This window comes from Azolla caroliniana, unplaced genomic scaffold (genome assembly GCF_043228905.1).
Source record: "Azolla caroliniana isolate FFs.n. ecotype wild unplaced genomic scaffold, voAzoCaro1.0.p SCAF_14, whole genome shotgun sequence".
Taxonomy (NCBI): Eukaryota; Viridiplantae; Streptophyta; class Polypodiopsida; order Salviniales; family Salviniaceae; genus Azolla; species Azolla caroliniana.
Window position 1 is genome coordinate 19,693,544 of NW_028230449.1, and position 72,089 is coordinate 19,765,632.

Genomic DNA, 72,089 nt, shown 5'->3' on the forward strand with positions numbered 1-72,089 from the left:
CACCAATGACCTTGAGATGCAAAAAGATATGAGGTTTTGCTTTTGTGAAAAGAGGGATTGTGCAGAACATTGATGTTTCATATCAATGTAGGGATCTTGAAGGCTACAGTTCGTTAGAGAATCATGAGACTCAGAGATGGGTGAAGTCATGGCTACACACGAGAATTAGTGCCACGAAGTCATGCGTATGCATGTGAAATGTGAGCAAGCTGCAAAACCATCAAGAACTTGAACCAAAGAGGATGGGTTGCAGACTTTACTTGTGTTGGAGACTTTACGCTAGCCATGGATATTTGTGTCATAGAAAAAAGGACAATAAGCATAAGGATCAGTAGTAGTCCCCAATAAAGTTTATTGCGATTCAATTCTACATTTTATTTATTTGAATTTGATTAAGTCATATATTCAAAACTCATGTAAAAATTGTCTCCGAATGAAGGCATTGCTGATATAAAACCTATGACGAAAACCGTACGTACTACTCTCCGCTTAGTAATGTGTAATTTATTTGGGCATGGTTTCTTTTAAATTCTATTGTGGGCTATTTTCTGTTGCTTGTCCAACAGACAACATTTTCATTGTGAGTCCTGGGATGAAATAAAAATTACCAATTTTAAATTGTTTGTACTCTACTATTATGAAGCTTATCGTTGCTTTCTCTAATGCTTTTTTAGTTCCATTGTTCCCAAAACGAACTTTAACAGGAGTCTCTAGTGGAACATAATCAGAGAGCCAATCTTTATTGTTTGTTAAGTGGTGTGTAGCGCCCATATCAAAATACCATGTATTATTTTCATGAGTTGAGTTTTGTTTTCCTTTGGTGAATGCTTCTGCAAACAAATATTGGATGAGGTCGTTATATCCTTATTCTTCTTTGTCATATTCTTCATCATATAATCGGTAGTGTATTTTTTGTTTACTTGGTAATCTTCGACTATTTATGCATGAACTTTGTGTTTGTACCAATATTGTGATGTTTGTTTCTAAAACTTTTGTCATTGGATTCGTTTCTTGTGTGTTCTAGTTTATGACATCTATGACAAATGATATTTTAGAATCTCATATCTCCTTCCTTTTGTTGTGAGCATCCCAGGAATCTTGAGTTTTAGTCAAATCATGGACAATAAAATGCTTGCCTCGTTTTGTATGTTATCATCGCTAATGTGCTCGGAGTGGCATCAGTTTGATGTACTTTTGTCATTGCATCTTCTTGTTGGAGGTTGTTTATTAAGTCATTGATATTTACATTTTGATTTGAATTTGTGTAATGACAAAGTTACTCCAAGAATTCAGCAAAGCACCGAGTAGCAACAGCAGTTGGAGTTTTTTATTTATATCGACTCCTGTTGTAAGACAATCGTCGAGTTTCCTCTTCCATGTATTATGAAATTCTATAATTTCATTATCACAAATTCTTAGGATTATAAGTATATTAATATCATTTTAAATTACCATTTGTTTTTTATTTGAATTCATTTTGTAGATCCATCCACATTTTGTGTCATGTTTTGAATTTTTTAAATTATGTCAACTTGTTGATCTTTAGGGTGATGTCATGATAAGCCAAGATGTATCTGTCGTGATACATAATCTCCAATTATGCTACCAGGCGTTTCTCTTCATATGATTCAAAAGTTGGGTCACGAACATCAGGTTTGGTTTCTATTTATTTATTTATTTATTAACAAAATATCCTTCCATTAGTTTTAAAAAAGGCACATCATCTACAATGTTATGTTTTCCATAGAGATTGTGCAACTATTGAAGCCGCTCTATCCCACAAAACTCGATCTGAAAGATCATTGAATGTTTTTTCGGTTTTTTCCAACCTGGCCACATTTAGCATACATGTCCACCAAAGCATTCCTAAGCTCAATATTGTCTTCCAACAGTCTCATGATTTCATTGTGAATTTCTATGCCCTTATCAGCTACCACTACATTGCACAGTCATTTAGCAAACTTACAAGGGTGTTTGCATCCGGAAGTAGTCCAATTACTGCAGTAGCATCTTCAAAAATGCCACATTTAGCATATGCATCAACCAGAATAGCCACAAGACACGGATCTGAATCAAACTCCCTTTCAATGATCTCATTATGGATTTCTTGCCCTCTTCTCATAGCTTTTAGGCTTATGCATGCCTTCAAAGTAAAAATATAGGTCACAAAATTTCGCATAGTCCTTTTCAACTACTCTTAGACTGCTATAGGCATATGTTTGTCCCTGAGCATAAGAAATAATAGTTATACATTGACACATGCCTCATGTTGGTGGAGGAAATACCCAGAATGGTGGCCGATACCTCCAACGTATACCACCATTAACCATGCAGAATACCTTCATCCTTTCCCATCTCTTCTTAAAAACCTCTTGCTTTCGAAAGACTACATCTGGATCACCTTTGATAGCATCATATTCTCCTTTTAGTGTATGCACTAAGGTCATCCAAATCTCCTTAACTGCATCCACAGCATTCCATTGAATTTGCTGAAATATCCTTCAACATCTACTAGTCCACAAAACCCATATAATTATTGAACTAATCGTCTCCCAAACCACACCATTTTGGATTGAATTAATAGGCATGTATGGCGACACTTCCTCAACATATCGACCTCTTGTATATAATGCAAAGTTAACATTTTCTTTTTCATAATCTTGTACCTCACCCTTAATATTAGCCCACATAACTACCCCCCATTTATATATTTTAGAGTCATAAACCTCATGCAAGAGACGTAAAAATCTTTTCCAAACCAATTTGGCAGCCATACATGACCAAAATAGGTGATGAAGAGACTCCACTTCTAAACCACAAAAATCGCACATCTTATCCACTTCTTTACAATACATCCAAGCCCTAACAGGAACCGCATAATTAACAATCAACCATCTAAATAGAATAATCTTCTTTGGAATTTGCATAGCCCATAGCCATTCCATATATAATAGGGTTTGGTTTCTATTCCATATATAATACACTCGATAGTTTTTTATTAGTGCTCCATAGGGGGTAATTTGTGTTCAAAAGTTTGTATATGTTTGCTTCTTTTTTTCTGAAGTAAAGGGTTGCAACGAATGTTGAGAATGATGTCCGGGCCATGGTTGTGAATGGTTGTCCTAATCACGCCAGACAAGGATGGTGCAGGACTTTTAATGGTGATTGTTTATTCTGGTTAACCTCGATGATTAGGTTCAGCTTGCCCTTTCCTCACTGGGTTGTCCCTCACTCCTTAATTTGATACAATGTAGGTGTATAGGAATAGAATATATAACAGTTTTTTATAAACTTAGGGTGTTGTTTCCATTTAATTTTAACGAAATGTATAATGATGCAACAAGTAGTTGCCAACGGTGTCTTTTTTATGGGACAGAGTGTCTCTTTAAGTGTCTCTTCTATGAGGGGGCATATCCTTTAATATTTATAATTGTTTATTTCAACAAACCCAAATTATTTAATTTGCTTCCAATTCTCCTCCTCATTATCAAAATAACGAGCATTACTCCACGCCCTAAACGTTGGACCTTGAACATTGGCTTAAACCTAGACTAAGATTGTAAAATATTATTATTAGAGCTAATTTGATGTGAAGCTAAAACCCCAAATCAATTACGTTTTTCTAAATAACTTACGAAGTTATAGAAAATATTTGTCTAGTATCGTTGGCTTGATCTCACACTTAATAGCATCCCACCTGGTTTGGGTACTTTTGTACATGAGATTATTTGGGTTAGTCTATTCAACCTCCAAACATCAAATATCAAAATCCTCTCTGCTAATCTCGTATTTTAAGTCTCTCTTTCTCTCTCTCTTAAAAATGATTATCTACAAAGAGAGTTTGTTTATTATATGTTCTTTAATCGATATTAATATATACCTACTTCTTATGCCATAAATTTCTTTTATCTTTTCCATCTTTTCACTCTAGTGATAATTGCTTGGACCACCAACACTTTTAGTGTGTAGGTGATCATGAATCATGATATTATGAGCTCAAACTATATAGTTATATGCCAGAGAACCAAAAGCTTTTCCTAGTATAAAGGATTTGTTCCACATCTAAGGATTAAATAGACTCAATATCAAGAAGTACATAATTACTCACCTTTACAACCCCCTAACCAATACAAACTATTAAAATGAGATCTTGTTAAATACCCACCAGACATTTAATGTTCAATACTCGTCTAGGGGTGCAATACTCAAGACTCATAATAAAAGTAAAGTAAGCTAGACTAGAGGGGGGAGGGGGGGTCCACCAATCATGGACATTGAAGTATGTAGAGGTCATACATACTAAGTCAATAAATGAGAATATAAATAAATGGGAACATATGTGAATATGTGAAAGATAATGTTTATGCATGTTAGTTGAGGATAAGTTCTCCATGTATCCGATCAATGTGTTACAAGCTTTAATGGGGGTTTTTTTGTGAGACATTGTTTTAAATGTGGTGTTTTAGGCCATTTGATGGCAAAGTGTCCACTAAATGAGACAATTTAGAGTCTCAACTACTTGAAATGGTATTAATGAAGGATCATCCTTTGGAAAACCTAAAACAAATAAAAGAGTGGACAATAATGGGCAATCGAGAGACCATGATGAATCAAGGATAAAGGGAAAATGATCATGGAGGATTCAAACCCATGGAGTGTATATTCATAGTGAACCTATAAAAATAGTCAAGGTGGGATGAATAAAATGGGTGAGGATAAGAAGATGAAGGGGCAATATAGTAGCTCATGGAATAATGGGACACCTAGCCATTTTAACAACTCCCCAATATATGTTAACATTTGGCCACAAGAGTAGGGTGAATACTCCTTGAGATAAACGTAATCAAATACAATGGTCAAGTGATTCTCGATCTACCTCAACAGGACAGCATAATCAAATGTTTGGTTGGAATGTATATTACATTATGTATCTCAAAGATCATAGGTTATTATGGCAGTATGTGACCCATGTCCTTAGGCATGGGTGACCAAGGATCCTCATGTGGGATTTTAATGTATATTGCTGAGGTAGAGCAATTCTTCGATAGATACCCTTGAACTACAAGCACAAGAGCAGTTTGAGGTGGAAGTTTTGAAAGGTGATATATATATATATATATATATATATATGGATTCAATAGATGATTCAATCCATGCACTATTATAGGTCTACATGGAGTAGATTGGAACAAAAGTATATAATGCACAGTTCTAATTTCTTACCAAAGGTATTGGATATTACATATTATCATGGACAAGTTTTGTTCGATCATTTTCTACTTGTATTGATTTTTCTCAATAGTTTGTGGCTCAATTTCCTCATGTTTTATGAAAACCCCCTATGAGATCTAAGTTCTAACTCATCTTTAATCCTCGATCATACATGGGACAATTGTTGGTTAAACTTATGGAATATGTTCCCAAGTTGAAGGATGTGTAACTGAATGATATATTGTGTTTGTCAACACAAATGTATGACATTAAGCGCTCGACATCATGGGCTGAAACATACATCAACTATAGACAGATATCAGTTGCCATTGTAATTTGTTGAATGATTGGCTAAGTGATGAGGTGCTTGGGGATATGCAGAGCATTTTGATGAGCTCATTGCAAGAATTTCAATGCGCAATTAGCAACAACCTTAGGTGTATAGGATGAAGCATGATCAGTTAGAGGATAATAATTGTTAGTCGCATAAATGTTTTCATACCTTATGTAAATCACATGCTAAATCCATGGTAAAAAGGATAGAAGTGAATGGACAAATGCAGTAGGATCCACAATTCATTGTGACAAGGTGTTAAGAATATTTCACACATATTCATACAATCATTTATATATACACACATTCATATATTTGGAGTCTGGACACATTCGACAATACACGTACTATAGACAACCATTTACTCATACACAAATACATACATTCACAAAATCATTCAATCATACCGTCTCATTCATTCTTACACACACACCTCAACATTCACAAAATCATTTATTCATACCACCATCAATTCATGCACACATATTCATTAAATTGTATATTCATACACATTCACATAGAGTCACAAAGTCAAATCATATGCATACGTTCATTCAATATACATATAGTCATTCATACAAACGCATTCATTCATTCATACTTACATTCATACAATTAGCCATTCACACACATACATATATATACATTCATTTATACAACCCTTTGACACACACATTCATTTTTACATTGCAACATACATAAGTTCATTCATAGACACATTCCCCTTCATACAACCATCATTCACAGACAAACATACACTTGCATATAAGCACTCATACATACATTCATAAAGTAATTGCATACATACACATACACACATTCATTCATGAACTCATTCATATATATAAAGTTCATTACCAATCGGCAACAGTTCAATTTGAATCGAACCGAATCGCAAAATCATGGGTTAATGGTTTAAATGGTTTGTTTCGGTTCAAGTTCTAGTTTTTGTAAACGGTCCGGTTCATGTTTGGGTCTTTATCAGCTTAACGGTCTAGGGTAGACACTTTATTATTTTCTTGATTATTTTTTTGAACAATTGGATTCTAACATCATATTTTTGGCATCACTCCCAAGGGTGCATCTAAAGATTTTCAACACTAAATGAGTATCCCAATCAAAATCCAACACATTCCTTAGAGTGATCTACATTTTACTCTACCATACTTTAGATTTAGGTAGTTGTAGTATCACAAAGGTGTTTCCACATCAAGAGGTTGCATATTTGTATCTTTAAATTTGTATGATCCATCATGTCATACATTTTTGCCTTTTAATATCTGTGCATATTCCTTTTCACTTCTACAATCAATGCATTACTTCCTCTCCAAAAACGTTGCATGTACTACCCTCCCTAATACAAATATATTTTATTAATATATTCTTTTGGCAGTATTTACAACAACAGGAACTCCAAATCTAGGTTATAGTAACAAAATAGAACCCCCTAATCTACACATAATGGAATTTTCAAAACATTAAAACCTTTGGTATAGCACCAATTTTACTTGGAAAGTTGCAATTTTTGAACACAGAACCTTTAGCGAAGTTGTTGCCCATCAAGGAGGTATTGTACAAGCTCTTGTGTGTTCCAATCCAATCTCTAGATGCTAAAATATCCTCTAAAATTTAATTCTCACACACACACACACACACACACTCTCTCTCTCTCTCAATGTTGGACCTAATAGAAGATATTTGGTACATCTTACTACCCCCATGAGCATGGGCTCTTGAAGAGCCTTAACACCTTCAAAAATGCTCACAAAAGTTATGTGGTGAGGTAGACTGGCATTATCACCCAAGTATGAAGACATGCAAGGTATGCAATGAAAACCTTGTGGATGATACATATCACTTACTTATCACATGCTCAACATATAATGTAATTCGTGAGAAGTATAATGACTTGTTAGATGAGCATGATAATTTAAATGTCATACTCAAATCTCCTCCACGAGGGGTGAGCACATATGTTTGTGAATTAGTTTACACGGACTTTTTACCACATAGAAGTACCTCCCCTCTTCAGAAGGATTCACACCCAAGGTGATTTGTTTATTTGGTTCCATTGGCCAACATTGGGCCCCTCTCGTAGACGATAAAAAAAATCTATTGTATTCACTCTCGTGGACTCTCACCATGTATATGTATGTGTAACCTTTGATAGATGTGTTAAAAAGCTAGTAAGAAATTGCCAAATCTATATATAAACAAGAAAAGAATAGGGAGTTTTGTTCATATATTTAAGGATATTGTTTGCTCAATTTATATGGCGATGTAAATTGTAATATCGAAACATGAGAAAATAAGGGTACCGGCAAGAGCCTAGTTGAAAGCTTTTTGAAGGATGGAATAACAAATATGGGTTTATGAGAATAAAAGCTTAGCTTGTTCACCAGAGGTGCTATTGAATGTTAAAAGGGTTTGAGGTTGTGCACAATTATTGACTCAAAATGCTACAGTTCATATCACTTATTTTGATTTCCCCAAGTCAGAGTTTGTGTGAGGATGTGAAATATTTTTAATCAATTCTAGAATTCATTGATAATTGATATCCATTGTTTTTTATTTAAAAGTATATATTGAGCATTCAACAACAAACTCACATGAAGAAACACCAAGCTACTAAGGCAAGGATTGGTTTCATGCTCTAGGTAATACAGTTGTAGTCACATGCTGAAGCAGACAATCTTGGTGCATGGTGTAATTTGTGTTACACCAACGTACGAGCGACAGGGAGCAACATCAAGATGTGATTAGTGATTGATCACAAGGATAGCTTGTGTATTCGCAAATACAAGCAATACGTGTCGGATACATTAGCCCCTTCGTATGTATGTATGTATGTATGTATGTACGTATCTAGGTATGTACATATGTATGTAACGTAATCTGGGTTACAATCGAAGTAGTATCGACATGGAGGAGAGTATCCAAGTGATCTGACTACGAGGATAGATTGAGTACAGGAAGACGAGCAAATGTGATTGGTATGTGCATGTGTAGAAGAGCATATCACTTATATTGTACCCCCAAAGAAACCCTAAACCCACCCCCCAAGGTTGATAATGAGGCCTCTCTCTCTCTCTCTCTCTCTCTCTCTCTCTCTCTCTCTTTGTATGTACTTCTCAACCATAATCATATGGCCAGGCAAAACTCATGTGTGCTCAGGACAATATCCTCTCTCTATAAATCCATATCTTCTCTCTAGAAAATATATTCTTCCCTCCCTATAAATTCAAATTCTCTCTTTTTCACAAACTCACCACTCTCTCTCTCTCTCTCTCTCTCTCTCCTTCCCTAATCACTCCTTACTCACCTGTGATTATTTAACTTTCCCCTAATTATCTCCCCAACTCTCTCTAATCATCCCCTGATTACTTGGCTAATCACTCTTCACGGGTAGCTTCCCGCTCCCTAAACACTCCTTAATCACATGGATTAAATCTCCCTACATGTCCATACATTCTCCCTAATCACGCCTTAATTACTCCCCCCCTCTCTTACATAACTAGCAGTGTATACTTTATAGCTACCCTATGATCTATGCTCGGAATAGTACTCTGATTTTCTCGCTCTATTTAATATGTATTCAGCTCATTTCGCGGATTAAATAAATCTCTGTAAATCAGAGCATGTATGCGTTGCTCGCTCCTTAATTACTCGGATTAACGAGCTTGATTAGCACCCTCCTATGCTCATGAGCTCTGTCTCAATCATCAACAGATCATCCGAAACTAGTAGAAGAAAACTCCTACTCCCTTTAATGATGCTCCTAATCCTAATCAGCATTTGCTTGATTAATTGCTCATGCGGCAGCAGACCAAATAAAGGGACGACTTCAGGTTTGATTCTCCGATCACGTTTGAAGATTAATCTTTAACCTTCCTGGTTAGGGAAGATTGACGGAAGTAATTAACGCTTAATTACTGTGGTTAATGGCAGGGAGCAGCAGGCCGGAGGGGTGCGACCAGGGCGAGAATCTGCTCAAGGTATTAATTAATGAAGGGATTAATTAGTTCCTTTTTTTTCTGGTTTTCCTTGGAAATGCTTGATTTAAATGCAGAACCAGATAGGCCACTAAGAGCCTGCCACTTGTCGTGTTCTCATTGGCTGGGCATCAGCATCGGTTTCACACTGGCGTGTGCTTTTGTCCGGCCGGACTCACACGAATCATGCTAAGCTTTCGTGTCCGTCTCCGTGTCCAATTCACAAGTGTCGTGTCATTGCTTCCGTTCTTTCGCCCACGCTTCTCGTTGTCCCTCGGCCTAGTTTTTCTTCTCGTGGGTCTTTTTTTTTGTTCCGATCCTCGTGTTTCGTTTGTTCGCCACACTTATGATTTGATGCCATTAATTTGATCAATCAAGCCACTCTTCATGTTTTCGATCGCTCCGACAATCACATGTCTTTCCGTTCCGTACACACTTGACATGACAATCATTTTCGTTGGCTCCACTATTTTCCATTTTCAAATTGTCATACTTCCTCGTTCACACTTGTCGCCACACGTCTTCATTCACTCCACTGAATTTCTTATTTTGTCCACTATACTTCATTCCCTCCACCTGAATTTCCTATTTCGTCCACTATGCTTTATTCCCACACTTCTATCTATCATCTTTCATTCCCTAACTTGTGACATCTCCAATGTCTAACTTTGGTATGTTTTCACCAGCCAACAAATATCAACTTTTGTTCACTAACTTGTTGACGATCCCCTGTTTCCGTTTGCCACACGTCTTGTGTTCTTTAATTTTAACTCACGTGTGACTAAGTATTGTTTATTAGGAGAGAAAACAACAATATATCTATAACACTCTTCGACTTACATTAGACATGTTGCCATAAAAATAAGGCCACTGACACAGGAATGTGCAAAGGATTATGAGGTTGGACAGAAAAGAACTATGAAGTAAGTGGGAGACAAGATTGAACCATTCTAGAATCGAAACAACACATTTGCCAAGTCATTTGACTCTCTAGGAATCTGGGCATCTATTCATATGTCTGTTTGAATACATAATATATAGGAAGACAATATGAAATGGGCCCAACTCTTTAAGAGGTGTATATTTGCCGACCATACCCCATGTTGCCATTCCCATCCCTTAAATAAACAAAATACTCTATTGGCTAAAGTTTCCACTAAAGTGCCCACTTTTAGTATGCTTAAAGAAAGTTTTCTTTTGTAGACTCCATTAGCCTAATTGTCATCCAATGTTGGCATCAACATTTAATACTCAATGTTATGTTAATGGTCAACGTCATGGTCTTTGCTTTTGCAGGAAAATTTGCATGTATATGTCGACTACTCAAAGGACGGATACCACAAGCCACCTGCATCCACAAATCCCCATCCAGGGCCCATCAACAATGTGAAAAAACCCTCTCCTTCCTTAAAACCTTAATACATCGAAACATCTTGATCATCAAGACTTCTATCTCATCATGTTATTCATGCATGGGTTTATGTTGGGATTTGCTTTGTTTTTTCCTTATAACATAAACAATTGTCCAAATTATCCCTATAGTGTTTCTTAACCAAATATGTGGCTTCCAAAAATCCTAATTTCTGATCTCAAAATATCACATCGTGAGTCATTTTACTAGCTCAAATATGTGTACCTTGGCCTCACTCCAACGAATAAACCATTTGAATCAAATCCACCATTCAAACCATCATCATTGTCAGTATCTCATGATATTCATGCATGAGTTGTTGTTGGAGTTTGCTCTCATTTTCCCTTGTAAACTAAGCAATGCCCCAAACGTCCTTATTGACTTGCTCAAGCAAACAAAGAATTTCAGGTAATTATCTCAAAATATCATATCATGATTCTCTTTTTATTGGCTCGAACACCTATACCTAGGCCTCACCTTCAACGCTTGTGTACACTTTAAGACACATTTGTCTTTGTCGCTCGCAAGTACAATCCTTGTAGCTTGGGATATGTTAGCACTTGTTCCCTTGAATGCCTAAGCTTGTACATCACCTTTTCTCAATGTCTTGATTCACACTTCTCTATTTCTCTTTCTATTTGAGATTGTCATTTCTCTCACATGGGCCTTTGTTTGTATCCCCGAGGAAGTTTTAACTATATTCATACTTTATGTGAAGATGATATGATTACAAAAAGGCTACAATGACACTTTCTTACATAATGAAGAGTTTGCTTCCACTATGTACAATTAGTACTTACTTCCACGCTTTTGTCCATTCATTTGTTTAGTTAAATGGATAAGTTTGTTCATCAAACTCATTAATTACTTCAATTTGCACCCTTGCATGTTTAGTTAAATGGATAAGTTTTAATTCATTTGTGATGGATATTAACTCTCTTCTGTACTATAGGGATGAATAGTTTGTACAACATGTAAAACATGGTAGTGGAACATTGAGCATCTTCATTAGCTCTATTTATGTTTCTCTTCATATCTCATTCCTCAAGTAATCTTGTGGCAAGTAGTAGGACTATTTCTCATGTGAAGTTTGAACCACCCTTGAAACGTTTATTACTATTTGTACAATTGTAGGTGTGCAAACTTACAAAATGGTTTGCAAATTTATGATTGGCAACGTACGCTTGTATTGGAAGTATATTTGTAAATTTTAGTGGGAAAGGAAATTTGGAAATTTCCTAAAACTCAACTAGAATTTCCCTATTCATTGATGCGGTCATCCTACAAATTTTGACATATATGAGAGAATTATAAAAAAACAATACCAAGAGTAACGTTTAATGTTGGGAAAATCTTTGTAAAATTGATTTGACTACGTAACAATCCATTTTCCCTTTGTACACTCTGTCGTGGACATCTAATTTATGATAGAGCAGTAAAGTCATGATTGGAAAGGAGGGGAAACCAAGGAGAGGGAGGTCTATAACTATGATGATAACTTCTTGATTGATGATTTGATAGTTTCCTTCATGTTACAGTTGGATACTTTTATGGTTTTTTCCTAGGTCAATTCTAATGAACCGATAAGGTTCATTCTTACATATACACCTAGGATTCATTCTTACATATACACCTAGGATTCATCTATATCATTGTGCTCACTTAACTTTAGCCTGTGACGATTAAATTATGATTGTAGTTGGGCTTAGCATTCACATCCATGGACCTTGATTCATGTTGTCAAGCACAAGGTCTCCTAAATTACCAACATCAATGCCTTATAATGTAGACTTTAATTAGCAAAGTCCATATTTATTGGCATAAAGAAGCCATAATCATCATTCCCCTAACGTCAAAGCAAAATCAAAACAATTCACTCTAATCTTGACTATTTGATTATTTTACTAGGTTAACATGTCTCCAAAGGATCAACCCATGATATTTACGAAAATCCTAGGGAAAGTTTTGACTAACTATTACTCTTTAGTATTTCGTTGATTTGAGCAACTTTATGCAATTTGTAATAAAAAAAGTGTTTCACTATATGGAAGTTTTGATTTTGGAAATTTTGACAATAGATGGGCATTGATTAGGTGTACACATCCAATATGCATCAACAAGGTAAAATGTACCACATAACATCAAATTTGCAAGTTATAAGACCTTGATAGTATGGAAACTTTTGCTCTACTATGTAGAGTTTAGCTTATTCTTGATGAAAACTACTCGTACTTGCTTATTTTGTTGTATAAACTATATGAATCTTTCAAAAAGACTTATCTTGTTGGTCGTGAAGGTAATGTTTATGACGGTTAATAAATAATACTTCATTGAACGGTATACTCATGAATTTTGGTCCAAACTTCTCGACAACATAAAGCTACATATATATGTATTCATATTGTTTGACACAAATTATGGATGCAAAATATGTAGTCAAATTTTCTCATGAGTTTAGGCCCAAACTTCTCGATAAAATAAAGTTTTACACATGTGCATTCATATTGTTTGACATGAATTATGGATGCATCATTCATTGTCAATTTCTCTCGTTAATTTGGGTCCAAACTTCTCGGAAACATGGAAGTTACACAATGCGTTCATATTGTTTCACATTTTTGGATAAATATTATGCCCTATGAAGCCTATTAAATTCCCGATCAAAACTCACCATAAAAATTTATTAAAGCATGCAATACACCATAAAAAATTAAATCTCTCTTCTATGGAGCATCCATTAAAGTAATGAATTGTGACGATATTTGAAATGCATGAAGGTAGTATACTACTATCATCAAATTATGCTAGATTTTGTAATAGGAGAAATGGTCATCGTTGCATGACCATATTGCGTGTTTCTTTTTTTGTTTGTTTGAAATATTCCAAGGAAATCCCCTATCAATTGAGAAATCTTAGAACTTCTTGTAATATGTTTCCAAACATATACCTTCATTGTACGTGACATCTGTCTTCATTCTAGGGAAGTATTGTTTTTTATCAAGATCTATCTTAAGGTTTTCATCCCATCCATACTCTTGATTGCATGTCACTGGAATGTCTTGCTCATCCATGGGTCCTACTTCGTTTACGATGTGCTTTCCCCTATCTTCGTGTAACTATTCCTCCAAAAAGAAGAGAAAAATGGCAACAAGATATTAAATGAAAATGTGGCATATTGATTTCATACTCTAAATATAAAGACAATTCATGACAAATACTAACCTCTTTGTTGGATACTCTAATATGTCTATTTTGTTCACCTGAAATGATCGGCAGATGTACTTCTTAAAGTAGTTATACATTTACATCAACATGTAGTCTTGTAGATCTTAGTCTATGAAGATATAATGTTTATTGCCATTCTAGCCCTTTCAGCAAATTAGATGCTATAATATATTATGTTTATCATCATCATAACCCTTTCTTTGGAAATAGAGACCATGTATAATAATAACACGTGAAGGATAAACATCAATCGAATTGAAATTCTATGAATTTACGTGCCATACATCAAACAACACAATTTTCTCTACACATGCCGATGATTAAAACCTCTAGTGCAATAATACCTGAAAGATTTGGACCATTTCCATGCTTTAGTTTAGGGCAACCATCGAAATCTACAAATCAAGCAACAAAGTTTGACAACCTCAAATTGGAATGCCCACTAATAAATATAGTGACTACATGCTTGCCAAGAGTAATAGGATGGTCATGGTTGCTTACCCAAATATGTTGGCTATGTTTTTGCTTTATACTAATCAAATACAATAGTCACAAAATGTATGCCCAACTAAAAGAGTTACTTTGCTCTAATTATTCACCTAAAGGATAAACATAGAGATTTTAGTGATGAGTAATGAGAATGTACTTCGCAAACGATGAAGTCCTTCATTAAACTCTTTAATTGTGATGTTACCCGGTCCAACATCGAAAAACCTAAAGAAGATAAAAGAATGAGGGAAAAAGTAGGCATACAAACATATGCTTATACGTACATACATGCACACATACCTAAACCTAGACCTAGACATCTAACTAGAATCATGCACACATTAGCAAGCATGACAATGTTAGACACATGCATATACAAATAAACACACACACAAATATACGAACACATCAACATACCTAGAGACATTAACACTCATACATAATAGCCCATAATCATATTCAACATCAACCACTATATATCATTTCCGCACATATAATTATTCACATGAAACCCAAAAACATTTGACACTAGAGGGCAAAGAGAGATTAATTAAGCATGGTTAATCTTTTGAAGATTTGTTGTATCAATGGCACAATGATTGAGTTTAACTTTAGATGAGAGAAAGAAAGAAAGATATATTAACGTCTTCTAAGGCCAAATTTTGGCCCATGAGACAATTGTTGTACAATAAAATAGGGTGTCTACCCAATCATCAAAATACAAATATATATATATATATATATATATAGAGAGAGAGAGAGAGAGAGAGGGTATGATACCTTAAGAAGAGATCCATGTCGGCAATGGTAGGGGGTCGGCAAAGAACATCGGAGATGATGGACGGGAGCAAAGCCCTGCGGATTTGCGTTGAAGGGTTAGGATTGGGGTTTTTAGTGCAAGAGTTATCATTACAAGGATTGCTCCTTGCCACCCTTTGAAATGCACGTAGAAACTCCTCCAATCCAACATGGTGGAGACATTTCCCTTCCATGCAAGATGAGGAGGCCTCAGACTTCCTCTTCACCCTCGTCCCCATCATATGTTCATCACCCAACATGGTTAGCCCAAAGAACGTGGACATCTCTCTCTCTATCTCTCTCCACCTTTTGGCCTTGTATACCCTGCATAACCTCCTCTCGCATCATCCCAACGTCTTCTCATGATCAATTATGTCATCATCTATCCTCTCCTCGTGCCCCCAAGAAAAACACACCCCAATTGTAACCAAAAGAACACATACCCCTCAACTTCCTTGGTATTTACACAAACTACCCCTCTCTTGTTGGCCATTTTACTATATATCGTTCTGGAATACAAAAGAGGCATTGTGGGTAGCTTTGTGGCATTTAAATACCCCACTGCCTCGAGAGCACTCACTATACCCCCTAACTACTTGGGTATTTACTATGTAATACGTGGAAAAAAAGACATAGTAGTGTTATAGTAGTTTTTGACAAATTGTGCCTCACTTTTGTATTTACTACTATATATCATTTAAGAACACAAACAAGCTACTCTAGTGGCGATATTTCAACGTTGATATACCCCCTAACTTTATAGGTGCTCTTTGTATGATGCATAAAAGGAAATACTTAGGAACATTACATTAGTTTCTGACAAATTCGGAGATTGTGATAACTACCAAGGGATGCCTAGGGGTATTTTTACTGTTTTTCCATATAAAACAATCATCCTTGTGAAAGGATTATATAGATATATAGCATATAATATAATCTAATCTTTCTTGTAAATTAGTTTATTTGTACATGACTATGATATTGATAAGGCAACAATTTAGTCTTTCTTCTTGGATTACTTTATTTATATACATTTATTCTACAATATAATAAATATTTCCAAAAATTTATCCATCTCTTTTTTTTTTTTCAAAATGAAGCTACTTTCCCATTAGTTAGGAAGGATTATTACAAAAAGACTGTACACGGGGCTTATATACAAATCGAGAAATCTCCCTCCGAACAAGTACAAGAAAATGAGATTAGTTACTTAGCATAACGGGTTGACTACTCAATATAAGCAGATACCTATAGCTAAAAATGGTGCCCGTCAATTTTGGCTAAAAATTATCCATCTCTTACTATATTTACTATATAGATAGATATATGTACATAGATGTATGTATAGTATTTGTACTTACAATCAAACGCAACCACCTCGAACTTTTCACACTAGATCAAAGAATACTTCATTACTTTCAAAGCATTTTTCAGGTGGAAAGTAAATGTGCCTATTTTGCCCTAACACATTTGTCAATCCGATCCCATCCTCATAGTCACGTCTCTCACAATCACAATGTGTGATCTCAATTGAAGCATTCGTTAGTAAAATGCTTGATCATTGAGAGTCAATAAACTCGTAACATGTTGACAAAAAATGTTTCACATTTGGTCTCATTGGTTATACTTGGCCTCCGAAAACGATAATATCTATTAATATCTATTTATCCATTTATCATCGTTTTGATCAACAAAATTTTCTCCTCTTTCTTTTGCCATAATGTAAAGAAGTTAGGTAAACCTTGATTGCCTTTTCGCCGAAAAAGCAATAGAAAAAAGTTATGAATACAAGAAAGAAGAAACCGCAAGTTATGAATACAAGAAAAAAGTTATGCCCTAGATTATTCTTCATGAAGTAAGTTCTAAAGTTTGTTTAGCTTTTCATATTTACTTAGTTATATTTATTAACTAGCAGAACATGACTTGGCACATGTGTAACCAATGATTTAATGGTTTCCACTTCTCTGTTTCCATCGCATTAAGTACATAATGCCTATATACATGAAGTGTTGCATGTCACTACCTGAATCTTTGGTGCTTTGGGTAGCATGGTCTGTTATTCCTGGGCTGGACAAGCCACTAACACAAGGTGTCCTTCCGGAACACTTCACCAAAGGGGTGATGTGGTAAGGGATGGAAGGACCGTAAAACAGAGTCGTCCCTCTTCGATTGTTATTTGGATCGATTAGTTACGCGCGTAGAATAAACATTATTAAGCACAGAATGGAAATAACAGGATAGACAAGATATGAAAATAACAACACTTCTCTATTCATTATCCATCCCTGATTACATCATATCTAAATCCTTTTATAGGTATCCGGCTGTGTTACAAACCGGTGCCAACCGGCAATCGACTACGAACAGTCCGGATCTGGATCGGCATACCGATTCCGGGTCTGTCCGTTCAATCTTATAATTATAATAATTCATTCTTATTACAACTCCCTTTATCCCAAAACCGGCTCCCCTTTCATACTTTAGCCTAACCGACCAACACATGGCACGCCCGTGTGACAGTACCTTGTACGTCGAACCCACGGGTTATCCCCTTCACTCATTTTCCAAAATATCTATGGTCCAGGGGTTCCAACGGTTCAGTTGCTCCATCTCCTTTTGTTGATGCTGCTCTGATTGTTGTTGCTGATGTTGTTGCTCTCCGGCCTGATCCTCCTCTCCGGCTTCATACGCTCCTGGCTCTAGGGGTCTCGGCCCCTCCGGCTCTGTCTCCTTCGTCCTTGGTGTCACCTGTTGCTCCTGTTCTGCTTCTGCTGGCTCTTCTAGTCTAGCTACTTCCGATTGCTCCCCTTGGGCTTAGTCTAGCTGAGCTCCGCCGGTTCCGACTACATTCGGTGGTTGCTCCTGAGATTGCTCTCCGTCACTTATGTTGATTGCCGCTATCATTTGCGATGCCATCTGCCATCTACTCTCCCGCTCATACCGCTCAAATTGGAGTTGAGTGGCAAGCTGGACATCATCCAACTGTTCTACTAGTCGCCTCACAACCGCCAATTGTTCCCCTACTAGGGACAAGAAATCGTCTGACAACTCTTCCCGGATGGTTACAATGCTCTCCGCATCCATCTTGTAGAAGTCGTCACCGTCCTTTCTTCAGTTTTCCGCATCCGCTCGCAGCGTCTGTAATTCCGCAGCTTGTTGTGCCCATTTTCACCACCATTGCACCGAGCTTTCACCAAATATACTCTTTGTCCTTTCTTTCCATGCTAGCACAATGGCGCGGATCCGGTTGTGCCTGCTAGTAAGCCTCCTGCTTCCTCAGCCTCTCAGCCAGTCTTTTTGCTCATTCGACGACTAGGTCGTTCGTTGGCCTAGTCATCCATTCCCCCGTTGTTCACTGCTTTTTGCAAGAATCGTGGTCGCCAAAACTGTGTTAATCCTGGGCTAGACAAGCCACTAACACAGGGTGTCCTTCCGGAGCACTTCACCAAAGGGTGGTGCAGTAAGGGATGGAAGGACCGTAACACAGAGTCGTCCCTCTTCGATTGTTATCCGGATCGATTAGTTATGCGCATAGAATAAACATTATTAAGCACAGAACGGAAATAACATGATAGACCAAGATATGAAAATAACAACACTTCTCTACTCATTATCCGTCCCTAATTACATCATATCCGGATCCTTTTATTGGTATCTGGCTGTCTTACAAACCGATGCCAACCGGCAACCGGCTACGAACCAGTCCGGATCCCGATCGGCATACCGATTACGGGTCCGTCCGTTCGATCTTATAATTATAATAATTAATTCTTATTACAACTCTATTTATCCCAAAACCGGCTCCCCTTTCATTCTTTAGCATACCAATTCTGGGTCTGTCCGTTCGATCTTATAATTATAATAATTAATTCTTATTACAACTCCCTTTATCCCAAAACTGGCTCCCCTTTCATACTTTAGCCTAACCGGCCAACATGGTCTACATTTATTATAATCAAAATGAGGATAATACATTAAACGAAATCACCATAAGAAATAAAACCTTATTTTTAATTAGGAATTGTATCATATTTGCTATTGCCTCTCCTTAAGTTTTGTACAATAATCTTTGTAGGGATTTCTACAATGTTTATCGTTGTTATTCTCAACAACTTTATGAGTAAATATGTTACTATTGTGTAATGGAAAGGGGATAGTTGTCTATGGTGACTCCATAGATGTCATACATAAACATGGAAGCACTTAGTTACTCAATACAAATCTATTATACATCGACAAACTTGAATTGTTGGCCTTCTGTTAAGCTAAATACTTTGGAAAACATGTGTCTCATTTGACACTACATTTGGTCAAGTTTTGACCCATTCAACACCCGATCTTAGTGATTGATCATTCTACACGTGAAAGGCAAATGTGTATCTCTTAACCAAAGCATTAACCATCAAAACATGCTTATAATACAATTCAATGGTCACAAACTTTACGTCAAGCTTCCTTTGTTTAGGACATAGTTACAACATAAAAATTGACACATCAATTAAATCAATAGTCATTAATAACTTGAAAACAACAAAAGATGAAGAGGTTAAATTTTATAATACATGGCTTATTCCAAACTAAAATATCAAGCATGATAAACATTGTGTTGTTTTATTAGTTGACAAAAGAAGGTATGGAAAACAAATTTGCAAAATCAAGAGATGAAAGGACCCTTGAGTCCCATGGAGAACTCTCTATAATAAACAAGAGATGATATTCTCCACAAATTAGCATGGCTTGAGGCTGCACATCATACATAAAACCAACAATCTTCAAGCGGTCTACTAACATTGACTAACAATACGGATTCAAGAAAAGCTTATGATTGCAAAACCTTCTCATATGACAATGTGTGTTGTTGAGCACAAATGGGAGGGTTGCAATGTAAATGGTGGACATACTATGGTGGATTGTTTCCCATGAAAATCATTGGAAAGGTTGAAATAATATGTCAATTTAGGTGTTGAGTGTGGAGCCATTAACTTACCTAGTAGCCCATCCATCCATATTCTCTTTTCATCAATCCTTTGCATTATATATTGGCGATTAGAAGATGTGCAACCCACGGTATTTTATCTACATCTTATATAGCAAGTCTTTTTTTATTAGTCGTCATAATCTTCCAATGTGCAACCCGAGGTGCACATTTCCTACATCTTGTACCATTTGCTTTTTTGATTGGTCATGGTAACTCCAATGCAAGAATACAACTAGGTATACCCTTCCTTCAAGCAAGACACTCAATCCTAGAGCTCTCGGTGCACTAGCTTGTACCTTCATCAAGAGCGGACACTTTAAAATGTTTGCAAAAGTTGATGGAAAAAAGGGGAAATTTCAATTTTCAAATATATCTTATGTTTTCATACCCTTTGTAAAAGTTGCAAATATTAAGGTATGCCCTTTGTCAACAAAGGGAAAAGTAGTTATATCATCTCGGGCCTTTAATATTAACTTTTACACTTTCGCTCAAGTCTATAATTAATTTGATTGCTTTTCGCTTTGTTGACTAAGGGAATTCCTGGATATTTCGAAAAACACATAGATCGCTCAATACGAAGGGAATCTTTACAACATTTGTCTACCCATTTGAAACATTGGGTTTCTACATTGTTGAATGGAAGAAGGTATCATCATACCTACTCGTCTTGTTGTAACATTCTCATGGCTTGGCCCATGATATAAAATGGCAAGAAAAATCCAAGAAGTCGAAGTATGGAAACCTGTCATTGTGAAATGAAACTTGAGAACATCAATATACAAAATAATTTATTGGCAAAATCTTGAAAGAGTTTGACGCAACAATCATTACCCATACAAGCATTGAGCGATCAACATCTTCCGTTGAAGCCGCCACAATGATTCCATGGAGGAATAATAGTAAAGTCATCAACTATCATTTCATAGGCAAGCCTTCATTAGCACATAAGTTTTAAATACATCTAAGTTGTTAGGTAGGAGCTAGAATACCTCTAGGTTATCAAAAATTACCCAAATACCCTTCCATTGTTCATATAATTATAATTTACAAAAATAGCCTTGAGTTTTCAAAAACTACCAATTCACCTAGTGGTAGTAAGTATTGAACTTAAAGAGGGGTATTCAAGCAATTGTATACCATGGAGGGGAGATTTTGAAGTTTTTTAAAACTTAGAGTTGGAACTTGGTACTTTGGAAAACATGTAACTTAGGGAAATTTTGCTCTTTGCCTAAATTCAATACAAATGGTCATTTTCTAGACCTTTGTTCAAAGAAAAATGATGGAGACACTTACAATGAGAACCATGGCTTGCCAACAAATAGCAGTTGAGTTGACCGTCCTATAGTAGTAGTACTCGTCAGATAAGTTTGATTCAAGGAGTTCTCTTTCAACCACTGCAAGGGCTAGAATTCGAGGATTTCGAAATTGAATATAAGGATAAGCATCCACAATTCCCCAATCACCACCACCACCACTGGCAAACATTAAGATCATTTCACGAGATGTTATCATTTTTGTAGCCATCATCAATCACTTAATGCACTTAGATTCAAGGGTTTACATGTCTAACCTAACAAATCCTAACATCTACATATATATTAAATCCAAGAAGCGTACTTGAGATTGATGGAGATACTTTCTTGTTGATGTTGCAACATAGGAGCAATGTATCCATGTTTGTAAGGCTGAATAGGCATACAAAAGGAAATGTTGGCATTGTCATGATGAATTTCCACTTAAGATATGCAAATCACTTGAAATAACTAGTTTGGTTTTACTTATGAGCTTCTTATGCACATGAAATGATAAGATAAAGCGACACAAGAGTGTGAATATTTCCAAAGCATTATGTTTGGTAAACTCGTGATTCCAACTCAACACTAAGTTTCTCGGAGAAACAAACAAAATTGTGGACAACAAGATGTGTTAAAGCCAATTTGAGATCTTATTAGAGAGAGAGAGAGAGAGAGCTCCTATCCTAATTTGATTGTAGAACTCAGCCATAGATGACAAGTTCGATTCACAAAAACAACAAACAAACAAACAAGGAGAGAACATAAAAACAATTTGTAATGAAGAGTTTCTTATAATTAGTTAGTAATGAACACACCTGGTGACATATTTCACAAATTGTATCTCCTTTCTCGTTACACCATCGTTGGATGCACTTTCGATGAGCATACTGCATCATGCACACGGAAGGATTGGTGAATTAGTAGAACATTTTAACCTTAAAAATAGAAGAGCATTCCATTTGTTGCACCATACACTTTAAACAAGGTTTTAATTCTAAAATGTAAGTTACTACATGTTTTACCATAATTGGCTGAAACCCAAAGTCATTGGATATAAAAACTATGTGTTATGAAATTTATTATGTTATGTGCAAATCATATAGCATGTTTAGGATTCAGAAGATGGCCTTATCACCATCATCCCCATCACAATGTCATGGAAAACAATGGCAAGTTTGTGATTCCATCAGCATCACCATTATCACCATAGGTCCATATAATTATGATATGTATATCTATCTATCTCTGTATATATATATATATATGTATATATGTGTGTGTGTGTGTGTGTGTATATATATATATATATATATATATTGATGAAAGGAGGAGGAGCTTCAAGAGACTGATGATTAGCTCACCTTGAGAGTGCCAGAGCATGCACATGGAGCCTCCAAGTTTGAGATCTCTTCCTCTTCTTGGCAAATCCTACATTCGAATAATACCCCTTCATCGATTTCCAAGACGGAACAATCGGAAGACAAAGAATGTCGTTCAATTTTGGATCTAGGCTTACATTCTCTGAACCCATCTATTAAACACTCATGAACCTCCAAAGAGAGGTACTCAGGTTGCAAATCCATTAAACTGGTTGATATTTCCATCTGGGCTCTTCAAAGTTCAGATTCTTTGATTGCCTAATTGATTGATGAATGACTGATTGATTGATTAAATTTTTTATGAATGAATTATTGATGAAGAGGCAGGGTACCCTGTTTCTTGTTAGAGGAGAAGAAAAGTGACAACAAAGGGCATTGAAAGGCACCTCTCTTATATGGTGATAACAACTATATTAACTAAAATAATCATTAAATAAGGGGTGATACCACTACACTATAGCCATGGCATGGCCCTTGACCATTTTCAACCTTTTGTCCCAACCATACCATAACACTATGGTTTCCATATCATACATAATACTATGCTAATGGAATGGATAAGGACCATCTCATCTTTTGTGTGTGTGAGAGACATAGAGAGGGGGGGTTGTTTTACAATTTCTTCACAATTGTGGACTATGTGGGGTCTTCACATGTTCAATTCCCACTTGGCCACCCAAGCATTGATGACAATCTAATATTTTCAAACTCATTGAAAGTAGACATCTGGCACTTGAATGGAGCCTAATTGTTTGCCTCTTAGCCAGCTCCATTTTTGGTTAGGTTACATCATGGAATGAGACATGGTACTTTAAAAAAGTCTTTGGTTCAATGGAAACAACAAGCTAGACAATGTGGAAATTTTGGGCCCTCCTCTAGGAACGACTTTTTCCTCTCATGATGTTTACTTGGGGTACTACCCTTGGATCTATTGCTACAAAAACGAGAAATTGTGTATACCACACAGAAGGCGAATTCTTCCAATATTTACAATATAATTGAGTTTGACACTTGCTACAACAACGCAAAATTGTGTATCCACTTGTATACAATATACTTCTTCCATTATGTTGCCTATTGTCTACAATTACAATTTCTATTTTTCGGTTTTGGATGTTCCTTTAGCACTTTGGCATCCTACCAAGGGGCGTCAAAACATTTGTTGTCCATTTCTCATTTGGGCTCTTTCGGGGATATGGTCCATTAACAAACATTATATATACTTGCAACATCTCCCACATGTAATATGAGGTAGTACTGAAAACTTTGTGCATGTACACACATGTATCTGTTGCCAGTGATTCCTTCATGGGGAATGATCTACCAAGCATATTATGTGTCAAAACGTTCGAATGATGCCGCATTGTGTTCGTCTTTTACCATATCAAGTTCTTATAACATGAGCTTCAATTGCACCACTACATTCATTCTTATTTTATTTTTTCATGCAAGTCGTTCATTGGAATCTCATAGAAAAGTTGGTGCCCTCTAGAAGGAAAAAAGGAATTCCGAACATTATTCATCTAAGAGAATTGCTCAAAAGAATTTGAAGATAAATCTCAAAATCAAATTATAAAACTTCCATCAAACTTATTTGTATCCCAATAACCATGTGGTCCCCTCCACGTAATTTCCGTATCATATCTTGTGTGATTGTTGTCTTTTCGAAGACATATCAACAATTTTGTTTCCCAACTTCCCTTCTGTATCATCTATGATGCTAAATATTGAGAGCTTTAACATTTATGCATGAGGTAAGAACTTAGAAGGGTTATAATATGCTAGTGATGTATTGTGAGCAAGCACTTCACCAATAAAAAAACTAAAGTATTGACTTAGATGTGAGTGATTGCTTACTACTAACCCACCCAAAACACTTGAATAACTAGATAAAGAATGAGAATATAAATCATTTGCATGGATACGAATCCTCAAAATGTTAGATCCACCAATGGAAAATGGATAAGGTTGAAATTCTAAAGAGTTTGGCGGTTGTGTGGTGCAACTTTCCTATACATAAGTAATTACGCTCCAAAAAGTGAGCCAAATATAAATGAGTTGAGTCAAGCCTGCAGTGTGTGTGTGTGTGTGTGTGTGTGTGTGAGTGAGAGAGAGAGAGAACATGTATGTCCTATGGATAAGTTCAATAAAGTGTTCTCCCATCAATATAACTATTAACACTTTGTTACTAGGGCATATGTGATAAGATACTTCAAGATTTCCACAAGGTCAAGATGTTTGAAACTTGTCTTGTAGGGCCTTCATTTGCTTTTTGATATGTCTATTGCGATTCCTTGTTGGACTTCTTTAATATTTTATAACCTTTAAGAGAAAAAGCTCCAAATAGAATATGACCTAACATGTTTGAAAAGAATATTACCTTTAAAAGGAGGAAATGCTTAACAATAGACAACCTTTTAAGAGATATTTATCTTCCTCAAAAAAATATCTTTGAAAAATATTACCCTCCAAAGTCGGGGTTGATCATTTGTAAAATATGGCCATACATGAGAAAACGTAGGCTATCATAAGGTCAAAAAGTTCATTACTGTGAGTACTCCCGCATGCACACCAAACTTAACATCCTTGCTCTTTGAGTTCTTCTGTTGGGCGAAATCCCAAGGATCGGTTTCTCTAGAGATATACAAAGATGTCCCGTTTTTTAAGTAGCAAGTCATGGTTTGAGATGCAAGACAATGTTGCAAACAATAATAGTTTTTTTTAACCATCAGCTTGCAAGGTTTTCATTATTCACTATTGCAAATGGCAAGATTTGATGTGCAGAGTTATTGAGCTACTTACTTGATGAATCAAACATGCTCGAGGACTTCAGATAATGCAAGCTATTAGTATTGTTGAAATGTCAATTGAACATGTCCGCAAACGATTACCAAAATGATTTAAATATTTCTATCAAGACAAAAAAGTCATGGAATGGTTTATCTCTTTCCCCAAAATGCGGGTTGTGCCGTTTTGTTTTTGCCCTTTCCTTTTCCAGTATATTTCTTCACTTTAACTTAAAAGGAAGTCGTATAATAGTTCAATGAATATGTTTAATATCCCATTACTACAAAAGAAGAATGAAAAATCAATCAATATTTTTTTGGAAAAAAAAATAACAAATAAAAACCAATCAATATGTATTGTTTCTTTTCTGTGACTTTGACCAAGTATTTTCATGCATTTGTTAACATAGCTCACGGGGGGAAATGATGTTATTACACGCTTAAATAAGTGAATGTATGGCATTATGAAGTAGTTTACATATTTTAAAACGATCATAAATTATGGGTTTCCCTTACTTTACTAAAGCCCATTATCCGCCCTTATAAGTATGGTATTTTGGGTATATACATAATGAATGTATATACCCAAAATACCATACTTATGGTATTTATTATGTACGTACGTATGTGTGTGTGTGTGTGTGTGTGTATGTGAACTATATAGAAGCTAAATAACATGTAACTAGTTCTACTTTAACTCAAACTTAAATTTGGAATTCTTTCCACAAGAAAATCATAGCAATTGTTTTCTACCATTAAGCAAATGATGACAAGAGGGATTTGCCTTCCCATTTTTTCAAAAGCCACTCCATGAATTTGGATTCAACATGTGTAGACATTTAAATCATTCATTGTAATGGAATAGCAAAAAAACATATTAGACATGTTTCCTTAAACTCGTACTTTTATTACAAGACATAATTTCAACATATAAATTTTTATAGTAATCTTGCAACTAAGATTCATGTAGCATTACTTTTATTCTATTAACATGTAGTCTTCCTTGAGGTTCTCAATGGCACATGTGGGTTGAACGATGAACTTATCTATTGTTGTTGCAATGGGTGTTTGCGAGATAGGCCTCGATTTTCAAGGTAGACAAAATGAGTATTATTTTAGGAGTAGACATATGTGCACATGTATATTCAATATGCATATGCCATGCTTGCCTTAACCTTGAAGCATTTTACACTTTCTAGTCTAACAAACAATTCCGCACATGTATTATTTATACTCAAAACCTGGATTGTGCATCATTAATCTTCGCGGACTAGTCTCCTCTTGCCTCGAATGAAGAATACAATTCTTTAACATTGAGAATTAAAGGGCAACAACTATAAAGTCTAATAACAAATAATATATTTGACAATTCATATTTCAAAATCTTCACCATACTAGTTGAAGATTTACGTTCCACAAAAGAGACTAAATGTTGTCCATTATTCTTTCAACTTTTCCCATCAATAAGAACCCATAGCTTTCCAAAAAAGTGTGTGATTCTCACCCACCATTCTTTCAACTTTACCAAGAGGATGCAATGATAGTTCAACATAATACAACAAAGATTGATTTTGTGGAGAAAATATGATCATGCTCTAAGATTCATGGCTTTTAAACGTGACTTAAAACAAGATTCAATGGATAAGTGTAAACACATACTTAGGTTAAAGCACAAAATATGCATCATAACATGACATTACAAATATTCATAGTGGTTTTTGTTTTCTCATACATCGTTGGTTAAAATACAAAGATAAACAAAAAAACCAAAGTTAATCTTCACACAATTATCAAGAAACCACTCCCTTGTATTGAGCCATCTCACTATGGGTTTGAGAACCAAAAAGCTGATTGCCTAGTGATGCAATCTGAAAAAATAATGAGTGATTTCAGACTAATCATTCCATCCCCAAAATCAAAGGATCAGTTGAAGTTTTGTATTAAAGAGACAAGCATCCACCTCCATTCCCTGCCACCTATTGTCTAACCTACCTACTCTTTTGGAGGCTGTTCATGCCTTAACCACATGCATACTAAAGATTGACTATCCATTCTCTAGCTTATGCCGGATATCATTTAACAGACACATGAAAGCACAGAACCAAAACCAAATTAAGGTACAAATACTTACAAATCTTGTAGCAAATTCCTCGCATTTTATTGACATGGTATCAATATGCTTGAAGGGAAGCCTTCTAAATATGTGAGGTTTATGCAGACTAAATTTGATAAAATCCTACAATGCCAATTGTCAACATCCTTACTTTGTGGGTTTCAGTCATGACATCTTTGACAGTATTTATGGCAACATCCACATTCTCAACACTAAATTTTCAAATTCCACCATTTCATTCATACCAGAATGGCAAGATATTAGAAGAATCAGATAATCAACATTAGACCATGCAGGTTAAATCCCATTATCAGCATATAAAACAACTATGCTTTATGCAAACTCAAATCGATCTGTATTTTAGTTACTCGTGTACATAAAATAAATGCTCATTTAAGACTCGTTTTATTCTTCAAAATATCAGTCCCACTGGATTACTCCACTGAATGAAAGGTTTAAGATCTAGCTTCTCTCCCTCCAATTATAGAGAACTGAATGATGGACCATCAAACAATGGCCATTACAATCATGGGAAGCAAGGGAAGAGGAAAGCAAATGCAAAATCTCCTTTCCTCTTGACAAAAATAAAAGTAAATGATACACAACCCTCCATGCTTGTCGAAAATTCGCATGCTGTTAACAAAGTACACAGCAGACAAAAGAAACTTGTGATTGTATTCTATACAAATAATCAGTCAAAAAACCCTTCTTACAAAACTGAAAGATGTCAGTTACTCAGTTAGCCAAAGGTCCAAAAATGTTTCCTCCTTCCAATAGTAGAGAACTATGATGATGAACCATGAACCAATGGTCACAATGGTATTCAAACACATTTGTAGTCAACAATGGTTCTGTAGATGAATTAATAAATTCTTTTACTGTTATCCAGGCCATGTTTCCAACGACCCGAACTCGCTCATCCTGAAGTTCAAACTCAAATCTTTGATTCAAGCTAAATATAGTGCGCCATTGTTGCATGACAGCATCATACCTAAATTTAACATCACCAAATAAAATTAGATATGATTAAAATGAGGGATCACACCAAATTACCCCTAACTCTGGCAACTTTGGGTAATTTAAGGGTATACTGGGAAAAAACCAAAAAAGTTCTGAAAATGTAGTGTTTCACACTAAATTAGATTGGTGATAATCTTCTCTATAATAATTATTTTGTTATCTTTTCTACCCGCATAGAAGTTCCCCATTTGGATGTATACATTTGATGTAGTCTGAATTCAACCAAAGTCGATTCATTCCCTTTATGGACTTCATTTGAAAATACTTGTAGAAATTTCTATCAGCTTCTAGCACAGCTTTGGTGACAGCATAGTGAGCTTTCCAGCCATCTGGTGTCAGTACACAGCTCTGTTCTACAGTGAAGTCCTGCATAAGAACATATACAGAAAAACAAGTGTTGGAAGTGTCTTTTTCTTCTCACCTGACGAACAAGTATGACTAAAACCAATTGATTTCCTTGGGACTCAAGTCAACAGTACATAAATATAAAATATATCCTATCAATAATTAACCATTATAATATATGTATAAAGTCAAATTGCCCCAGTCGGTTTCCAGGTGGAAAAAATTAAAGCTTATTTTTATAACTTTCTCCAGGTTCTCCATTTAGGCATTGTTGTATATCTTACTATGGTTGGTTCAATTCTTCATGTTTTGTCTTTGCTTCTAGCAATAGTTACTAGATAAGCAATGGAATATGAAGAGAACAATCTAGGAATCTGACTCAGTGTATAGTATGTGATGTATCAAACAAATATACATATACCACATATATATGTATGTGTTTGGTAGGATGTTTTAACTATTTTGATATAAGTAAATATGAGTGCATCATATATATATTAGATAACTCACGAATGCTTGTGAATTTAAAATAGACTATTGTTTATGTTTTCTCATTGTTTCCAACCAAGGTGTCGGTAATGATGCCTCACCCTCCTGTGTTCAATGGAGAGACTCACAATCCCTCTAAACCCTTAATTATTTCCTTTAGGAGTCTAGGAATGCCCTAATTGCTATTCCTAAATAACCATGCATCACAAAAATAGTAAATCTTGTGTGTGAACCATTCTTTCTATATCATCTTATTACTATTTTTAATTGATACTCTTTTCGAGGATAATTCTCATGCTAGATCTTTTTTTCTCTTGTACAAGATTACATAAGTCAAGGTCACAGCCATCGCCAAAGATAATGGATATTCAGAAGAGAAGTAGCAACCACACATTCCTCTATACATGTTGGTCAACTTCATCCTTCCATTTCATATTAGTGGGGTTAGCTGATCAGATCATTTTTATAACTTACACAAATTTGTCTAACTGATGCCCCACCAAGGTTGAATTGGTGCCTGTTTCCCAGAAGTAACATAAAAAGTCCGTAAAATTCTCCGACATAAGGCGCGATTCTTCTGTTGCACGATGGTTCAAACCTCAAGAAATTGAAAAGATAGGACACATTCAATACCCTCTATACATCCTTCTATACTTTGTTTTGAGCTTTAAAACACCCCTTTATTAAAAAAATGGTGGTGTTACTTTGTTCTTTTACGACATTATTTAATAATCATTTTATTCTTAATTCCTCCCCCAGAACTCTTGAAATCAAGCCAGACAACATTGCATGGCCATTGAGAAACGGTTAGAGGGCTAGTAGTAAATAAGCAAGAGGAGCACACACCAATCCCAGGGTGTGTGCATCTATACATAATACTGTGACATATAGAGTCACAATATTACAATAATAAAAAGTCACAGTATTGAGACATAAAATCACAATATTAGGTCGGGAGCTAAATAACATCACTTAAACACTAAACTGAGGTATAAATGGGCAGGCAAAGAGTGCCATCCGTTTTAATGATAAACCCTCTCTGAATAACCTTGCCATCCAGTGAGTGTTCTAAGGATGCACTCCCTTTCAATGATAAACCCTCTCTGGATATTCTTACCATCCAGTGAGCAGGCTACGAGTCCACTCCCTTTTAATGATAATCCCTCTCTGAACATCCTTACCATACAGTGAGCATGACACCGAATGCCACCAGCAAAGATCCTCTCTTGGGGGAACCTCCTTCCACAGTTTAGGGTTTAGTTTTGGTCATTCGTTGTATACTCGTTATAAATTCACCGTTCAGCACATGCAGCCCTCAAAGGCCGATATTCCTAGAGATATTCTTGCATGTCCTTTATTGCTTCTTCAAACTCAAGGAATTGGAATATCTTCCTGAACTCAATCTGCCCTTTAAGATTTGGGTTGGATGCAATGAGCTCCGACATGCTTGCTCAAGGTTTCCAATCATCATGCTTGTACAGGAAAACCAACCGCATTCACTCTTTTTCAAGAGCTTCTATCTCATCTAAGCTCAACCATGCATGTCATATATGTTCCATTGTAAATTCCTTTGCTTCGTGACCTGTGCACATGAACGGGTTGGGTTCCCAACTCTTCATTCCTTGTAGTCATCCTATTTCATTTGCAAGGATGATGGTATTTTGAGTGGCCTTTCTTCTGTTTTTCTGCTATTGTTTCCTACACACAAAGTAGGCATTTCACTTTTCCTCTAGCTGAGCATAGCAGCATATTTTAGTTCTGGAAGCTCAAGCCTGTGTTGAGTACCCATGGGGCAATTCCTCGTTTTACTCCTCGCAATAAATTTGCCACTCTTGGAGGGAAAAGAACATAATCAGAACCCCTCATTTAATCTTGAAGGTTCCATTGATTTTATTGGCTTGGCAAGGAGAGGATCTCCTAGTTACTGTATGTGTTCCAAAGACTATGAGGTCCTCGGATGTAGGTCTTTGATCACTTGTTAGATAGCACAGTAAAATGGAGAAAGAACATCACAATATATCAGAAACCCCAAAATCCTAGATTATCTAAAACAAAGAGGAACAATAAAAAAATCATGTCTAGGAAATAAATCTACAGAAAAAGAACAAAAAGTACAGCCTAAGCCACGAAAAACAAAGAGATCATGTTCAAATGAGGGAAAAAATATCAATGCAAAGAGAGAGAGAGAGAGAGAGAGAGAGAGAGAGAGAGAGAGAGATGATTTTTAAGGTCATCAAGAGGAAGAAATGACCTATAGCAGAGAGTGTTACAAGATACATCTCCCTTGCTGGAAAGGAGGGTGTAGCCACATATTGTTCACGTAATTTCTTAAGACTTAAGGACACTCCTGTGCTTAAGAAGACAGATGGGACTAGCAACCATTACAAAGAATTTTTCCTAACCATGTATGCGAGGGCTTTTAGAATGGTATAAGGAAAAGAAAATGTATAAGCTGAAATAAAGAACCACCAAGCTAGATATCAAATTTCGATGTTCTGATCTTTTATTAATTTTTTCCTGGTCAAGTAATGCAAACATCACTGGTGATAGTTTACTTTCTAGTTAGAAGTTCTTGAAAGCTAAGTACAACTTTGTATGAGACTCTAAAAATCATGCCTAACAGCATCATAAGGGAGGCATTCCAATTTCCAAAACACATATTCCTCTGTTGTTAAAAACGTTGAGGCAGCTATCTTTCATTGGCACCTCTGCCTCTCACGCAACACATTACATACACCCATGCATTCAAGTGGGCAGAGAATCACATTCACAGCAATGGAGACCAAGAGTACAAAGCTACATGGTCCATGTACCCTTCAACCATCTCTGAGTTTCCCATAGTTACCTAAACACAGATAAATGCTCCATCATTTCATCTCCATTAAAACCAATCTGAAGTTTGAACAATGTGTCCCCTTATCATTACTCTTCACATACATACTCGTTATGCAATTCATGCTTGTAATACTACCCCAAGAATCACTGTGAATGGCAAACCCATCTTATACAATGAGTTCATTGTCATTAATTTTTAGGAGACCTGGTATCGTTTATTTTCCAGCATGGACAATCAGATCAGAAGCTACTTGTATTTGTCTCTTTGGGTAGCCTCCAATGGATTTTAACCTCTCTCATACATACACAAAGCAAAATGTACCTTGTGAAATAACGCCTTCCATATGCTATCGTCATTAGCTACTTGACTCATGCAAGAATTTGTCATGGAAACATTGCAAAGACTTCGATAATCTAGGTAACTAAGCATGTGTTGTGTTATCTCTGGTACAAGCTGCTCCATAATGGAAGCTCCAGACTGCAAAGAAGGAAGAAAGTGAAAATGAAAATGAAGAATAATGAACATAATTATGGAAAAGAAGTTCTAGGCAGGAAAAAGGACAAGATGAAGAAGATGGTGATGATGATAATGAAAACGATCTTGATAATTAAAAAAAATGCCTCTCTGAATCTCAGGACTGTAAAAAGTAAGAAGAACGAGAACAATATACCTCTTTCTGAAGCTCTAGACAGTGAAAAAGAAACTTGTCAACACGAGGAAAAAAGGAAGAAGAAGGAGAAATAGAAATAAATCAGACGGAGATGAGGATGAGGATGATGAAGAAAACAGAAATAATATACTTCTTTCCAAAGCTCTTGACAGAGAAAACTGAAGAACACGAAGATACTCGGTTTGAACCTGAACAAGGACGAAGTAAAATAGAAAGACATCTAAGAGGATGAAGACGAATACAAACAGAATAAATATCCCCTAAACAAAATCTTTGAACTGCGAAGTGTAAGTTATAGACCGAGAAGGAGGAAGAAGAAAGGGAACGAAATAATGTCTGTTTCGAGGAGTTCTAAACTGTCAAAAGATACATCCATACAAAAAAAAAAAAGGAAATACATGCATGTTTCTGAAGCTGAAAGAATGAGAAAGAAGAAGCGGGGGAGAAAAAAAGATATAATCTGATCGATGAAGAAGAAACTTCCTGTTTCTGTAGGCGTAGCAAGGAGAAAGTGTAAAAGAAAAAGGGAAACAAAATGATTATGATGATGATGATGAAGAAGAAGAAGAAGAGAAGGAAAATACCTGTTTCTGAAGCTGAAAATCGTCCGCTTCTTCTGAGATCTTTACTTCAGGGGAGTGTGGAATATCGGGCTTCAAGAATAAGTTCCTTCGGTTTCTCACGAGGAGGTAGACGAGGAAGAAGACGGGGACAGATATGGCAGAGGGGGCCAGAACAGAGAAAGCTCCCATCGCAGGGAGGGAACCCTAATTTCCCGACTGAGTTTCTGTGCAGCGACCATGGAAGCTTCTTCTGCTCGTCCCGTGGGAGCACCACACGGTCGTCTTCTCAGACATCCCTCAGCGAAGGAAAATCGAAAGGAACTCTCGTGCATCGATCGCATGGTCGCGTTTCTTGTTTTCGGTTCGGTTCTTCCTCTTTAGGTTCGGTTTCAGGCTCGGCCTCGCGACACAGTTCGGCTTTCAATAACATACATACCCACACTTCTGTGTAATTCAGGCTCGGGCTCGCGACACAGTTCTGTGCGTCGCCTGGGTCGCGTTTCTTGTTTTCGGTTCGGTTCTTCTTCTTTAGGTTCGGATTCAGGCTCGGGCTCGCGATACAGTTCGGGATTCAATAACATACAAATAATACAAATACACAGACTTATAGAATAGAAGTGTCGCCTTCGCCTTGCCTTTGCTTCGGTCCGCGTCTTAGGTTCGGGCTCGGTTAGGTTCGGGGAATTTATGAGACTCTCAAATTTCTGCTTCCCTTTTTGGTTCGGTATTCTCCCTTAGGTTCGGACTCCCGGCCACTCGGTGACATGGTCACGAGAAAATGGCACCCAACGGTGTCGTGATTCTTCTTGCCGTGAAACCCGTCCCGTGCCTTGTGCTTTTGTCGGCCTCCTGTCAGGAGCTCTTCATTTCTCCAAGAGATGGCTCAGACTTATATATGATCATGCCCCTGTCTGGACACTGTCTTTTTCAGCCACGATGAATCTGAAACCCCACCCTTTTTGTAGGCTCGGCGGTGGCTCGTGAATCTCCGGAAAATCAAATTTAAAAACGTGCCATTAGTGTTCTTCTTGCATTCAGATTTGGGTTTTGAGTAGGAATCGGCAACGGCTCGGCTCAAGCCTAAACCGTTTAGATAAACCGGTTTAGACCGGTTTGGCGGTTTGGCGGCTCGGCTCGACTCGGCTTAGGTTTGAGTCGGGTTAAACGGTTTGAGCTCGGCTCGGCTCGGCTCAAGTTGTGCTAAACCGGCTCAAACCGGCTAAGCCGATTATTAAAATTAGGTCACAGTAAAAGTTAAAACACTTAAAAAGTTAAAACACTTAAAAAGGTTAAAGTCTACAGTCTTAAGACTTAAGTCTTACACTACGACTCACAATCTACAGTCTACAGAGATCAGAGAGAGAGAGCTCGGAGAGGGGCTCGAGAGGGAGACTGAGGGAGAGCGACTGAGTGAGAGAGGATCTCCTGCAGGCTGCAACCTTCACCCTTTACCCTTCTACAATCGTCCTTAAATTTTGATCCTTGCAAACTGTTTCAATCGTCCTTAAATTCACTAATTGTTCAGTGTTTTACTTGTTTTTATCGGTCTTCATCAAGTCTTTAGTGTTTTACTTGTTCACTAATTGTTCAGTGTTTTACTTGTTTAGGGTTAGGAGGATTTAACATATATTTCAATTTGTCAAGTTACAATAATCCAAACCGCTTCCCAAACCGCTTTCCAAACCGTTTCCTAAACCAGTTTAGACTAAACCGGTTTAGCCTAAACCAGTTTAGGGACTGGTTCGGTTCGGTTTGGTTCAAGTTTGAGAACCATTAAACGGTTTAGGCTTAGCCGGTTTGGCTTGGATAAGGCCAAACCGGCTAAGCCTAAACCGAGCCGTTGCCGATTCCTAGTTTTGAGCCATGAACTTTTTCCTTGTTTTAGATAATGATGCACGACTGGTGCCTAGCTGAAAATATTATGTTCATGTAGCACCACTTGTTGCGGTAAATAAAGTTATGGCTTCAACGATTCTCTGACGAAATATATCCAATTTCTTTCACCTGTCTATTAGTTTTTCTTTATAGAAAACTCTAGGGTATAGAACGAGGCGTCAAACTTGTCGTGAAGCCCCCATGGGAATCTTTGTATGCACATAACATAAAATCATCGACCATAAGAGAGATGGGAACACGTGTTCCTTGCTTTCTTATTCCTCAAAAGTTTCGATATTTGTTGTTGTAGGTATGTCTGTCTACCTATCCTTTTCCACTTAAAAACACACTCACACCTTAACTAGGTTTGTATCACACAACCGTAGCCTACTCACAATTGTAGCCCTACTCCTCCACGATGATTGTGTCTATATAGCTTACTACCTCATTTGAAAATCCTCATAGAAATTTCATTGTGTGATCATGCCTTCCAATTAAATATGAATGTTTTCATTTCACTTTGTACAAAATATTGCTCAAGGATATGTACCTGTGAAGTACGGCCTTGACATTGAAAACTATTTACTTTACTATAATTGTGTTTGCAAAAAAATAGGGAAACATCTCACATGTGAGAGTGTGTGACTCGAGTAACTTGCCATTCATAAAAGTCATGGAGTCAAGGTTTGTGCATCATTGTCCATCACATCTAGACTCCTTAGGTTTGATTCAAGGCATTGATTGGGCCACATAAAAGGTGTGTTACTATTGGCTTCCTCAAGTTTGTGATGATCTTTTAGCCAATCCCATCTTGAAGTTTTTCATCCCTTACATGTCAATGACGAATCCTGCTAGTGGTATATTAACTATGTTGTCTATCATATTAAAGATAAAAAATTAAACAAGTTTGGAATTTGAGCATTAGAATTCAATTAAGTGTAAATGGGATCACACATGGGTTTGGGGAGAGATAATAATCCATGGAAAACGTTAAGCACCGATATGCTTGCAATTATGGGCATGAAAGGCACATATCCACAACTCGTTGACAAGAAAATGGTTTCAATTCGGAGGTGACCAATTAAATAATCAACCTCTACACAAATATGAGCATCAACTGGTTGTGGAATTCTGAAGATAGTTCCCACTTTGTATGTAACAATGTTTGTGTCTTGTAGTTCTGTCAAGATGGACTCAATTATTTTTCAAGCTTCCTTTGTAGAGTCACAAACTACCAATGTACAACATAGTAGTTATAATATTCTCACTTATTGCAATACCTTGTCTTTTAATTCACAGGTGGTGTTTAATCTTTTCACATCTATTTGTTTTGTATGGGTGTGACACAAGGCAACAGAGAACATATCGACTGAATCAATTGCATTAAATTAGTGCATTAAGAGTGTAACATTCCACTAGGATTTAATGCCATTATGGAATTAAAGGCCTTCTTCGCACCAAGAAATCGGAGTTTGTATCACTTTTTTGTAGTACTTCTAAAGCATAAGACAACCATTCGGTGCCCTAACTTTCACAGTAAGCGAGGAACAAGCACCAAACATGAAAATTGGCATCACCTCTACCAACCCCATTCCACTTTGGAGATGATATTAATGACAACTAGTATTGCTACATTATTAATTAAGTAATTAACAAATATTGATCAAAGGGAGATTCCTTGATTTGTGTATAAGCCTCCTTGTGTAGTCTCTTTGTAATAATCCTTCATAAGTAATGGGAAAGTAGCTTCATTTTGAAAAAAGAAGAAGAAGTAATTAACAATAATTTATTTTTGAACTGATTAAAGGTGAAGCAAGCCATTAAATGCAATGATGAAGGACCTCAACATAAACAAATGGGGCCAACGGCAATATAAGCAATTTTCAACCTATGTGAGGCATTTATTTTCATCCACCCTCTAATCATGGTTTATTTTCCTCTTTTGGAGGTCTTGAATCTTAACCTCCTATATCAATTGACAAACAATGTTATGAGCCGCTTTGTAAATTCAACAATAAAGCTATTAAAATGCAGTAGGATGCATGCGTCATTGGAAACCAATACTTCAATGGATTTCACAAAGGCTTCAAGCTTGTAAGAAAGAGGTGCACATTTCTAGACCTGGGTTTTTGTGAAAGGCATGTGCATATAACTAGGTTATGGGGTTTTGACAAGCTAGAAAAGGAGTCGGTCAAAAGTAGAAGAAAGCAAGCTGAAGGCAATAAGATTTCAAAGATAATTTTTTTATGTGCTTCCATTGAAAGAAGTATGAGCAAGGCAATATAGTAATAGCCTTCTGGTGTTTTGTTCTTAATAATGTTTGAAGAAAATCGTTTATAAAAAAAGAAAGTAATAGTCAATAAAATGTTATGTGCTTGGATTCAGTGAAATATAAACAAGGCAATAACACTCAGAAACATGTTATAACTTATGAGCTTCAATTCAACGAAGTATGAACGAGGAATTGATCAGTTTTTGACTATCTCCACGACATATAAGAACCAAGCGAACAATGACAAAACATCTTAATTATTGGGGGGGGGGAGGGGTGTCCTAGGCTATAATCGAGGATCCCCCAATACTTGATTCCGTGATGAATGTCCATGCATTGGCCGGGGGTGTCCGCCAGCCAACAAAGGCTGATCTCGTGGACGAGACGGGACGATCTAAAACAAGCTCTCTAGAAATCCGGACATTGTGTGTGTGTGTCTCTCTCTCATTGTCTCATGGGCCAAATTTGGTCTTAGAAGACCTTCGTTAATATATCTTTCTCTCCCCATCAGGTCCTTTTTTGCAATCAACCAATCCGTCCGTCCGTCCGTCCGTCCATCCAATTCAGGCCATTTCTTTGAATTCGGTCCGCCCGCCACGTGGCATTCCGTGCCATGGCCGCCACGCGGCAGGCGGGCGTACATCCCCAGGCTGGCGGGAAGGCCGCCACGTGGACGGGTGGGCCGATAAGATCGTGACACGTCACCATCGTCTTTTCCATTCTGTCATTCTCCCAGACACACTCACAGTCTCTGTTTGTCTGTTGGTTCCACAGAGCGACTCGCAGAGCACGAGAATAAACAGAACCCTAACTAAAGACCGCCATAGCCAGATAGCTCTAGCTTCCTTGTAATCATACCTACCCACGCCTTCCCTCTCTCTCTCTCTCTCTCTCTCTCTCTCTCCGTCTCTGCACAGACCGAGACACTGAGAAAAAACAAACCCTAGTAAAGAAAACAGCCGCCATAGAGCCAACCAGCCAGCTTCAACAAACTTCAAAGTAACATCGCCATCGCCATCGCCATCGCCATCGCCGTCCCCAAATAAAGAATAGGCCTTTCTCTTCCCTTCTCTTCTCTTCTTCACTCTAGCCAATGGTAATGCGGCTCTAAGTTCTCTCCCTCCTAGACCTCTCGCAGAAGAAGAAGAAACAATCTATTCGCTAGAGCTTCTTCTTTCTTCTCCGTCTCTGTAGAAATAAAGAAAAGAAAACTCTGCTCTCTTTAGGCACAGAGAATAGGAGTCGTCCTAAGATAGCCATAGCCAAATAGGCCCGTTCGACTTCCTCTCCGTCTCTGTAGAAATAGAGAAAAGAAACTCTACAATCTCCATAGCCAAATAGCTTCTTTTACCTGTTTCTTCTTCTTCATCTTCTTCTTCTTGTCGATCCCTCTCTGGTTTCTGTTAATCTCGATTTCCTAATCTCTACTCGTTTTCAAGTTCTATCTCTCTATCTATTTCCTTCTCTGAGTATTAATGCATTATGACAATATGATGGCGAGTCTTGGTCAAGACAGAATGAATAAGGCCTCCATTGAACCTGCCGAATCTCATCCTCATCCTCGTCAATATGATGAAACCCTAACTATACATAACCCTCTGCTAAAGATTCGCCTCATCTGTACAGATCCTGATGCCACAGATTCTTCCAGCGATGAAGACGAAGACGAAGACGAAGTGTCTAGAAGAAGGGGAAGATTTCCATTGAAACGCATTATAAGGGAGATATATATTCCTGCGGATGAAAGTAACTCTGATTGTTTCAACTCATCAGCAGAAGCAACGATTTCGCCGCTGCCTCCTTATAACGTGGTTGAAGCTTCCACTGAGCCTTGCCTAAGATTTTCCCAGGCATTTCCGTGGTATGGATCATTAAAGAATGCAGATACTTCGAAGCAGGAGGAAATAGAGAAGAAGGTTGCAGGAAAGGGTAATGGAAAGGAGAAGAAGGATAGGCTTGATGGCGATGGCGATGGCCGAGTAACGAGCAAAACGAAGAAGTCTAGATCCAATGAACCAATACCGAGGGAGGGATCATCAAATGGAATTACAGTGAAGAGTGAAGGATCACCAAATGGATTTGCAGTGAAGAGTGAAGGATCACCAAGTGGATTTGCAGTGAAGAGTGAAGGATCACCAAGTGGATTTGCAGTGAAGAGTGAAGGATCACCAAATGGATTTGCAGTGGGAAGAGAAAGATCATCAAATGGATTTGCAGCGAAAAGAGAAGGATCATCAAATGGATTTGCAGTGAAAAGAGAGGGATCATCAAATGGATTCACGATGAAGAGAGGAAGAGGATCATCAGAAGGATTCATGGTGAGGAGGAAAGCATCATCAGATGGATCAAACATGAAGGAGCATCAGCATCAGAGATCTCCTCCTCATTGTAGCGCGGAATCTCCATCGTCCGTCTTCGAGATCTCGGCCTTCATCGAGGATCCACTCGATCCTCTGCCCACATCACATGGATCAGGTACTACTTATCACCATCACCATCACCATCACCATCACCATCACCATCACCATCACCATCACCATCACCATCACCATCACCATCACCATCACCATCACCATCAACATCACCACCACCACCATCATCATCCTATGCATTCATGCCTGTTGTGGATTGGGATCCCATTTTTGGAATTGCCTTCTTTCATGTCAAGCTAATCCATCCCTTGTGTTCCAGTCTCATGGGGAGGTTGTTCCGGCGGGAGCTTCGCAGCTTCGCAAGACTACTACTACAATGCCTGCCCGCGTAGTAGTTTCGAAGACTACGATGGGTTCAGATCAAAGACAAAGCTCCTCGACACAATGAATGTGGAGAATGTGTCGGATCTCGGATCAAAGACGAAGCTCCTCGACACAATGAATGTGGAGAATGTGTCGGACCTCGATCTTATGGTGCCTCCTCCTCCTCCTCCTCCTCCTCCTCCGCTCCTCCCCTTCCCCCTCCCCTTCCCCGAAGACAACCTTTTTTGTAATCGAACGTTCCGCCTGATCGATGCCGACATGCCCCAAGGCCTCGGAACCTTTGGTCTGGTGGATTTGGACTTGGACGAGTTTGCGATGTTCCGTGATGACGGGGAAAACATTATGAATTGTTTCAACTTTGATCTTGATATGGAAGAGCTCTCATGGGTAAGTGTTCCACATGGATGCCCAGTATGAATGGGATGTCTCCTTCAGGCGGAATTATATAAATTAAGATGGCATTGAATTATATTAAGTAATCTTATGTTGTAGGTTTTGCACATTAAGTCCTAAATATCAATCCTAAACCTTAAAACCCCAATAGAAGAAAAATACCCCAATATCACATCATGTGGAGACCTTTGTACGCTGACTCATCAACACTACTATACCCTAAACCTTAGGAGTGAGCACATTCCAAGATTATATATTGAAGAGATTTTTATTTACTAAACCATGAGGAAGTCCCAAGGTTACATAGTTATATGAGTTCTTTGTCTCGAGAACTCTTTTTGTCCTTATTCCTATGTGTAATCAATCCGTGGGGGCAACTTGTAATTTTGTAAGATGTTTTGAATGTGAGCTATTAGACATTTGAGATGAGTTCTTGAGCAATATAAATATTAAAACCATCTTACTCTGACAACCACCATTGTGGCGAATGAGTTCCTTCGGTGAACAAAGAAATTCAATGTGGCTTCGTCGTTCTAGTCGAATTGGAAGTTGATTGCTTTACTATTTCTTTGTTTCTCATGAGCATTCGTTCATAGTAGCATGTAACCCTTATGTTGGTTATAAGTAGGTGTGACATGTTGTAACCATCAATCCCCATATGTTTTAACTCTCTCTTGTAGATTCAATGATCAATGAACACATCTACATAAAAGTTATTAAACATGAAAATAAGTCAAGATGTGTATGGAAATCCTTACAAATAAATTGGACTTGGGTCAGATCCTTTAAGGTAAGAAAAGGTTTTATTTGATCTTTCCAATGTTGTGTGTCAACATTAGCAATGGGCCCGGTTTTCGCTCAAACCGAACTGAACTGTTAAACCGTGGCTGAATGGTTTATTGGTTCGAAGATAAATAAACAGTTTGGTTTGGTTTCAAATGTTATTATTCGGTTCGGTTTGGTTTTGAATTTCATGGTTTAGCGGTTTATCACTGTCTGTTTATAGGTTAAAAAATATGTACTTCTAAATTTTCCCTATAACTTTGAACTTTCAATTTTAAACTTATTAAATTTGATATGCATTACATGTAAAATTTCCTTTTCATTTATGATGATCAAATTTATGATAAGTACATATGATGAACAAATTTATGATGATTTTCTCACACAAATTTTAATAAGTATGATGATCAATATCCGTCAAAAAAGGTTTGGTTTGGTTTGGTTTGAATTTATGATAAACTTGAATTCCCATTGTTTGTTAATCCAATCTACCATCCATGTGTTACTAATAAGACATTGACACACGTAATTTGTTGTGACTTTGGCTGGCAAGTTTTTATGACCCTCCAAATGACCAATCTAACTCATACATAACCTAAAGCAAATATGGAATTGGGGTTTGCAAGTTATAAAGTAGTCGTAACTAAGACCATGAATCTTGATGATCGATAGGGATACAAAACCTTGATCTAGCTATTCTAAATTCTAGAATTCTTCTTTGGGATTCTTATACACCATCCCCTATAGTAACTCAACCAAATCACCCACACAATCACATTGTCCTCTAAGAGTTTGTGTACACTCCCATCCCAACACTCAAGATAAATACTGACACCTCAAGTTGCAAGGAAATTGAGTTTTCTCTTTTCGGTGGAAGGGGACCACCCCAAATACTTCAATATACTTTGCCATGACCTCACTAGACGGTGAAGGATCACTAACCCAATACATTTGTCTTGCCTATAACTGTTAATAACATGCCACAAAGAACTTGTAATCTTTGTGTTAACATGTTGAATACCATCTTTCTCTATGAAAGAATCCAACAATTTTGGCCCATTGTTGTTGGGCCTCAAACATGGCTTTGTAATGTTATATCGTGAGGCTCTTAAAAAACAAAATTTGATAATTTGTTAATGGTTGTGCAATGCTAGATTTGCCATATGATATTGAAAGTCCTATCGCCTCTTTGTCTCATGACCATACTGTCCAATTATCACTATTGGATATGTGACAATAGAAAAGGGCATCCTTGTTTGACATTAAGATTGGCATGATATATAAAACCCTCTCCCAATGTGCATATCAACCTTGACATACATTCACCAAATCCGAGGTGAGACATCAACGCTTTCACAAATGGCCAATTCACATTACCGTATGCACAATTAAGATTGACATGCTATATAGAACCCTCTCCCAATGTGCATATCAACCTCGATATACATTCACCAAACCTAAGGTGAGACATCAACGCTTTCACAAATGGCCAATTCACATTACCGTATGTGTTTTCAAGATCTAACTCACCATATTCTTTTCTCTTGGTTTTTCTCCTTGCCATAGTCCCTAGTACCTACCCATGTATACATCAAGAATATTGAGTAGGATCTTCCTTCTACATACAAATCCATCTTGGGATTTGTCAATAATTATAGGGATAAAATCTTGCAACCTATTAGCAAAAATGACATTGGCATATATATCTTATATACTTTGCCAATTATTAAATTGGTTGCCAATGAGTAAACGATGATGGAGAGGGACTTTTGACATCAACTTTATTAATACATTCATTCATGATCTGGGTGTGATGTTCAGCAATAAAAGCCTCCTTTCCTATGAACTTTTTCTCAAGGTGATGTGTTAATTATGGCATATGTGGAATGCTTTTGTTATTTATGCCGGATATGGAGTTCAAAGTTACATTCAATGTTTAAAAGGTAATGTCCTATGTATATTTGAATTAAAACACCTTGAATAAAGCAATCAACTATGTTCGTGGAGGACACCAAAATTGGGACCACACTCCATTTCCTAGTTAGCGATGATTTTCAACATCTTAGTGTATTGTCATTAGTGGGGAACATGCCGAATTAAGCTTTCCAAATTGTAGAAATGCTCGAAAGGATGTTAAAAATACTTGCACTGCACTTTGCATTGGTGTCTTCGAAAGGTTATTTTTAATAATTGCAAACACCTGAGGATTATTGGACAAAACTCACATATACAAAGATAAAAACGTGCATAATCCCATTAATAAGGATTTGTGGTACCTATCATAAGTGCAAGAAAGAAGTATATGAACCGAGTTCATAAAATCAACGATATTGTTGGGAGGGTGTCAATTGATATGGGAATGGTGGCATTTGTATATTTAAGCTAATCCATTGATGAACCCAAACATATAGTATTCAAAAGATGACATTCTAAAAACTTCTCCAATGCACATTCATGAATTTTAGTTAGTGAACGCATTGACCTAAATGTTTCGTGTAGGAATCCTAGCCTTTTTTTTTTTTTGAAAGTTTGATCTCACACATCATGAAGCATGGCAAGCTAGTGGCATTTGTAGTTTGCATAGAAATGATTTTGTTGGGGAATCACAAAAGGGCAAATTGCTATAATGCAAAGATAAGTGAAAAAAATCCTATTCTCTAAGAGGAAGATCACGATAAATTAAACCTCATCATTATTCATGTTTAACTAATATTAGTATTTATAATGCTCCAAACAGTAAGCACTTAGTAACATAATCATCTTGTTTAATTCAATTCAAATTCATGAACTTTACCCAATTCCAACACATTGTTCATGCCCAATTACGCATCGGGTGAAACGGAACTCTCATACAATATACTTGATTAAAGGGAAAATAAATTATTGAACTCTTATGGATTGGTTGGGGGCCGGGGGATTGATATTTTGAGAATTACAAGGGCCATAATCAAGGTTATCATTTGCATGAGGGGTGTTTTTTTACATTGCCGCACAATATTTACCTTGGCTAAGATATTTGAGGTTTTAAATGCTAACGTCCAATTGGTACACTTTCAAACAATTGTCAGTACCCATCGATCTCCCTGTTTTGAAAGAGTCATGTTTATGTACTACATTATTACATACATTGTCATATTTAATTTAATTGGGAAGAATGGAAAATGATATTCTACTTTGTGATCTTAACAATCTCGACTCACACACTTTATACATGACCTATGGGACCAAAGTGACATGTGGGAGATTTTTATTGATGAATGTTGTGATTGAGACAAAAATTTGTGTAGGGATAGATTAGGGTTGAAAAAGTAGGGAAAGCAATGTTGGATAGTGGAACATTATAATGCGTTGGGGATTATGAATGGTGAAAATTTCTATCTAGTAATGGATCGTATGTGGTAAATTGATAATCAAGTTCCTATTCAATCTTCAAACATTGACGTTATCAAGAAAAGGAAAGAGGACATTTCCTCTAAATTTGAATTAGATAGGACATATCTCATTATGAATCACGTTAACATCCTCATACATTGACGTTTGCCATTATAATGGAAAAAACAACAAAACATTGATCTTGTGATGGATGCAAGGGCAATCACTTTTTTTCTAATTATGAATCATAAGAATGTAACCAATAGGTATCAATAATCCATAAACATTGTTCCACCATGAATGTAAATATGAACATTAATCTTTTTGTCATTGCATATAGATGCTCAACATGAGTTGCTCTTGTTTTTTGCTCCATGTCATGTGGCATACTTGTCCTTGCTTGAAAAAATGTTGGCTTAATATCCAATAATAGATGGTTACTAACAAAAGCTAGTTATAATAACAACAAATAGATGTACATAATCTATATATCAACTAGAATGTCAAGGAAATTTGATAATTAGAAATAGAGAGACATTACACTAGAGTTAATATTTAAATACGTAGTAAAGTTAGATTTGATAAAGTGATTTATGTGACAAAGTGCTACTTGAAAATAACTAGAAAAAAACAAGGGAAACTTTGATTGGGGAAATACCACGATGTAAATGAGAGTACTAAGGGTCTATAGGGTCAATATATCATATCATCTCCCACAATGAGGGGCAAATTTGATATTTCCCATTAAACTAGAGGCATTGGAGTCAATGTATTGTGTGAATAATTAAGATTTTAAGGTTTAGAACTCATAAATCACATGTGGGAATTTAAAAAGATGCATCTTTGCTATCGCGATTTCCGAAGATTTTTCTTTTCGTGTTTTTGAAAAGTTGATCCTCTAAGGACTCTCTAGGAGTTTGTTTTCAAAGGACCGTCATTTTCAAAGAAGAAAATGATCTTTGGTCTTCATACTTAACACATGGCTAAACAAACAAAAGAACTTGAGAAAACAAAATAATGTAAAATGCGTATGTGAAGAAGACTATTTTGTATCCATAAATATCAAAAGTTCACTAGGCCTTACATGTGTAAATCAATATGATATGCCTCTGGTTCAGCGAACAAGAGAAGCCAAGGTGGCATCCCCATGCTGATTTTGCATGGGTCCCTGATGGGACGACATTCAAGTACCTCAGATTTACGATGGGGAGGGCAATCCCCAAGGGAGCACAATTGTCCAATGTGCAAGCCAAACTAAGCAAGAAGTTGAACCTATGGAGCAGGTCTAAACTATCCTTCGTTGGTAGGGTTCTTATTGCGAACCAAGTGATGCTCGCCACCATGTGGCACTCAGTCTCATGCTGGATTATGGACCCTTTAGGTTTGCACGCGATTAAGGCTTCCATCAGGGGGTTTATATGGTCAGGTAAGGACAACCCGATGGGTGCCGCCAGAGTGTCATGGCATTGGTTAACACAACTGCGGGCCAAAGGGGGGCTTGGCCTCATAGACCCCTTAATGCAGAGCCGAGCATTGCTAGCCAAAATGGTGGTTCGATGCCTCCTGCCAGGTAAGGGGTGTTGGAAGGTTCTACTTCGCAATAGGTTGCAGGTAGGGACTCCCAAGTATGGTAGGCCTTGGCCCGACTCCTTGAATTGGTGTTGCACAAGCGGAGTCCCACCCAAGATGGCTTGTCTTCTGGAGGAGAGGGTCACGAACTCCATCTTGCGGGCATGGTGTCACGTACGACATCATTTGGTCAAGCACATGTCGGAGACACTAATCGAGTGGTTTAGACAACCATTATTTTGGAACCCTCAGGTGCGAACAAGTGACGACATGATGATAGGGCAGCTTAAGGGCCTAGCATGGGGAAAGCTGGCGCAAACAGGACTCCACTCTATAGATGATTGGCGACGCATGGTGGCTTTAGGAGGAGCCCAGGAGGCCCCATTCCCTCCCCTCAAGGGAGCCATGAAAATGCGGAGATTGATAACTGAGGCAGTTGATAGGGTTTCGATGGGCGAGGTGAGAGAAGATGCTTGGTTCAGTCTCTTTGATGAAGCTGGAAGGGTTAAGTTGCTAAAGGGCGTGAGCGGATCAGGAAGAGAGACAATTTTTGGGGAGAGTCAGAGTTGGGGCTCTTGGCACCCTATCCGCGTGGTGGTGCAGGTTGGTAACACCTGGAAGATAGACCCAGATGTTGCTAAGGTGGAACCCCATTGGAAGTTATGGGTATATGGTTGTCAGCCCCTCGTCGAACTAGAATGGGATCCAGGGGATTTTAGGTGGAAACATGATGGAAGATTTCACCATTTCTTCGAGTACAACACTAAACTGGGCCAAACTTTTCAACTGCAGCTAGACGGCCCCTTACGCAATGGCTGGCCTACATTGGGCATCCCTAACGAGGTGCCCATTACCTTTTGGAAGGGTCTTTGGCGTCTCCACATGCCGGAAAAGATAAAGTTTTTTTGGTGGCAAATCGGTCATAATGTGATTCCCGTTGGCGAATGGCTAGGTAAACGTGGCAGCCCATTAGGCTGCCCACTTTGCCATTCACCTATTGAGACTCTGAGGCATTTTTTGTGGGATTGCCCTCAAGCTCAAAAGGTATGGGATAGAGTGACTCGCCTCCATGCGGCATGTGAAGTGGAAGGAACAACATTGTGGAGTGTTGCGGCATGGCTTGATCACTCCGTTGATAGGTGGACGAGCGCCCTCAATGCGGATAGTCGGTGCTACGTATGCATGAGAGGCAACACCGCCAAGATTCGAGTTGAGAGAGGCTTGTAGTCCGCATCCCCTAGGTTCCCAGACATTTGGATGCTGATTGCAGGCTTCACCCTGTGGTATGTATGGAAAACGCGTTGCCTAAAGGTCTTTCAGGATCTGGTGCAGCCCCCGGAGGAAGTGATAATGGACATATGGTTTACGCTTATCAGCTGCTTACGAGGGCAATTGGACGAGGTTTGTAGCCATTCCAATGATGTGGTTACTGCCCATTTGCGTTTTTGGCAGAAATGGCGGAACATGCCTATGGTGACCATAGGAAGAAGTGGCCCGAGGTGGAACTACCAGCGCCCACGCTGGCTGTTTCCGGCTCACTTACCACCCTCCCTTCACCGTCGACCCTAGGAGGTGTCTCGTACTAGCCATCACTGGAGGGCATCGTTTGTAGCTATAAGTACTTACATTAAGTAGTCAGTCTGAAAGGCAATGTAACTAGTCTCATTTTCTTGAACCTGATCGGAGGGAGATTCCCTAATCTATGTATAAGCCTCCTTGTACAATCTCTTTGTAATAATCCTTCCTAACTAATGGGAAAGTAGCTTCATTTTGGAAAAGAAAAAAATATATGATATGATGGCCCTTCTTTGTGCATGCATTGATAAATTATGAGTTAACATAGAGGATGGAGGGTCTAAAGGAGAGAACCAAAACAAAATATATATGTTCTAATACGAAAACTCAGCCAAAATTTCAAAAACTTCTAGCTATTTATTTAACAAGAAAACAATGTGACAACTTAATAATCCTAAAAAACATGCTAATTTGATTACATTGTTACTTTAAGAAAAGTCAAAATGCACTAAATCTTGTTTCTCCAACTTAGACAATCTCACGACATAGCATTGAAGAGGTGACATAACATGTTTTGAGACAGTGTATTTGGTTCCTACCTATGTTAGGCAAAAGTCTTTGTGCATCAAAGGACCCATGCTTTGAATATTTGAAGTTTACATGTCCAAGGTGTTCCAATTAAATATATTGTAAAGAATCGGGTATGATTCTTGTGTAGCGGAATAGGTGAGAGATGTGCGTTATGTGTGCGTGAGAGAGAGAGAGAGAGATTAGAGGAGAGAAACAAAAGATAGATTTTTGAGAGACAATAGAATACTCAAGAAGATTTATATTACAAAGGAGATTAATCAACAACATTACAAAGTAGGAGGAGAGTGCTTTATATAGTCACTCTCTCTCTTCATTAACTACCGAAGCTCATGGGTCATGGGGAATGTTAAACTCATTAGTTATGTGTCTAGAATATGATTCTATGACACATAGTTAATGTGTAGATAAGAGTGGTGACTTTTGACCTTTGAGTGCACATTCTCAAGGGTGTGTTCACACACTAGACTAGGTTGAACTTGATTCTCAACACGCTCCCTCAAGCTCAATTTTGGTCGACTAGTTCGGTTGATGTCCGCTTCGGCTCGTATCCGGTTCGGACGGTATCTGACACATCCGACTCGTATTTGGTTCGGATGGTATCCGGTTTTCTCTTGTACTCCCCCTCAAGCTTGGCAAGTCAAGGACCATCAACCCAAGGTCTGACAGGAATTGTCGAAGCTTGTCGGCTCCTAGGGCTTTGGTGAAGATGTCAACTGTTTGAAGATTTGTAGACATATGTTGAAGGTCGACATCGCCAACTTGAACATGCTCTCGAATGAAGTGATAGTGCACTTCGATATGATTCGTGCGTGCGTGGAACATTGGGTTCTGAGCCAGATAAATACTACTCATGTTGTCGCAGTAAAGGAGAATCGGATCTTTGATGGGAACACCCAGATCCTTTAATATCCTCTTGAGCCATGGCTTCACATGCAGCCACCGCTGCGCCCTTGTATTCGGCCTCTGTGCTCGAAAGAGCGACGGTTGGTTGCTTCTTGCAACTCCAAGAGATGGCTCCACTTCCGAGGGAGAAGACAAAACCAGAGGTTGATTGTGGGTCAGCTTTGTAGCCTGCCCAATCGGCATCTGTGTACCCCTCGAGTTGAATTGGCGTGGCCGACTTATAGAGAATGCCATAGTCCATCGTTTCGCTCATGTATCGTAGCACTCTCTTAGCACAATCCAAATGGATATCTCGTGGCGTTTGCATGAACTGGCTAAGAAGGCCGACCGGATAGCTCAGGTCTGGTCGAGTAACCGTGAGGTAGATAAGACTACCGATCAGTTGTCGATATTGAGTTGGCTCACACTCTGTGGTACCAGAATTGGCATCTAGTTTGAGGTTTCGGTCGAAAGGTGTTGCCACATACTTGCACTCAGTCATCCCGAACTTGTATAACAAGTTGAGAATGTAGTGTCGTTGGGAGATCATAAGCCCGACTGGAGTCCAAATTACTTCGATGCCAAGGAAGTAGTGGAGCTCTTTCATGTTCGTCATCTCGAATTTGTTGGAAAGGAGGGATTTGACCTTGTTGATGTCGACTAGATGCTCACCTCCAATGACCAGATCATCCACGTACAGGATGATGACGATCAGACTTTCGGAATCGCTTCTTACATAGAGAGAATTGTCGGATTTTGACATTCGGAAGCCGATTCGATGAAGATATTGTGTTATCTTTGAGTGCCAAGCACATGGTGCTTGCTTAAGGCCGTAGAGAGGCTTCTTGAGTCGGCAGATGGCTTTTAGATGAATGTTGGATTCGAAGCCAGGTGGTTGTACCATGTACACCTCCTCTTCTAATTCGCCTTGAAGAAAAGTGTTCTTGACATCCATCTGGTGTAGGTGCCACCCTTTCGCTACTGCAAGCGCTATCACGGTTCGCACGGTTGTCATCTTTGCCACCGGGGCAAAGGTCTCTTCATAGTCGATGCCTTGTGTTTGTGCGTAGCCCATTACTACGAGTCGAGCTTTGTAGCGGTTGACGGAACCGTCGGCATTATACTTCACTTTGTATATCCATCTACAACCGATTGCCTTCTTGTGCGGTGCGTGAGGGACGAGATCCCATGTCTCATTCTTGCTGAGAGCTTGCATCTCCTTGTTCATCGCTTCGACCCATCGACAATCTTTAGCGGCTTCGGAAAAGCTCTTCGGTTCTCGAACTGTTGCCATTTTCATAATAAAGGCATAGTGATATGCCATATAGTCGTTGTAGCCGAATCGGCTAACCAGATTCTTGTCTCGGGTGGAGTGACGGAGTTTCTCATTTGCCGATGTGAGTGCTTTCTCAACTCGGGGTGACCTCATAAGAGGCACATCAAAGCCATTGAACTCACTATCAAGTGAATGAGTCGATTCGTTGCCATCGAAGTGATCGTCTTCATATTCCGGCATTTTGGCTTTCCCTTTGTCCATCTTTGGACTTGGCCGAGATTAGCTTTGGTTGCTCGGAGGCTCTTGTGGTTCGCTCAATCTAGTTGAGATCGGACTTTCTTCGAGTATTGACCTTAGTTGATCATCGTCTTCTGTGTTGTCGAGGTTGTTCGTAGATGGTTCGAGAGGAGTCGGCTCGGGTTTGTACCATGATGTTGATTCGTCAAAGACAAAATCCTGAATTACACGAGTCTTCCGAGTAGAGGGGTTGAAGCACTTGTACCCCTTTTGCTCCTGTGAGTACCCCACGATGATGCACTTCTCTGATTTTGGGTCAAGCTTCTGCCGCTTCTCATCGGGAATGTGCATGTATGCAATGGAGCCGAATATCCTTACACAGGATAGATCCGACTTCTTTCCATAGTATTTCTCGTGGGGGGTGACCTCATGCACTCTGGATGTTGTGCACTGGTTCATGAGGTAGACGACGGTATTTGCAGCTTCTGCCCAATATGACTTGGGCATATGCTTCTCATTTAGTATGGCCCTTGCTACTTCGAGGATGTGCCAATTCATGCGTTCGGCTACACTATTCTGTTGCGGTGTGTGTCGGTAAGTGAATTCTTGCTGAATTCCTTCTTGTCAAAGGTATGCCGTGAACACATCAGAGAAGTATTCCTTTCCTCCGTCTGACCGAAGACATCGTACATGACGCCCAGTTGTCTTTTCGACTTCGCTTTTGAATTTTTTGAAGTGTGTAAACACTTCGCTCTTCATCCTAATGGGAAAGATCCATGTGTATCTAGAGAAGTCATCGATGAAGGTAACATAGTACCAACATCCTCCGAACGTAGCCGTCTGTGCCGGTCCCCACACATCCGAGTGGACTACATCCAATAGGCCTTTGCTCACATTCCTCTCCTTTGGGAACGGGTGTTTATGTTGCTTGCCGAATTGGCATGCTTCACATACTCCTTCAATCTCTTTCTCTTTGAAGGTTGGGAGCCCAATGACGACTCCTTTCGATTGCATCACCTTGAGTTTGTTGAGATTGATATGGCTGATTCTTTTATGCCATAGCTCTATGTCAGTGTTGTGTTTGAGGCCCTTTGCAAACATGGCCGATTTTACCTTGTTCGCTTCGAGGATAAACATTCGGCCTTCCCTTGAACCACAAGCAATTAGTCAGCCTTCCTTCTCGATGAAGCAACCTCCTTGGTTGAATTGAATTTGCATCCCTTGCTCCACAATTTGGCTGACCGAGACCAAATTCTTCGTTATGGTGGGTACATTTTTTATGCAAGTTTGTTCACCTTCTTTCCCGAATGGGACATTGCTGACATGCCGAATCGGATGAGTGGTGTCGTCTCCGGTCTCGACATAAACGGGTCAATCCGGCTCTCGAAGGTCTTTGAAACATTCTTGATGGGACTTCATATGGTTCGAACCACCGGAGTCAACGAACCATACATCTTCCAGATTGGAGGCATTAGTCGAAGTAGAGGCCGACATAGGATTTGCTCTATGTCTCATTACAAACATTCCGCCATGATCTCCATGTTAACCGTTCTGCTGGAACACCTTCGATATGCCTACGAGCTATCGGTATCAAGGGAAGTGTAATCGTGAAGACTTGTGCACGGGGTGTCGTTAAGGGAAGAACACAGAGAGCATACCCGGAATAGAGTCTGGGTCGTATACGTAGTTGAGACCTTAGAAATGATGACACACAGATGAAAACAACAAGAGCTAATAGATATGTATTACTGTAATAGTTAGCGATGTTTACAAAAACCACGACCCATAGTTAGTAGCCTTACAAAGCTCCTATATCTATGAAACGACCTCGCCTAGGCTCTGGATATCTCCCCCTACCAAGGTACGCAGACCTCGGTTTATATACTCCTTTTCCTTCATACAGCGCCGAGCGATCAGCTGACTGTGAGGCTCGAAACTCAGTGTTTTACCTAACTCTCCCTTACCTATTCGCCTTACTTCCGGCGTATTACATTTAACTAATTTCTATTTTTGGCCTATGGACAACACCTGGCATGCTCGTGGGACAGGACTTTGTCTGTCGGACCCACGGTTCACCATTGATTTAACAAAACCACACGAATTACAAAAATTGCCCGTTCCTACGGGGCTTAGAGGTTGGTTTTATTCTTCTTCCAATATGCCGAGGATATCCTCGGGGGCGTGGGGTTGGGCTCGCTGCTCGGCCAGTGGAGTTGGTGATGGGAGTGGTGCTGCCGGGTTAGGGATGGCGGTGTTGGTGTGTGTGCCCTCCTCTGTTGGGACCAATTCAGGCAGGGTCGGGGTTATAGTCTGTGGCTCCGGTGGGATGTGGACGTCGGTAGGAGCAGGTTCCTCCGGTCTAGCTGCCGTGGGGAGTGACTCGGTCCCTTGCTCGGTGTTTGTGGGAGCCTTGTGATTCCCGGTAGCGAGTCGTTCCTCCTCGTACGCTTCGGCTTCTAAACGAAACACCATTAGATCGTCATTGAATTCCTCCAAGAGTTGCTCAATGGGAGTGGTGCTGCCGGGTTAGGGATGGCGGTGTCGATGTGTGTGCCCTCCTCTGTTGGGACCAATTCAGGCAGGGTCGGGGTTATAATCTGTGGCTCCGGTGGGATGTGGACGTCGGTAGGAGCAGGTTCCTCCGGTCTAGCTGCCGTGGGGAGTGACTCGGTCCCTTGCTCGGTGTTTGTGGGAGCCTTGTGATTCCCGGTAGCGAGTCGTTCCTCCTCGTACGCTTCGGCTTCTAAACGAAACACCATTAGATCGTCATTGAATTCCTCCAAGAGTTGCTCAATGGCCGCGGTGTGGGATGTTGCCAAGCTATGATACTCTTCCGTTAAGTCCTCACGGAGGGTCTGGATGCTGGTGTCATCCATCTTGTAAAACCCTCGGCCCTCCTTTCGTCAATTCTTGGCATCCGCGCGTAGTATGTGTAGGTCCGCGGCTTGGGCTGACCACTCCTGCCAAACATGGTCAATCATTTCTTTGATCTTCGTGGTGAATTGTTGGCAATACTTGTGGATTAGGGTCTTGATTTTGGTATCGTCCATGCCGAAGCTCGCGTAGTGAACTTCCAGTGCCTCCCTTGCGGACTTGACTTCTGCTTGGCTTTTGCGGGCGAAGAGTGCTAACGTAGCTTGATTATCTTTTGCTTTTTCCATGATGAGCGTGATGGTCTGCTCATAACGGTTGGTGAGCTGAGCTACAGTTTCGTCCCTTCCCAGTTGCCAAGCGTCCCAGTGTTGTTCTTTGACGATGATGTGCTCGGATTGCAACTGGTGATATGCATCGGAAATTTTTGCTCGTTGCTCCTCTGAGATCCTCCACTTCTGCATATGTTCGTTGGCCATGTCCTGGAAGGCTCGTTGATGATGGCGTAATTCCTGGTTGTCAACAAAGAGCTCTTGTTCCCATTGGCTATTCTGCTCGGTTTCTTTGATGAACCATTCCTTAGCCTCAGTGATCGAGACTTGGAGGGTCATCACCTCTCGTTCTCATGCTTCAAGCGCGACCAACCTTTCAGCAAGCAAGCGCTTGAGGTTCGCTTCGCGGCTTGCGACTTGTTCTCGTTGCTGGCCAAGAATGTTGTTGTGATTCTATTCGGCCATTTCGGCCAACGTTGTCGTGTGGTTTTTCACACACGATATGAAAACTAGTAAAATAATTATTTACGATTAACTTAATATATTGATATGGAAAGATAGATGTGTTCAAGAGCTTCATAGCATATTTTACTATGCATAAAACGGATAAAGAAGTATTAAGTTATGTGAGTGTGAAGTTTGAAGAAAAGAAAAGAAAAGACAAAACTGTGAGATATCCCACATAGATAGGACAACATTGGAATCCAGAATATATAAGGGAAACCAAAATATATTCATTCTATCAATGTGTGGAGCATAGAATGTTCAAGGTGACTTGGGCTACATTGTGTGGTGTGCACGCTTTGGGCATATGCATGTATGCACAATTGTGTTAATGCTTTGGGCGTACGCGGGTGTGTGCATGGTCGCGTGGATGTTTTTGAATGTACGCGCATGTGTAAGTTTCGAGCGTACGCGTGGACGTTTTGGACGAACGCGTGTGTGCGCACGCGCGCATGTGTGGATTCTATCAATGTGTGGAGCATAGAATGTTCAAGGTGACTTGGGCTACATTGTGTGGTGTGCACGCTTTGGGCATATGCATGTATGCACAATTGTGTTAATGCTTTGGGCGTACGCGGGTGTGTGCATGGCCGCGTGGATGTTTTTGAATGTACGCGCATGTGTAAGTTTCGAGCGTACGCGTGGACGTTTTGGACGAACGCGTGTGTGCGCACGCGCGCATGTGTGGATTCGTACACTACGGCGCGGTCGAGACTTTTGCGCGCGGATGCGTACACGGTGCGGGTTGGATGCCTTGGGCGTACGCGCATGTGCATGGCCGCGTGGATGTTTTCGGATGTACGCGTGTGTGCAAGTTTCGGGCGTACGCGTGGACGTTTTGGACGGACGCGTGGATGCGTACACTACGACGCGGTCGGGACTTTTGCGCGCGGACGCGTCTACATTTTGGTTGCGACGCACGTACGGATTGCGCATGGGCTAAACTTTATGGATGATTGTGTCATTTGGCTGAATTATACAGACAGTCGCATGCAACCAAAAGCCAAGGCGATGCAACTAAAAGTAAAAGGCATGCATCTAAAAATGGAAGCATGCAACTAAAAGTAGAAGCCATGCAACTAAAAATAGAGGTCATCCAACTAAAAGTGGGCATGCAAAGTAACATTGGGGAGGAGGATCAACAAGGAGCTTGATATATGTCCCATTTTTTCCCTCCTAGTTTTTTTTTCTTCCTTCTTCTTCCCTCTCGGATTCGAGAAACAAATTATCTCACATATTGATATAAACCTCCTAGCTTTGTTTACTTGAGCTTTCTAGTAAAAAATTATCTCTCGTATTTATATCGGACCACTCCTTGCATGGTTGTTGGCTCCTTTCTTTGAAATATTAATCTCTCATTTCCATACCCAACCCATTGTAACACGATTCTGAAATTATAAAGAATCAATTTTCTTTTGCAATAAACTAATGATTTGTCTCTTCCACTTGTTTTATGCTTAAAACTTGCTTGTGTTGTACATGTTGCACTAAATCCTTCTAGTCCAGAACCCCATCGGTTCCATGTCACGATTCGCACATAGTGACGGATTTTCACAACATAATTAAGTGGTGAACCCGACATGAAAGAGGCGGTAGGGAGGATATCAAGTGCAACGATGGCTTCCACAAGCAGAACTCAAGGAGAGGAATTAACGAAAGGCATGGTGTCCGTAGTGGAATACATGTTGAAGGTGAGAGATCGAGAAGCTTTAATCGACAAAGTTGTTGATCATACGGTCGAGATAGCTGGATGATTTGGTGGCAAGAACATCACGGATTTTCTTGCTACCTATCAGAACGAGATGCAACAAAGGGATGTCAATGATCTCAAACAAATTTCTAGCTTCAAATGTGTGGTGGAACCAAGGATCCGCGAGCGCGTCATGGAGATCCAAAACGAGCATGCAACTTGGGCGGAGTTCGAAAAGGCGCTTCTCGTTGAATACATGCTTGAAGACGCATCACGGATGACTCGACATACGCTAATGTCTTGGATTGAGAAGAAAGGGAAGAATATGCGTGTGTCTAGAGTATATGTCGAGTTCGACCAAAAGTATAACCAACTTCCAAGTGTTGATCAACGAGTTCTCGATGGAGATAAAGTCCTACTATTCCTGAAGGCAGTGGCTGGGAAAGATCGGCGTGAATTGGGTAACTTTTTGGAGGATGAAACACAACCAAATGGCTTGGTAGCCGACTGGGCGGCGGTGAAGAAGGCTTGTAGCCGTCTTGATAAGCGTCGAAAATGGCAAGAGGAAACTAATATGGAGAATCCACAATTGTGGAGGAGGAAGGCGCCTATGATGATCGAGCCTAGCAAGCCGATCAACAATTTCGACAAGAAAGCGATGGAGGAATCTATAATCGAAGAGCTTTCCAAGAAGTTTGAAGTGGTATCACTGGCCAACTCAGGTCGACGCGGGCCAAAGGGAAAAGAAGCGTATAGGTGTGTGTGGTGTGACAGCTTCGAGCACTCGTGAAGGGAGTGCACTGACTTGCAAGACGCGATTCGCAAGAATGTCATCTATTTGGACGGCAACATGATTCACTCGAGCGAGACCCGAAAGCCACTACAAGTGAACTTCGGAAGAGGCGGGCTGAAAAAGATTATGGAAGAGGAAGATGCAAGGCATGTGGAAGCCATGCACTACACCGCATCGGCGGGAATACGAGTCGGAAGAGAGAATCTAAAGACGATCAAGCCGGGATTTGGGTTTTGGCCAACGGTATTCAAGTGTGAAAAGAAAGGCAAAATCAATTTGGAAGACCTCAAACATGCTGATCGGAATGTGCGACGAGTTACCGGATGGTCGGATCAGGTCGACGATAACACAAGCTTTGCGGAGGTTGTGTGTGACAACTATGAAGCTCTTGTTGAAGAGAAGAGGAAAAGAACCGGTGAAGAAGATGGCACATCAAAGCGTCATAATACGAGGAATGCAGGGAAAGAAGGACAAGCCCAACCTACGCCATGAAAAGAGATAGGAGAAACAAGCATGAAGCCCGGTGGATCGAGCCAACCTTCTCGGATGGAAATCGATGAATCTATGAAGAAAGGAAAGGAACGAGTGGCGCCGACTTACAAGCTAAGGTCGGACATAGAACAAACAACCAACTTGCGGAAGGTCCTTGAGGAGAAGGTTTTAGACAATCATGTCGGCCTTACTTTGAGAGAGCTACTTGGGATCGCTAAGAAGGAGTTCCACGATACTATCGTGGACTTGATTAAGCGGAAGCGGCAACAATCGGATGAAGAAGAGGTGAAAACAAGTGCCATAACCATGGCAAGATCCGAAGAGGAGAAGGAAGAAGAAGTGATGGCAGACAACCATTACTCTCGGCCTCATTGGGCAAGAGCGACAACAGAGACGCCAATGAAGATCGGAGAGAAGAAGGAGACCGTGGTAGCCTTGATTGACCATGGTTCGGAGATCAACCTCATGTCGACCGAATTCTACAAGAAAGGAAGATGGCCGATCAACACAAACCACGGATGGAAGATACGAGCGGCAACGAAGGCCATGGAAGACTTGTACGGAGCTTGCCCCAATGTTAAAGTCATAATCGGAGATGTGGAGATGGATCAACACTTCTTCGTGCAAGACTCGGCTTCACATCCCGTCATCCTAGGACAACCATATATCACATCGTCCCGGATGGAGACTAAGGTGTTCGATAATGGAGCGGCCTTCGCGTGAGTCAAGAGCCTTGACAATCAAAGATCTGTTCAATTCCTTACGGTGCGGGCTAATCACGAAAGGAACCAAGATAGCCTTGGAGGCGAATCCTTGGATTTTTAGAGCGGACTATTGAAGCGTGGGGCACAAATAGTTCGAGCAATCATAAGACCCCACAAGGAAGCGAAATAAGTGGATCGCAAGGAGAAGCAACATGTGTGACGCCTAGCGGTGCATGCAAACTAACATTACTCAACAAGAAGGACAAGCGTCAGATACAAGACTTCGAGAAGATGCTGAAAGAAGAAAGCATAATCGAAGAAGAAGAATTCGTGTCTCATATTCTAGAGGAAGCCTCATTTAACGACACCATCGGTGAAATCGAGGGAGTCGTGAACTTGAGCTACCCTCACGATCAAAATGTGATTTCAGTTAACTCCGTCAACATGTATGCTATCATCGATGAATATCATCGAGGCATCTTGATGGAGGAAGCTGAAGTCAACACAAAATATAAAATGGTGGATAAGAAGATCAAGCCAGTTGCGGTTCCGCTACCGGAAGATAGCTGGCAAAAGATGAAAGAAGTTGCCAATGATCCGAGCTTAAGGGATCCAAAGGCAATAGGTCATGTCTTCACCAAAGAGACGAAAGGAAAGCTACAAGTTGGAAGGGAAGATTTCCTTCTCCCCGAAGAGGAGAGAATGTTTTGTGTAATGCTTGAGAGACATGGGAAAGCCTTTGCCTTCTCTCCACAAGAGATCGAATGTGCCGACCCGAAGATGATAGAGCTGATGGTGATTTTTACGGTGCCGCATGTACCTTGGAACCTCAAGCCGATACCGGTTCCAAGAGCTCACATTCCAAAGTTGATTGAGCTTCTAAAGGAAAAGGTTAGGATGGGAATTCTTGAGCCATCCAATGCTCCCTACTCTAATAGATGGTTTACGGTGCCGAAGAAGAACGGGTCGTTACACTTTATACAAGATCTCCAACCCGTCAACAAGGTGATGATCCGAAATTCCGGAATTGGTCCAAACGTGGATGAATTTGCCGAAGCCTTCGCGGGAAGATCGATTTATTCCATTGGTGATCTCTACTCAGGTTATGATCAATTTCAATTGGTCGTCGATAGTAGAGATATAACGACAATGAGGACGCCGATCGGGTTGGTAAGGATGTGCACCTTACCCCAAAGTGCGACAAATTCCGTAGCCCACATGGTGAATGTCATGAACAAAGTGTTGAGGGATTGTATCCTTGATATCACAATGCCCTTTTTAGACAACATTCCAATCAAAGGATGCTTGGTGGAAGAAAAAGATGAATCGAAAGATGACGATGGTTGCCAAAGATTCATCATCAATCATATAAAGGATAGCGAGAAGGTGTTGCAAAAGCTTGAGGATGCGAATCTCACGTTTTTGGGAGAGAAGTCTGCATTCGGTCAACCAGAAATATTGGTAGTAGGACACTTATGTGGGTCTTATGGCCGGAAGCCATCTCCATCCAAGGTGAACGCTATTCAAGAGATGAAAGAAGAATGTGTGTCTCAAACGGAGGTGCGAAGATTCTTAGGAGCATGAGCATTCTATCACATATGGATTCCACATTATGCCCATGTCGCTGAACCATTGTATGGACTATTAAAGAAAAGGAAGAAGTTCGAATGGGAAGATGAGCATACGAGCCCAACCGGAATTGGATGGGTGATAAACCAAGAAGACAAAGAAAAGAACCGATATGCAATCTGATTCGGTGCGAAGGTGTTAATCGAAAGACAAAGGAAGTGTGCTCAAGTAAAGAGAGATCTATGGGGAATAGTATCCGCGGTTAAAACCGACCGTGGCTACCTTATAGGAACAGAGGTCATAATCGAAACCGATTGTCTACCTATTCTCGGAATGATATCTGGTTGTGCTACACCGGATATTGCTATGCTGCGATGGATTGCCTATATCAAGTCCCTCAACCCCGAGATTAGGCATATAAATGGAAAACATAATGTGGTGGCCGATATGTTGTCAAGGGCGAGGTATGACGGTGAAGAAGATTTGCACTCCGACGAAGCGGATGTTGGCCTAAACTTCTTTACGATTTCTTGTGCTTGGGTGCTAGCAGTGTTCAAAGTAGAATATTATGAGGGGGAATTCATCGAAATTGGAAAATACTTAAGCTCTCTTACAAAAGATGAATCATGGTCAAAGGAAGACTTCTACCGAATTAGGAAGAAGGCCTACAAGTTCTTCCTCAAAGAAGGACATCTATGGAAGTTTCCGAAGAAGAAGAATGGAACTCCACTTCGAGTGGTGTGCAAGAAACAGGATCAACAAACACTAATTGCTAAATTTCATGATAGTGTGTGGGCAGGTCATCGTGGTATATGGGCAACATTTGCAAAGATCAAGGAGAAGTATTGGTGGTCGGATGTTTACAAAGATGTAGCAAGCTATGTTGAAACATATGAGCAATGCCAATTATACTCGAATATTCAACATAGGGATGAACTTCATCTGACATATCCATTATCAATGCACTATAAGTGGTTGGTAGACATAGTGGTTATGCCAATGGTATTGGGGCAAATGAAATATCTCGTGCTAGCAAGAGAGGATCTCACCAACCAAGTAGAAGCACGGGCGCTAAGGAATAAAACAACTTCGGCGGTTTGTAAGTCACGACAACTCAATCTGGGCCTGGAGCTCCTCCTAGTAGTCCCTAAGGGGAGGCTCTGTCTGGGTTGCCGCTTGCTAGAGTTGGGCCAAGGACTCCTTGTCTGTCTGTGTCGCTCGTTCCATGACTTCCGGAGGTGGTGGTGTTTGCGTCGAGGCTTGGCTGGTTTGGCGGTGCGGGCTGATATCTGCCCATGACGATGGCTCACTTGTCTGTACCGAGTTTGTCATTGTGTTCGCCTCGGCCATGGTTACCGTGGGGTGGGCGGTGTCGTCTTTGTGTGCTACGGTACCTTCAACACTCAGGCTCGGGTTCGGAAGAGTGGCTGGTGAGACAGCTTCACTCGGCGCAGGGAGGATTAAGGGCGGTTGTTGCTGTGTGAGTGTCACTAGTTTCTCCTCGGCGGCTTGCCATAGGTCGGTAGCCCATTTGTCTTGTTGATGCGCCGTTTTGATACGTCGGGCCATGTCCTTCGCTACCCGAGTAGTGTGGTGTAGATTGTGATATGCCTCGACTAAGGCCATGTTCAGATCCGGTAGTTCCATGAGAAGCGAAGCATTCTGTACTTGCTTCTTCCGTCCTATCTTTTGTAAGGCTCGATCCTCGTGAGGTTCGATTTCACCCATTAGCGTGCGTTGGATCATCTTTGTTTCGGCGTGCTCCTCGGCCATACGAGCGGCGTTAGCTACTTGGGTGCGCGCGAGAAAATCCATTAACTCGTAAGTTGTGCCCAATCGAAGTAGGACACTGAACTGGTATGCCTCTGGGAGGAGATCTTTGTACCCGAGGACTTTCTCCTCTGATATTTGCGTGGTTTGGCCATGCTCAATCGTTCCGACTTGGAGCCATGACTCCGTTGGTACTATGTCCGTGGAGGGGGGGCTAGCCTCTTTTGATTTCTTCCGTTGGTCGCCTTCGGTTTATGTTGTTTCCTCTCGAATGATACGACGTCTTTTTGGCGGTTGGTCCTGCGCGTGCGGGGCCGGTGGTGTTGGCTCCTCGGCCTGTTTCCTCTTCTGCTGCCGGATGGCCGAGGGCTGCTAGCTGGTGGGCCGTGGGCTTGGTTGAGGAGAGGTCATTGATGTCCTTGGTGGCCTCTGGCGTATGGTGACATCCTCGGGGATGGCCTCCTCGGCCTCATCCCATTCGACACGGTTTGTTGTCACCGCCCGTTGTCTTTGTGTTTTTGGTGGGGGTGGGGCCGAGGCGGAAACGGGGTGTTGAACGCCTACGGGAGGTGGAGAAGACGGGGATTCTTCCCATTCTTCCTGAGTTATCTCCAAAATCTGCCCACGTTGTTTCCGTGGTGGTAGTGGTGGAGAGATCAGGGTGCGACGAGGGGAAGCCGAAGGAGGTGGGTAGAGGATTATAAGGAAGTGGTTGATCACAAGCAACAAACGCTTACCGGTTTGGAAGGATTCGAGCGCCGCCCGGATTCCTTCGCCTGTGATGATTCCCTAGTCGATTTTGTTTCCCTCGTAAGCACTGATGATGATCGCCGCTTTGCTCTGTAGCATACTGGTAGGGTTGGTATGCACGAACGCGTACTCCATCAGGATGCGAGCGAGTTCCCCGAATGCCTTGTTGGATCCGCCGTAGGTGCGGTAGGCTTTACCAGATATGGAATACGCACCAAAGTATTCCTTCAGGGTTGTGGAATGGGGAATCTTGACCTCATGGTCACCTCCTCGTTTCAGGTCCAAGGCAGCACGAATCATATTGTTGGTGACTGTGTCCGGGTGGATTCGTCGTGCAACCGCTTGGGCATCAGGGTGCGCAGGGGGATCGATCACCTTTAAATAACCACCCAAGCCTCGTTCCTGAAGCCAGGAGCGGGTTTCCTGTGAAGCTGCAAGAGGCATACTGGACTCGGGGTTCTGTTGTGTGGAAGATTGGGGAAGGAGGATTCGACCAGGTTGAGACAGAGTGAGGGAAAGAGATGGTTGTGGTGCGGCAGCAGGGCTACGAGGGCAAGAGAGGGCTTGTGAGCAAGAGCGGTGGGAGCAATGAGCGCGCTGAGAGCGAGAGGAAGCTTGAGAGCGTGGGAGCGATGAATGTTGGGTGTGCAAGAAAACGTCTGTGTGTGGAGTGGGCTTGGGGTAACTATTTTTTACCGAACACCTAGGGTTTTGTGCATGAAGAGGAGCTTGGAGATTCTTGGGCGTGGATGCCATAATAGGATATTATGGCCACGTGTCCTAGGGAGTTAGTGCTTCGCCTTGGATGTTGTGCATGTGCCTTTAAATACTTAAGTGAATGTGAAAGTGACTAATGTGTGTCTCTAACCTAACGTGATTTGGGTGAGGTGGTAGGTGGTGTAGGTGGAACTAACTAATTGCTAAAACTATGCCTAATCCTACCTAATGTCTACTTTGGAATGCTGGTGGGTTCTTACCGAGGGGGACGTGTGGCCTCCTTCGTGGCTGTGTCCGTGCCGTGAGACTCGGCAAAAGGGTTGGCTGGGGTATTTCCCTGGTACGGTCGTAGTTGGAATCCATTCACCTGGCTTTTGACTATTTCCTCGGCGAGGGCGCCGAGCTGGAATGTGCCGTTAAACTCGTCAATAATCCAGAAGGGGCTGGTCCATCGAAATCGTAACTTTCTTGGCATAGCACCGAGTCGCGTCTGGAAAACGAGGACCGGTTTGCCTATGGTCAGTTCTTGTTCCGATCCCTTCCGATGTCGGTCCACAAAGGCTTTCCGTTGGCGTTGGCGTTGTTCAAGTTGGGCCATGCTCGCTACTCGGTCCTCGCCAAGTTCGAGGAGTTGTTCCAGCCTCAATTGTTCGGATTGGCCCTCGGGTAGGCGTGCTTTAACTTGCACTCGGAGACTCGGGACTTGGAACTCGATGGGCATAACGGCTTCTCGACCAAAAGCCATCTGAAAGGGGGTGGATTGAATGCTCGTTTTGAATGTCGTGCGGTAAGCCCACAGTGCACTCTGGAGCTTGTCATCCCAATCGGTGTGGTTATCATTGACGATCTTCTTCAGGATTGTTTGGAGAATTTTGTTAGTCGATTATGCCAATCCGTTTGCTACGGGTAGTATGGTGTGCTTTTCTTATGTACCATTGCGTAGTGAGTTGTAAGCTCGCGTATTATATAGTTTATAAAGTGCCCACTGTGGTCACTAACGAGCTCAATTGGACATCCATAGTGGCACCAGAGATGTTCGTACACGAATTTGGCCATGGACGTTGCCGTGTTGTCTCGTAAAGCCTTTGCCTCGACCCATTTTGTGCAGTAGTCCGTGGCGACGATGATATACTTATTACCGGTTCGGGCCGCGGCTGGTTTGAAGGGTCCCACAAAATCTAACCCCCATTTTTGAAATGGTTCCAATGGAAGAATGGGTTGGCGTGGCATTCGAGCTTGTTCCATCGGTTGTCCTAACCATTGGCACAAGTCGCACTATCGGCAGAACTCGTGGGCATCCTTTTTCGTTGTAGGCCACCATAACCCACTCTGCCATACTTTCCGTGTTGTGAACTCTCCGGCATAGTGTCCGCCAGCGATTCCGATGTGAGCCTCTTGGAGGATGGCCTTCTTCTCGAATTGTTGAATGGCCCGACACCATATTCCATCTGAGCCTTTGTGATAGAGGATGTCAGAAACTAGACAAAAGTTGCGGTAACGTACTGCAAGTCGTTTCCGTACATCAAGGGCCATGTGGTCAGGAGGCAAGCCAGTACTAAGGAAATGGGTCATCTCCGTGATCCATTCATCTTCTTTGTTGTCGGTTAGCGTTGCGAGATGAAATAAGCCAGCATCGGGTAGATCGTCATACGTGGGTTCGGCAGGGTCTCCGGACTCGAGGCGGCTTAGATAATCGGCGACGGCATGTTGAACTCTCGGTCGATGTTGTATATGAAAATCAAACTCTTGTAATAGGAGCATCCATCGAGCCAGTCGACCTGTCAAGGCTTGTTTATTAACCAGGTACAGGAGGGCCGAGTGATCGACGTGAAAGGTGAATTTTCAGCCTAAGAGGTAATGCCGAAATTTACTGATGTTGTAGATCATACCGAGGGCCTCCCGTTCGATGGTTGAACAGTTCTTTTCCGCGGCCGAGAGACGTCAGCTAGCATAATACATTGGCTGATACCAATTTGGGGGCGTGCATTGCATAAATGCGCTCCCGATGGCAATATCTGATGCGTCCACGAAGACGTGAAAAGGTTCCGACCATCTCGGTGGCTGTACAACTGGGGCATGCGAGAGCATTAATTTCAATCCTTGGTAAGCCTCGTCCTCGATTGAAGTCCATTGAAAGGGGAGTCGATGCACCGCCGCGTGTAATGTTGTCGCGAAATCGGCTAGGTGGCGTATCATTCGGCTGTGCCATCTGATTTGTCCTAGAAATCGGTTGAGGCTTTTTGCGTTCGAGGGTGCCGGGGCTTTTAGGATGGCTTGTACTTTATCTGGGTCCATGGCGATACCTTCTTGACTGACGATGTGTCCAAGTAGGTTGTCGCTTGTGACCAAGAACGTGCATTTTGCCAGGTTTAAACTTAACCGAGCTTGGCGACATCGATCCAGACAGAGTCGTAACTGGGTCATGTGTTCCAATCGCTGACCAGACACAGTGAAGTCGTCGAGAAAGACTTGCATGAACGTCGGGATGTACTCGTTAAAAATTTCGGTGATGATGCGCTGGAACGTGGCCTGTGCTGTTTTTAAACCGAACATCATGACTTCTGCCACGAAAACACCCCATTCCATGACAAATGTTGTTTTCTCTTGATCATCCGAGTGCATTCTGATTTGGTTGTACCCACTGAACCCATCTAGAAAGTTGTAGCATTCGTGACCTGCCACAGTGTCGAGAACACTATCCGTGAACGGGAGAGGGAATCCGTTTGTGACCGTTGCAGCATTAAGCTTGCAGTAGTCCACACAGACTCGGATTTTCCCGTTTTTCTTGGGGACGACTAGGATTGGGCTTAACCATGTGGCGCGTTTTACCAGTCGTATGAACCCGACTCGGAGGAGCTTGTCTATTTCTTCCTTGACCTTAGCCGCATAATTGGGGTTCATCTTGTATCGTCTTTGTTGAACCGGCCGAGCGTCCGGGAGAAGGTGGATCTGGTGTTGGTAGTATTGTGGGTCCAAACCCTTCATATCCGTGTAAGACCATGCGAATACATCCTGGTAATCGGTGAGTAAGTGGATGAGGACTGCTCGTTCATCGGCTGGTAAGTTATTAGCAATCTGTAGGGTCCGAGGGGTCTCGTCCGAACCGAGGTTCAGTGTTTCGAGCGTTGATGCCTTCACTCGTTAGGAGACGGCGAGTTCACGTTCAAAAGCGTCCCGAGCGTGTCGTAATTAGGCAATGGTGGTGGGATCAGGCTCATCCTGGGGAGGTGTATTCACCGTGACCTCGTCGTCTAGAGGTGTGCCGACGGTCGACATGGCGTCGATTTCGAAGAGAGGTATGATAGTGGGATGGTCTTCTAAGAAGTTGTTCACCTCGTCATCGGCTAATTCGTCGAGCATGTGCACCCCTTCTGCATATAACGGCGAGGTGTTGTGGGGCGTGGTTACGCGTTCTTCGGTTATGATCCAGACCTTGGTCTTTCCTCAGCGAAACGAGATCATGTTGCGCTACCAATGTTGTTTGATATTTGTTGTGCGCAACCATGGTCTGCCCAGTAACATTGGGTAAGCCCCCTGTGCTTCGAGTCGTAAGACAACGGCCGAGATAGTGAACATGTGGCCTCCTAGAGTAAAGTCGAGGTAGTGGATTAATCCGATGGTGCGAACCGATCGTGTGTCGGCCATCCGAAGCCAAAAGGGGCAAGGTTCCCATTGATTCAGGCCGAGTTGATGACAGGTAGCCTCGCTGAGGACATTCACGCCAAAGCCGTCGTCGATTATGCACTCGTCGATTATCCCAAGGGGGTTCGAGTGTGAGAGGAGAGAGGGAGATATGAGATGCATAGAGAGAACAAATGAGAGAGAGAGAGAATCGAGATAGACACAATTTAGAGTAACTTCGATATCATTTTTTCATGCCCCATGAGTGAGGATTTATATAATAGAAGATCTTTACAAAAAGCCGAATGGACGTAGGTACACCTACTTACCTCACCTAACACTCACACATTCACATAATGCACACAAGACACTACAATATTTTAACATTGGAAACCCTCGACGAGGGATAAAAACCATGGGGATAACCAAGTCCATAACAAAGCAGTAGTACAATGTCTTACGATTAACCCTAGACAAAAGTGGGGAGTTAGATGAAACAAAAGTGGAGTAGTAATACAATGTCTTACGATAAACTGACTCCAGTAACTACACCCGACTAAAGCAAGAACTCTCTATACACATGGACTAGTGACCAAGGAAGTGATGTCCAAGGTGTCGATAGTGGAAGCCTTTTAAAGAAGAAGGGTGGGTCGGACTGTGCTCTTAGCACCCATCTCATTCTTCGGGTTTTTTTTCCGTTCTTTCTGGTGCAGGCCTTGATCTCACTACAAAAGAAGAAGAAGAAGAAGTAACCATTTGGGTGTCCATGGGCCAATTCACACCAGACAGAAAATGAGTGTGTGTGGCCCGGACATATATGTACATAATGATCACATGGTGTGAGGTTCTGAAAAAGATGGGAAGGAACTCTAGAGTCTACTCTCTTGGGGGGCCTTATTTCCTGATAATGAAAGGGAAGGGTAATTCGGTGGAATTTAAGAAGAAGAAGAAGACAGACAGACAGTAAGTTACTATGTTTGGCAAAGAGATGCAGACAGAGACAGCTGCGGATCTGGTTTTGCTTTAGCCATCAGTTTTTAGTGAAAACCAGGGCTGAAAACTTAAAATTGGATATATATATATATATATATATATATAAACGAATCGTTGGTTCAGGTTTTGAAGGAAGAGATAAAGGGGGATTTAATCTTGTTTGATTCAGCTTCTTAATCTTGTTAAATTTCTTATATTTGGCTAGTTAGTTTTGTTACTCTGTAATATTCGGGATTTAATCTTGTTTGATTCAGCTTCTTAATCTTGTTAAATTTCTTATATTTGGCTAGTTAGTTTTGTTACTCTGTAATATTCATATATATATATAATCAATCATGTGTCAAGGAGTGTTCCCATCAGCTTTCAATTCTTCCTGCTGTGATTGCTCCTACTCTGATTACTCCTCTTCTAATCCGACAACCCATTACCCTAATCCTCACACTAATCACCCTCTTAATTACGTCAAGGACCCTCTATCTAAGACTAGTAGTGGCCACCATGCATGCTCCTCTACCCATATAAACAATCAGAAACAGAGTAATATTAGCAATGATTATAAGAAGAAGAGTTTCCTCTCTAACTTGAAATGGGCGGACTTTTCTCGAGCCAGGCCAGTGGTTGGCCCCATGAGACCCGCAGAAGTTGCAAAGGAGGCGGTACCTGTCGCCCCGACAAAAGATAGAGGAGGAGTGAATGAATTGGATGCTATGGTGGCACGCCATCGCCATGGGGAACTTGCAATCGCTAAGAGCGATCAGACCCCTCATTTCGTCCACGCTTTCTTCTTCGATTCTTCCTGATTCTCCATGAATCTGTGCCTATCTAGTGTCTAAAATCACCTAAATTGAGGTGCCCAACAACCCAGATTAAGGTGTGTAAATCACCCACCCTAATCAGGTGTCCTTTATCTTAATATCGTATTTGTGCAAGCGATATATGATATCAATTTAATCCGGGCCTCCTCGGCCTTGATAGATTATGTTATCATTGGAAGAGAGAGATTAGTGATAATTCAAATTGAATCATGAATTTATGTATTGTCGACTTTAAAAATTTCTTGTGACCGTATTTTGAATCCATATGAAACTAGTCGGTTCTTGCAATAGTATTAGAAAATATTGGATTTGGATATGATACTAGTTGCTAGTGCCATTTTGCCCAAGAACAACATCGGATGCAAGTAGTGTCCAAGAAGCATCAATGTGAGAATTATTGTGGTGTGATACAAAGTTTTGAATTCTATTGCTTTTGAGGTTAATGCATGAAGTGCTATGTTTAGAAGTACTCTTAGTAATATTTTGTGTACTTTGATATGTAAACAAAAGACAACAATCCTTGCACATGTGGTGTGATTAGAAGGATTTTGAGCATTATTATGAGGTACGATGATCTGTAAACCAAGTATTTTGATGATTATTTGGAGAGTACTATGATATGTAAACAGAAGCCAACAATCCTCACACATTCAGGTCAATGTTGAGAAAAAGTCTGGGGGTGCGTTGAATATGATTAATGGGTTAGATCAAGATGTTATGTCCCACAACCTATTAATATACAAATGAACCTACATTCAAGGTTTACACCTCAACTTACAATTGTTTGCATTTCCTCATTAATTAGGAGCATATGCACTAGAGTTTTGTTATATTAAGCCTTTTATTAATGCTCTACTAATAATAGACATGAATGGGATGCAAAGCGTTGACTTCATATGACTCACAACTCTAGGTTTGCAAGCTCAAAAGTCTAGAGTTTAATTCTTGAGGGTTGGGGTCAAATAACATGGCTTTTATACGTTTAGTTGAAGATTAGAGAGTAGAGTTGGGAACATGCCTTTTTTGTAATGGAAAAGATGCATGTGAATGAGCTAGTAAACGTAAACGATTCACCTAGATGAACTATCAAGGAAGTTGAGCTAGGTAGATGAAGTGTAGATGAAGATGTGAGACTTGTATGTTGGACAAACCAATTTGGAAGTTCTTCCTATATGGGTTGACAGAATGTCTCCTTTTGGATAGGTGAACTTTGTGAAGGGACAACGATAGAAGCATTAGGTGGCTCATGAACCTATTTCTTTCTTATGGAAGTTGTTATGGTAAGATGACATGGGAATATTTCCTGAAAGAGAAGTTGAGGCTCTTGGAATAGTTGGTGCCATCAAATAGAGATGAAGCAACTAGACTTGGAAGTGTAATGTCTTAAGCTAAGAAAGGAGAGATTCTTTCACATTATTTGGAGATCACGTATCATCCAAAGGAATGCAAGGGCAAATGATGGTTTTGTATACACAACAAAATGGAGTGGCGCATTGTTAGAATCAAACCATTGTGGAAATGGCTCAATATGTGCACAAGGGGGAAAGTTTACATGATTCTGTTTGTGTGAAGGCAATTGACAATGCAATGTAGATACTCGATAAAAGTTTCCCCAAACATCTAATTGCATGTGCCCTACAAATGTAGGACAAAGTTGGACACCTTTAGTAAAAGACACATCTTCATCTAATACAACTTAGAGCTTAAGTCCAACCATTTTTATTTCTTCTTAGAAGGTAGAAAGCATTCATTAGGGCTGTAGATATGATGATTGCACACATAATCAAATAGAAAATCCAAGGCATTAGAAAGAAGATGTACTATTAGAAAATCCATCGGAATCCTAGACAAAGGTGCAACATGTGCAAGAGAACCTAGTGTGCCTTGAACAACTCAACTAAGTGCAAGTTGATGGAATGTAATTTCCTTAGGGGGATGGTTTAGTCTATGACATTGGACTAATTTTGCAACTTGATGATAACATAGTAGATGTGAAAAAGATCCAGGATAATACAGAATGGTTACAATTAAAGTGTGCAATGGATCAAATTGTCAATCTAACAATTATGGAAGTGATCCTTGAAAAATCAAGATCTCAAGGACCTAAGCTCTATGGTGGAGGTAATCAAGGATCCAAACTAGGGAAACGTTATCGAATCTTGACTTCGAAAACATTTTAGATAAACAAAGTTAGAAGTTAGTGGATTGGGATGAAGTGGCTCTTGGAAAAAAAACTATGTATAAGATTGATGGGTGATTGGATAAATATAAGGCAAGATTAGTGGCAAAAGAGTATGTACAAAAGACGTGTGCTGATTTTAGGGAATCACATAATTTGACTTCAAGCTCGAAATTATCAGAGAAATCTTGGTAGTGTTTCTAGCTAGGAACTAATTTCTTGCATACAATATGGGATGTAAAGTTTGCATTTTTGCATGGTATCTTAACAAGGAAGTATTTGTGGAGCAATCAACAAGCTTTGAACTACCCGATTCAAAAAGCAAGGCTTGAGGTTGCAAACATCTATATGTGGGTTGAATAGGCACCAAAGGCCTAATGCAAGTTAATGCGAAAGTTGAAGCCTGAGTTCAAGATGATGGATCTAAGTTTATTGCACTTCTATTTGGGTCTAGAGATATATGAAAAGGATAGGGATGTTTGTCACTCAAGTATGCATGTTTAATTTTCAAAACATTGGGGATGGAGGGCTTAAAGTTGGTTTCCACATTTGTGGAGGTAACAAAAAGGCTACCCAAGATTGAACCTTCAAATATATATAAGTGGAGCTTGATTTTCCTTTCCTACGAGAGATTTCTCACAAAAGGACATAGTCTTTTTTTTTTCAAAAACAATTACTACTTCCATTAGTTAAGTCAATGTACATAGGATAATATACAACAACTCATATCTTACAGGCCAACTTGCATGGCTACAAAGAGACCAGGATGTACAAAGGAATCAACAAAAAATAAGCAAATAATCACCACATCAAGAGGGGCGAATAGAGGAGGATGAGCAACCTTCCCTTGCGCGATCTGGATTAGAACAACATGCATCCGATGAGCACAGTATT

General features: G+C 40.1%; 4 protein-coding genes and 1 long non-coding RNA gene across 7 annotated transcripts; 2 read left to right on the forward strand and 3 right to left on the reverse strand.

Moving 5' to 3' along the window:
* The first annotated feature begins 9,467 nt into the window (after positions 1-9,467).
* LOC147855789 (uncharacterized) lies at positions 9,468-11,730 on the forward strand. Its single transcript, XR_015530823.1, has 2 exons — positions 9,468-9,540; positions 10,834-11,730. It is a non-coding gene; the product is annotated as an uncharacterized LOC147855789 (long non-coding RNA).
* Positions 11,731-13,711: 1,981 nt separating this feature from the next.
* On the reverse strand, positions 13,712-15,757 carry LOC147855790 (uncharacterized). 2 transcript variants are annotated; one of them, XM_087330537.1, is made up of 5 exons: positions 15,443-15,757; positions 14,820-14,887; positions 14,518-14,568; positions 14,171-14,208; positions 13,712-14,064 (listed from the first exon to the last, which is right to left on the reverse strand). In XM_087330537.1, the coding sequence occupies exons 1-5, from the start codon at positions 15,742-15,744 to the stop codon at positions 13,861-13,863; spliced, it is 663 nt and encodes a 220-aa protein (XP_087186663.1). In that variant the 5' UTR covers positions 15,745-15,757; the 3' UTR covers positions 13,712-13,860. The 2 variants fall into 2 exon arrangements, with proteins under 2 accessions (XP_087186663.1, XP_087186664.1); XM_087330538.1 differs by lacking the exon at positions 14,518-14,568.
* Positions 15,758-20,052: 4,295 nt separating this feature from the next.
* On the reverse strand, positions 20,053-23,482 carry LOC147855791 (uncharacterized). 2 transcript variants are annotated; one of them, XM_087330790.1, is made up of 7 exons: positions 23,095-23,482; positions 22,549-22,620; positions 22,056-22,123; positions 21,732-21,912; positions 21,276-21,350; positions 21,097-21,180; positions 20,053-20,734 (listed from the first exon to the last, which is right to left on the reverse strand). In XM_087330790.1, exons 1-6 carry the CDS (start codon positions 23,335-23,337, stop codon positions 21,097-21,099), a joined length of 723 nt encoding a protein of 240 aa, XP_087186916.1. In that variant the 5' UTR covers positions 23,338-23,482; the 3' UTR covers positions 20,053-20,734. The 2 variants fall into 2 exon arrangements, with proteins under 2 accessions (XP_087186916.1, XP_087186915.1); XM_087330789.1 differs by having other exon boundaries at positions 21,270-21,350; positions 23,095-23,479.
* Positions 23,483-28,667: 5,185 nt separating this feature from the next.
* Positions 28,668-34,220, reverse strand: LOC147855792 (F-box protein SKIP8-like). Its single transcript, XM_087330516.1, has 4 exons — positions 33,956-34,220; positions 33,023-33,178; positions 29,201-29,397; positions 28,668-29,002 (listed from the first exon to the last, which is right to left on the reverse strand). The coding sequence occupies exons 1-4, from the start codon at positions 34,121-34,123 to the stop codon at positions 28,747-28,749; spliced, it is 777 nt and encodes a 258-aa protein (XP_087186642.1). The 5' UTR covers positions 34,124-34,220; the 3' UTR covers positions 28,668-28,746.
* Positions 34,221-39,378: 5,158 nt separating this feature from the next.
* LOC147855793 (uncharacterized) lies at positions 39,379-41,350 on the forward strand. Its single transcript, XM_087330109.1, has 3 exons — positions 39,379-40,556; positions 40,773-41,224; positions 41,330-41,350. Exons 1-3 carry the CDS (start codon positions 39,557-39,559, stop codon positions 41,348-41,350), a joined length of 1,473 nt encoding a protein of 490 aa, XP_087186235.1. The 5' UTR covers positions 39,379-39,556.
* Positions 41,351-72,089: the final 30,739 nt, after the last annotated feature.

Coding starts and splice junctions, on each gene's coding strand:
- LOC147855790 (XM_087330537.1), bottom strand. CDS start 15,744: ATGTCCACGTTCTTTGGGCTAACCATGTTGGGTGATGAACATATGATG. Junction 14,569..14,819: donor AGGACTTCATCGTTTGCGAA/GTACATTCTCAT, acceptor CTTGATTTGTAG/ATTTCGATGGTTGCCCTAAA. Junction 14,209..14,517: donor AAATGGTCCAAATCTTTCAG/GTATTATTGCAC, acceptor CGATCATTTCAG/GTGAACAAAATAGACATATT.
- LOC147855791 (XM_087330789.1), bottom strand. CDS start 23,337: ATGGAAATATCAACCAGTTTAATGGATTTGCAACCTGAGTACCTCTCT. Junction 22,621..23,094: donor CATGCTCTGGCACTCTCAAG/GTGAGCTAATCA, acceptor TGCATGATGCAG/TATGCTCATCGAAAGTGCAT. Junction 22,124..22,548: donor TTTGTGAAATATGTCACCAG/GTGTGTTCATTA, acceptor ATGCCTATTCAG/CCTTACAAACATGGATACAT.
- LOC147855792 (XM_087330516.1), bottom strand. CDS start 34,123: ATGGGAGCTTTCTCTGTTCTGGCCCCCTCTGCCATATCTGTCCCCGTC. Junction 33,179..33,955: donor ATTTTCAGCTTCAGAAACAG/GTATTTTCCTTC, acceptor CCTTCTTTGCAG/TCTGGAGCTTCCATTATGGA. Junction 29,003..29,200: donor AATGGGGAACTTCTATGCGG/GTAGAAAAGATA, acceptor TGTTAAATTTAG/GTATGATGCTGTCATGCAAC.
- LOC147855793 (XM_087330109.1), top strand. CDS start 39,557: ATGCATTATGACAATATGATGGCGAGTCTTGGTCAAGACAGAATGAAT. Junction 40,557..40,772: donor GCCCACATCACATGGATCAG/GTACTACTTATC, acceptor CTTGTGTTCCAG/TCTCATGGGGAGGTTGTTCC. Junction 41,225..41,329: donor ATATGGAAGAGCTCTCATGG/GTAAGTGTTCCA, acceptor CTTATGTTGTAG/GTTTTGCACATTAAGTCCTA.